This window comes from Camarhynchus parvulus, chromosome 1 (assembly GCF_901933205.1).
Source record: "Camarhynchus parvulus chromosome 1, STF_HiC, whole genome shotgun sequence".
NCBI lineage: Eukaryota > Metazoa > Chordata > Aves > Passeriformes > Thraupidae > Camarhynchus > Camarhynchus parvulus.
Window position 1 is genome coordinate 100813123 of NC_044571.1, and position 72089 is coordinate 100885211.

Consider the following 72089-nt stretch of genomic DNA (forward strand, 5'->3'; position numbering starts at 1 on the left):
CACTGCAAATCCAACTGCCAGGGCTCTGGGAGGTTTCTCTCATTCTCAGTCTGTGAGAAGATCTGGTTTTGAACATCTTCCTGCTCCTAAACAGACTAAGCAGAGGGCTGCTGTGGAAAGGAGGTAGAAGAGATAGGGAAGAAAAGGTGGGGAAGAGAATCATAGAATCATGGGATAGTTTGGGTTGGAAGAGACCTTAAAGCTCATCTCATTCTAAGCCCCTGCCATGGCACACCTTCCACTAGACCAGGTTGCTCCAAGCCCAGTCCAACCTGGCCGCACAGCACACCTACACTTTCTTTTGAGCAAAATGAAACAGAACCTCAGATGGGCAACTACAGGGGGGTCTTAAAGGCCTTTTACTCCTCATAAGGCACTGATTACCCCAAACCACACTGACTTGAACTTTTGTTGGGAGTTCAGGGTCTGTTTCTTTCTGGTCAAGTGGTAATTTATCTTCCATGCCTCCCACTGTGTGTCCAGTTTCCAAGAGGCAGCGTCATCCCTGGTGCAGCTGGAGCATAGGATGGAGAAGTGGTTAATAAACATGCTGTGGAGAGTATGGTCTGTTCTGAAAAGCCCCTGGGGTGGAGATGTGGTGGTGTCACAAGGTAAATGTCAGTCCTTGCACAAGTGGGAATGGCTATCAGGTATCCCGTCACCCAAGAGCCACCAACATCTGGTTGTGTTTTTCTAGTCCAGATTATGTTTAAATAGATCAATATTTGTCAGAGATGAGCAGAGCAGCAGCACCTCAGCACAGCCCACGCCCTGCTGCCTGTGAATGATGATAATGTACTCCTGCAGCACCTTGCACCCATGTTCTGCTGCCTCTCACTGTCGCTGGCTGGCTCTCTAGTTTTGTTAGTGAAAGCTTGGTGCTAAGTCGACATTTTTTATGTTGTAGCCAAGCATGGAGATGCTGGGATGATCAGCCTATGCAATTCCCCTGAGCCTTGGGTTGTCCCCAATAATTTCTGGGCATTAAATGAGAAAGAAGCATTGTGGGGAAGGCGGTGTGACTGAAGTGTTGGGCTGGGCACACCACTGGCAAAACTATAGTTGCATAAGCTCTTAAATATCAACTGTTTTTCTAGATTTCAGACACAGCATTTGCAACCTAAAGCAGTATCTCTGAAAATCACGTGTCATTTCCAAGTTCCTTTTCTTTTTTGAAAGAGAGAAAACCCCACTTCTCTTCAGCATGTTCACACATCCACCCACCTTACCCTGAGCATCACCTACTCTAACAAGTTTCACTAAAGAAGTGAAATCATTCTCCTTCAGGTTTATGTGCTCCCTGATTCCTAGAAACCCCCCATCTTGGGGTGGCCTTGTGGAGAGGACCTTCCCAGCCTGGCCTCACCCTCCTACCCCAACCTTCCTTACCTGGACCCTCCTGGGTGAGCACAGCTGGTAAGTCCTGACCAAGGAGCCACTGTCAGCCCACAGCCTGGGCTCTGTGCATTGGAGGGCAGTGACATGACTGACAGAGGATTGAAGTGGCAGTTGATACCTCTTCTACCTCACTGCTCAGAATTTATGGATTTTGCTTACTGGAGGTAGGACTGCACAATTTCCCGGAACCCATTTGGAAAGATTTTAGAAACATAAATTCATAGAATGACCAGGATTGAAGGGGACCTTAAAAATTATCTTGTTACAATTCTTTCCACTAGACCAGGTGGCTCCAAGCCCCATCCATTTTGGCCTGGAACACTTCCAAGCAACAGCTTCTCTGGAAAACCTCTGCCAAGGCCTCACCACCCTCACAGTCAAGAATTTCTTCCCAATATGTCATCCAACTCAGCCCTCTGCCAGTGTGAAGCCATACCCCCTTGTCCTGTCATTGTGAAACCACTCCCTCTTGTTCTGTCACTACACTGCCTTGTGAACAGTCTCTCTCCATCTTTCTCATAGTCTCTTTTAAGCTAAAGATGTCCAGGACTGCAACTCAGTCTGTGCAAAACCAGCCACCCTTGTTCAAGCAGCCCTGATTCCAGTTTCCAACATGTGGAAATGTATTTTACTATTTTTTTCTTCTGAAAACCCTCCTGTTTTCTGCATCCATAAATGTTGGTTGGAGGTTTTAGCCTGCTTCCTTACTAAACCAATCTAAACCACGCTGTTTTTCTGCTTTACCAGTCAGCCTGGAGGTCTGCTGCTCATGCTCATTTGCCACACGGACCATTACCTCTCTCCCCTGCTTCTGCAATTGTTTTTCCATAATAATTACCCATACGAAAAATCATATACAGAGAAGTGTGCAAAAGCAGTCAGTAAGACTGCTATCTATGAAGTGCAATTTCCCTGTGACTGGCTTGGGGCTGCAGCACAGGAACCAGATAAAGGAATTTCAGGTCCTAGGAATAATCCCTACCCTTGTCCTGGGGAATGTCACAGTCACTGCCCATGCCTCAAATTTCTCCATTAGTAAAATGATGGTCCTGACACTCATTAGCAATGCAGCTGGAAAGCAGGTAATGATTGCAGAGACACAGGTAGATTAAAAATAAATCTCATCTCTTCTGCTGAAAACAAAGCAAAGTCAGTCAATTTTGCCCCTTTCCAGTGATTTTTTAAATAAGTCTTTTAAATTGAAATGCAGCAACAGCAAGTTGTCCAGGAACAGGCAGCAGCAGGGACTAAAAACAGACTCTGGGAAGAGTAACTCATTCCGATTTTTTTAGCCTCTCTCTCCACCAGTGGATCTGACATCATCATGTGTCTCCCAGCATGAGCTGCCACTCGGGAACCATCAGCCTTAACCCTCCTGGGCTGAATTGCTTGGTCACTGCCTCTCCAAATGAATGCACTGTCCTAGGGGATGCCAGTGGGGTGGCGAGGGAAGATGCTGAGGTCAAATCCCAGCTCTAGCAGTGCCACAGTCTCATGGAGATTCCCAAAATAGTTTCTGCTGAAGGGTTTTCTGTAGGGAGTGGAGAGGAGCCATCCCAAGGCGCACAGTATGAGGAGGACTGGAGCCTCTCTGCTCTGAGGATAGACTGTGAGAGGTAGAATTGTTCAGCCTGGAGAAGAGAAGGCTCTGGGGACAACTTAGAGGCCCTTCCAGTGCCTAAAGGGGCTCCAAGAGACCTGGAGAAGCACTTCGGACAAGGGTATGGAGTGACAAGACAAGAGGAAATGGCTTCACACTGACAGAAGGCAGGGTTAGATGGGATACTGGGAAGAAATTACTGTCTGTCATGGTGGTGAGGCCCTAGCACAGATTTCCCAGAGGAGCTGTGGCTGCCCCATCTCTGGAAGTGTTCCAGACCAAACTGGATGGGGCTTGAAGTAATTCCAATAGTGAAAGGTGTCCCTGCCCATGGCAGGGGTGTGGAAGATGATGTTTTTTAAGGTCCCTTCCAATCCAAACCATTCTGTGATTCTGTGGCTTAGGGTGTTCAGCACAAGATGTCACAGATCTGCTGACTGCTGGGTGCTCAGTTTTGGCTTGATCTTGGTGGCTTCCATTCCAAAAAAAGCACTTTTTACTCCAGTGGTGCTACTGGGGGTGGTCAGCAAATACAGAAACTGCCAGCATGGTTCAACTGCAATTTTATAAGTCTGCAAAAGTTTGTAATTTTATAAGTCTGCATAGTTTGTAATTTAATTTTGGAAAAGCCATCTTACTGCCTGCCTCAGATTCCCCATGTATGAAAAGGGGTTTTGAAGAGGAGTCACTTTCAGAAACATTCCCCACTGCTTCAGCTCCCAGCTGGCAGAATTAGGAATAACCCTTTTCCTAGGATGCTCAAGAGGTGAATTGGACCAGCCCTGAGATGGAAAGGATGTTGTGTGGCCATGTACCTGACCTCTGTGCATTTCTCAACCCATTTACAAGAACAAGCTCAGAGGTAGTCATATATTACCCATTTATTAAAATGTACATTTTTGGGGAAAACCCATAAAAGTCAAAGATTTGGTCCTTAAAACTGTGTTCTGGGTGGACTGCTTCTTAGGGTATTAGGGTTGTGATTCCTTTCCTTTTTGTTGTTATGGTTCACTAATGCATATTCATGGTCTAATATCTGCTTGATTTTGTGTTTGAATTTTCTTCTTGCTTCCCTGCATCACTGTTTTCAACCTGACTCCATCTCATCAGACAAATTGAATCTGAAATGCTGGCAAATGTTTACAAGTGAATTAAAATTTTGATTTATTTGGTGTTTCTGGTGCCTCAAGAAAGGCCATATATTCTCCTGATATTATGGAGAAATTGCTTTGAATTTATGAGAAAGCCAAGCTCAAATTATGGTTATTGAATATTTCCATTAGCAAGACTCTCTGCAACTATGAGATTTTTCTTCTTCTTTGCTTAGGGAGAAGGTTGAATGAAAATCCTGGGCTGTTTAGAACTTGACATACTCAAAATTTGGCCCTTCCTGACTCCAAAGAGTTCTCATGAACCCAGCCAGATCCTGTGCAGCAAGAACTCTCAGTTACTACTCTCTTAAGGCATTATTTATTTATTACATTTAAATCCTTAGCTGAGATTTCCAGGACCTTTAATTGTCTTTATTTTTGCTGAGAGTTTCAACCCAAAGTTTAACCCATTCCTCATTTAACCCATTCCCCAGGAAGAGGCAAGGAAAACATCCTGTTTTACTGCCTTACACCTCAACCACCGTTTCCTGAGCTGCTTTCCTCTCTCTCCCTTGCACATCAATATTTCAATGTGCAGCTCTAATTTCAGTACTAAAATCCTGCAACTACAACCATCAGTCTCCACAGGGAAAAGCTATCATGACACTGGCAAATTCTTGGGGCAAACCCACAAGACTGCATCACTCAGTGAGGAAATCTGGCTGCTAAATTCTTCTAAGATGTCATCTTTGAAGGAACCATGGAATCACAGAATGGTTTGGGTGAGAAGGGACGTGACAGTTCATCTCATTCCAATCCCTGCCATGGACTGGAGCACATTCCATTAGACCAGGTTGCTCCAGGCCCTGACCAACCTGGTCTTGAATACTCCCAGAGATGGGACATGTGCCATGGACATGTCCTACTCCCACTGTGAATTCCAAATGCATGGCTCATTTCCTCTGGACATGACAACTAAATTGCTTGGGGACTTCATGCCACTGGCTTCTCTCACCTATTGATCCATCTTTTAGGTCCTGACTGTGACACTCAGGCTGGGTGGAAGAAGGTGCTTCGTTAAATATTTTCTGTAAGGACATTAGAGATTTCCCAGATGCTTTTCAACCTTAAGAGCATCCAAGGAATTTGGAGATACACTGTACTTTGTATCTGCTGTTTGGCAATCAATGAAATAGTCTGGATGAATTTGGGGAGAATAAACAGAATTTTCCCCCTTGGTGGAAATAAGCTTATTCTCTAGAAAAGCACAATCATACAGTGATGACTATTAAAAAAATAATTAAATAAGGATAATTGGTACAATTCTACATTCGCTTTCAGATACTGATGATAGTCAGGACCAGCTGTTGATGATGTCTCCAGACTTCAGCAATGTATTAATACACAACACACGTGGTTTCTGTTCTGTGAAACACCTCATGGTTTTATAGCTCACTAGTGGTCTATTGACCACAGGTTAACACTGGATCAGTGCAGCAGAGCCTATGCTTTACCACATGAGACACTTCTGCTCACATCTGCTTATTTCTAGGGTAATTTCATTGATGATGTGTCAGAACAGAGTCATAAAGCCATCCAATGTTATTAAGCACAGCTGACACCTTTATGATGCTTTTTGCAGTTGATCACTCACAGCTTTAATGACTGAAATGGTCATTGCTTTTATAGTCTGGATTTCCTCTCCCTTTGAAGGAGAATCTGAGTTGCTTCTACCTCCACAAGAGAAGGTAGAAGGGAAGAATTGACCCAGCAAAGGTTTAGGGAAAACCAACAATCTAATACCTACATTTTTCCAGAAAAAACATATTACATGACAAAGCAGGGCAGGATCTTCCCAAAAATTAACTTGGCCCTTGGGGCAACCCCAAGTTGGGAGCTGCTGGTGACTTGTTTGTGCATCCAACATCTTGTAAATGTCAGACAGTGAGCAAATGGAAAGGGAATGCCAACACACATCCAGTGGCTGGAAAGTCAGGGTGAAACTGGATTTTGCTGTCTAAATATTTCCCCAAAGAGCCTGTATTTACAAGATTTGTCTTTTTACAGCAACAGCCATGAATAACCCTGTTCATTCCAAGTGGAAATTCATTTAACTAGCCTTCTGGTTTGGTTGTGGGCCACATGGCCTTTCCATCCCCATCTCCTAATACAAATCTATTCAGATTGTGTCAGCTGCTTAAGTATTTGGTCATTTCTGCTGACATAACTGTCTAATTGTCCTCATTTATCATGGCTCTTCTGGATGGGATTGCATTGTGAATTTGTAATTCAGCGCATCTGTCAGAGGCTGGGGGAGATGAGTGTCAGATGGGGAATGGACAGACCCATAACTGGCTGCAAAAGGAACTCGTAATTCATTCCCATTACAGCTTCTTGGCTCCATCTAGGCTGGGAGTCTAGGCAGGCAAAAGATCTAGAAAGATCTCCCTTCTAGTAAAACCTGCCATTCCTCATCAGACAAATTACCTTGTTGGATTTAGCAATTTAAGCTTCATCTTAATATAGACAGGTTTTTCTAAAGATTAACACCAGAGCTGCAGAAAGTATCTTTTTTGGGTCCAAAGAAATCCCTTCAAAACAGGACACACAACTCTTATGATAGAGTTATTAAAGTTATTAGAAATGCCTTTGCCCAAATGAAGGTGCAAACAAGACCATATGCCAAAGTCCATAGTATGGGTTTTATTTGATAGTAAATATGAGAGGACACCTGTCTGCACCTGTTGGGATGCAGCTATAGAGGCTGGGGAGAAGCAGGCTGGCACAGCGTCAATCAGGATAGGCTGCGACAGCCCAGCATGTTCCCTTTGGCATTCCCTGGTAAAACACCTTCCTGCAAATTTGGATCCTCTATTTAGTCCAGAAATCACCTCTTGGCTGCAAGAAACCAACATCTGCTTGCTTTCCTTGTCAGCTCCACCACATCCTGCCAGGGCATCTTGGTTAGTGAAAGGAAGGACTTGGGCATCACCAGTGAAGTACCTGTGGGTTGCAAGGCTCCTGAGATTTTGAATGGATGGGAGGTCTGTCAGTGCCCACGATTTGCAGCTTTGGGTCCTTGTGAGGCAGATATCTGCCAGAGTTGGCCCACAGCTGCTCAAACATGGTCTGAGCCAGCTCACAAGAGAAACAAAACATGGTACAGTTTTCTTCCCCAGAGGGGAAGGGTCCTTGTTGCATTTTTCCATTCAAGGACAAGCACATGCTTTTGTCCAAACGCAGCTGAGTCGTTTGCTCTTTGCCCAGAGTTTGTTCTGCCATTAGCTTTAAGAGAGGACCAGGCAAAAAATGTCCTGTTGTGGAGGAAGCTTGTCACTCAGAGACAACAGGCACAAGGACAAAGTGTGCAGCCTTTCCACAGTGCAAATATCCTCATTAACCATCATTACAAAATCCAGTCAGTCATGGGGACCATTGAATGTGACAGAGTCCGAGAAGGAAGGGGAGGGAAAGCAGAAAGTCAAGGAGGATCCTTGCTCCAAGGCTTCCAAACATCCTCGAGCTGGCCTAGTGCTTTTCTAGTAATACTTGGGGAGTTTGAGGTAATACATGCACTGATCTTCCTGTTTCATCTTCCTGTTTCATTTTCCCTTTTTCTGATCACTGTTTCTAGGTAGATGTGCTCAGGGCATCCTCTCTGTTTGAGGGATGGCACTGGAAGATCCACATTCTGCTATGGAGCACTTCTGAGCTTTCCTTGAAAGCCAAAGGGTCAAAGAAACAAAGAAATGTTCCATTTTTCTCTCTTTTTTTTTTCCCCAGGAGAGGGAGAAAAAGAGGAATTGTATATGTATTTGAGTATTTCCAACCATCTGCTCCTTACCAGGGACAGTAGTCCAACACACATCCAGCTGCCCAGCATGCTTCACCTGCCTGCTCAGGGTCCTGGTTCAGCTGTTTCCATGACAGGAAACAGTGAGATGTAATTAGAGGCTCTTCCTTCCCAAGTCAGTGGGATGCTGACGAAAACAGATGCAGATGCCATGTCCTGAGATACCTCCCTGCCTCTCTCTCTGTCCTGTGACCCCTCCCACCTCAACTGTTAGGGGATTTATTATCATGAAACCTCTATCATAAACAAACTTGAGGCTTTTTTCAAGGAAAGAGGCTTTGTTGAGCTATAGATCCTCTTCTCTGCAAGATGCCTACATGCTGCTGTGACAGTCTCTTTTTTGCAGGTGAGGACCCATCTGTAATGAGGCTGAGAGTTTTGACCAGGGTGAGATTTGTAGTGGAGCCGGGTGATGAGCCTCAGTGCTTCTCCTAGGGGCCCAAAAGCCACCCTTCCTCCCCTCCATGTACCCCTCGTGTTCACCTCTATGTATCTTTAGACAGATGTAACCAGAGGTGAACTTGATTTGGTTTTGGGAAGGAATCAGGACCCGTGTTCAATATTTGGGCTGTAATCAAACACCAGCTTTGACCCCTCTTTTTTCCCACAGTACATCCATGCTCTCATTGCATCCATCTGCTACAAAGCAAGGACATAAGTCTGCTTCAGACTTTTCTGCTCAAGGCGCTAAAATGCTATACAGAGAATTCTGTACAGAGAATTCTGTACAGACAGCACAGGGCACCCATGAAGGGTTTTTACATTCACATGTAGACCCTTTTCCACCACCCAGTAATCTGGATTAAAACAGACTCCAGTGTCTTGGCCACATTACTGGTTCTACTTCAGGAAAGCCACCTCTGACCTCAGTTTGTTTAAAACAAACCTCATCTGGGATTTAAAAAAAACCAAACAAAAAACCAAAAAAACAACCCCAAACACACTCTTTTCCCCAGCAGCCATTTCTAGACTTTTGCTACCATTACTGTGAGTTTTCATCAAATCACAGAATGGTTTGGGTTGGAAGGGACTTTTAAAGATCCCCCAGTTCCAACTCCCCTGCAATGAGCAGAGACACCTTTAACTAGTTCAGATTGCTCAGAGCCCCAGCCAACTTGACCTGGAATGTTTCTAGGGATGGGACAGCCACAGTTTCTCTGGGCATACTGTGCCAGTGCCTCACCACTTTCAGAATGAAAAAATTTCTCTCTCATATCTAGTCTGAATGTGTCCTTTTGCAGTTTAAAACCATTCATACTTGTTCTATTACTGCAGGCCCAATAAAATCTCTGCCTCCATTTCTTACAAGCCTTCTTATTCCCGTGCTCCATGCTGTACAAACCCAGACTGCTGGACCTCTGCCTGCATTTGCAATTTTAAGGATACTCATGGCAGTAGGGAAAAGAGGACAGCACCTTTTCAAGAAATTCCTATTGGAAAGCACAGCAAGAACAGACTGAAATACAGCCTGGATAAAGCTAGAGAGTCCAGGACTGATGGTTTTAAGATGACACCCAATGGTGTGGAGCAAGACTGCAGCTAAGGTGTTCTGGCCACCAGGCCAGGAATAACCTTAAGTGCGCAAAGTGTCCTTAAAAGATACCAGATTTAACTGGAACATCAAAATAATTTTCTTTAAAAAGTGAATGCAGGTGTAATTTCATCTTGTGGCTGGTCTGGAACTGCCTATCCCTTCCATCTTCAGAGATGTTCATGGTGGTTTTGTACTGATTGTTATTGTATTGTATTGTATTGTATTGTATTGTGTTGTGTTGTATTGTATTATTTTATTTTATTTTATTTTACTGTATTTTATTTTATTTTGATCAGCGGAACATTTAAAAGACCTAGGCAAGGACAATGGTCCTCACACTGTCCAGTGGGGATAGATGGTCACCCTCTAGTACAAAATAGGGATTCGTGCTCCAGAAAGGCATAAGCAAGGAGAGAACAAGTAACCAATTGTGCATGATTTAGAAAAAAAAGTAGGGGAAAAGATATAGGCCTGGGGGCAGGGAATGCTCATAACAAGTGTTCCGGCACCTCTGTATGGGATCAGTCCCTGGAGGTTGACAGTTTAGGAGGAGGGTATGCCATTTCCTTTGAGAAGGGCTTTGAGAAGTTCCTCTCTTTGAGGGATGCAGTTGGATGGGTTTGATTGAAATTGTAGGTGGCAAGAGCTTTTTCAGCTTTTTCATATTTGTGAGCTGTGTTTTTTGCCTGATATGTTCAAGTTTGTAACTGACTCTGTGAGAGTGAAAAGATTTATTAGCCCAAAGGAGTTCATGTTGTCGTTTTGCTGTGGTGCAAATACGAATCTGCACTTGGAAGGGGAAGATCAGCGAACTCTTTTTGTCCTGACATAGTTGATTGGATCTGCACTTGGCATGGATTAGAGCTAGGCGAGGTGCATGTCTTTTTTTTAATTCTTTTTTTTTTCAAGTGGACAGCGTCATCATGTGGTTGTTTTTATGAGTGCTCATGATGCCCAGGAAAAAGCCAAGTGTTTTTCTGTCCTGTTAGTGTGGGAGCAGTTAGGGTAAGATCTCTGTTGTGGATCCTGGCTCTTTGAGAATGAAAGAACGTTACTGGGTATAGCACTGGGAAGGAAAATGAATAATTTTATTGTTGGCTGTGCAGCTGGTAGGCTGCAAAAAAAAAAAAAAAAAGGGAATTCTAGCTCAGCTCATTTTCTTCTAGGACTTTTTCTGTGGGACCAGCTGCTGAATATTTCTACTTTTGTAACTGCTCTTTGGCCTGAGATTTGGATTGTTTGTCCTTGGCCCCTAGAGAGAAGGAATTCCCTAGTGAGAAGGAAGTCCCTAGCAAGAGAAGGAATTGTTTTGTCTACCTACACTATGAAGAGAGCTTACTAACCCTTAATATGAAGCTCAGAACTACACACTAAAGCAGTACAGAATCTGAAAAATATAAAAGCTAAAACCCAAGGCATCAGGCCTACCAACCGAATTCACTGTGGCAGTCATAAGGATTAAAATTCAGCAAGAGCTACTTGTGCTGCTACCTATGCCTCTTCCAACCCCTCTGCGGAAACAACTGTGCCTACCTTCAGGTTCTGGGATCCAGAGAACACAATGGTAAATGCAGTGGAGAAGGGAAGGACAGGCAAGTTTGGTGTGGTTTACGTGGGGTACGCGGAAAGTGCAGCCCTGCACTGGCTTTTACTTCTAGGGCTTTTTCCTATTAGAGTAGCTGCTGGATGCTTGCAACAAAGACACGAGAGTGAAAAAACGTGACGGCAGGTCTATCTGGGAAGGAAGATTCATTGTATGTTTCTGTGTCAGCCTTCCCCTTAGAGCAGCCAACAGCAGGAAACCTTTTATGAGCGAAAAAACCTGTGGATGTCTTTCATTTTTTGTGTGCATATTTCAGCCTTCCAAAGCACATTCTTCGACCTGCAGCTCTTCACGCAAAGTCAGAGCTAACCCTTCTGATTCGTGAGAGCACAAAGCAAATATTTTGGCCTCTGGGCCCCATCTGTGGAAATTTTTACACGGGGGTGAGTTAGGGCAGCATTTAAATAGTTATCAAAAATCACTCCTGAAGAGCACTTAGGAGCATTGTTCTGGCCTGGGCATGGAACATATTCATTGCTGGGCAGTACGGGTGAGCCCGTCTGAGGTTTGGGAACACGCCGTGGCCCCACAGCACAAACAGGCCATGTCTCTGATCTCAGGTCACAACCAACCTCTGAAAAGTGCATGTTATATGGCTCTACGCAGATATTTATTGTATGTACTTTGTTGTATCGATCAGTAGTGCTGTATTAACATTTTAATAGTATGATAAATGTAGTTTTGTAGTTAAAAGGTAACTCTTGTAGTTGAAATAGGAACTATGTAAGTGGGATTTTTTTAAAGAAAGGAATGAGGTACTCACAGTAGATAGCGGCCACAGGACATCTAAATCTTTCAGAGAAAAAGAATTTATTGTTCTCTTATCAGAAGAAGCTGACTTCTTCCTGCCTTGCTCAGGATTTAAGACGCCATTAGGAATAAGAGGAAGAAGCTGACACTGACCAGACAGATTCCTTTGTTTGAATGGAACTTAGGCATCATGTATGGGGTGTATGAATATGCAACAGGCTATTGTTTTAAGGGTTAATCCTTTGTTAACGTGTGTCCTTTTTTGGGCTTATGTTGCTCAGAAAAAGGTACCTGGACTGTGCGTAACTCTTTGTTTCTATTGTCTCATATTGTCCTAATCCAAATTGTCCAAATTATTATTACTCTAATTGTATTACTATTTTATAACCATTTTATTACTATTAAACTTCTAAAATTTTAAAAACAAGTGACGGGCGTTTTTCACACAACCACACTTTCAATCCCACTTTAAAGACAATCTCGACTCTAACAGCAGCAGGAGCTCCCTCGAGGACCGCATGACCAAAGCGGCGCAAACAACACCGGCGCCGCCTTTCACAGCCCTCCGGTGGGACACCGGTGCCGGGTCACCCACGGCTGCCGAGCGGGACAAAGGCGGCGGGAAGGCAGAAGAGAGAAGACCGGAGGGACACACAAGCAGCCGCCACTCCGGGAGCTGCCAGCCCCGCTCGGGGGCGGTCGCAGGGGACGAGGGGCCCGCCCGGCTCCGCCTGCCCTCCTCCCCCGCCATGAGGCCGGCCCGCCCCCGCCATGAGGCGGACGGCGGCTCCGTGCTGCAGCCGGCATGCAGCGGCTGGGGCGGCGCGGCCGGACGGAGAGGTTCCCCGCCTGGGGGGTGTTGTTTCCCCCTTTCATCCTCATCCTCCTCCTTCTGGCAGGTCAGCGGGACCGGCGTGGGGCGGGGGACGGGCGCGGAGCTGCGGGCAGCGGGTGTGAGCGGGGCCGGAGGGTTAGGTCCGATGTGGAAGCTTTTCCGATTGAATTGGCACAGGGAGTTGGAAGGGGGTCCCCGGGGTGTCCCAGCAGAGCGGGAGCCCCTCTCTGGCTGCAGGGAGAGTAAACCTCGAGGAGACGGGACTGAGAGAGGACCTCATTAATCAATATCTGTGTATCAATATCTGAAGGGGGTGTGCCAGGAGGATGGAGCAGAGGCTCGGTGGTATCGAGCAGTGGAGCGGGGAGGGGGGAAGGAGGGCAACGTGCAGAAGTTGATGCACAGGAAGTTACACCTGATGGTAAGGAGGAACTTTACTGTGAGGGTGTCCACACACTCGGAAGAGATGGCCCAGAGTGGTTGTGGAGTCTCCCTGAATAGAGATAGTCAGGAACCCTCTGGATGCAATCCCGTGCCACATGTGCTCTAGCAGTTAGGAGCAGTCAGGTTGGACCACATGATCCACTGTGGTCCCTTCCCATCTGACCCGTTCTATAATTCTGTGATTCTGTGAACCCACCCACGTAGGATAGACCCATGATATGCAGGGTGAAGCCACCTTGGTGCTCTCCCGCCAGGCCAGAGCCTGGAGGTGGGCTGGCATGGCACAGCTGGAGCCATGAGTACGCATGGTGACATTGCAAAAGCCTGGAGCTGCTGGCACTGGGGTGTGCCAGAGGCTTGGTATGGGGTGTCCTGAGATGGCAGCCCTGCCAGAGCCTTGGTATGGGGTGTCCTGTGTGGCAGTCGTCTTACATTGCTGCTTCCTACAGAAATGCCTGTGCTACCCCTGGCCTGCTGTTCTCCTTCTGGAGATGGTGTCCTGCTGGCTGCCCTGATTCACTTGATGGCAGGGCTGGTTGGCAGGATGATGGGTCGATTGTTCTGGTTTTTTCATGTGTTTCTTTAATCCAGAGGTCATCTCACAGGTTTAGGGTTCCTCTGCCTGGGCTGCCCCATGTGCTGTGTTGCACAGCCCTCTCCAGCCTGTGCTTGGTGCTCATTTTCAAACAGAGACCAAGTGTGAGCAGGTTCCGAGAGCTGACCTGCTAAAATCCTGTGAGCGGTCAGGCTGTGAGATGGGTCAGCAGCATGAGTCAGTGAGCAAAGGAGTCTCAGGGCAAGGTGAGAACTTTTCACCTACTTGGGGCAGGAATGGGAGCGTGGCAGAAGCTGAGATGTGGAAGGGTTGCCCGGATCCCAGCAAACCAACCAAAAGGGTCAGCACAGATGAAAGGCAGTAATGGCAGTGGGAGAATAGAACCTCTCAGGTGAGTTGCAGCCTGGGAAAGGGGAGCTACAGTGCACTGGGAATGCAGAAGCATGGTTTGCCATCGTTGATTTCAAGTCTGCCACTTCAGTATGAGACCAAATAGGCCACCAAGGGTGATGGTGTATTGGACATGGAGTCTCTCTGAATTTATCCAGGCTGCAGCTGAAGCCTTGACTGTGGGGACGGTGATCCCCAAGAATGTTTTTACAGTGCAGTGGCAGTACAGAGTCATCTTCTTGGGGGAACCTGACTTAGGGCTTTGAATACACTAAATGTTATGACAGCACAAGAGGTAGATACCGTTAAAATAGCTTCTCATAGGAATAAAAAGATAGATGCTCTCCCGCGTTTCTTAATTGTAAAGAGCTCTCTTATTGTTGTTTCACAGATTGCTTTGTCTGGCAGAGCATTGTGGCTGGGAGCACTTGTGGCCTCAAGTGTCCTCAGTGGGGCAGAGAGGGCCCTGCTGGTCCCTGTGCCAGGCACTGCCCTGCCACACTGGCCATGGCCCCGGTGTCAGAGCACAGTGAGGGGAGCTGCTGCCAGATGGCAAGGGATGAGGGAGCCCCAGGCTGGGCCTGGGCAGGGACTGGGAGAAATAGCCTGTTCTCAGACAGCTTCCTTCTCTCCTGCCACCCTCCAGATCAACAAGACAGGCAGCCCAACTCAGATTTCTTCTGGACTCTTTGCTGGGATGGAAGAAATTGGTCTGTGGTGTCTTGGTATTTCAAAATGTTCTTTTTCACTTTAAAGGATTAAGTATAAGGGGGAACCGATATGGCCAGCTATAGAATACTCATATGGAAAGCACCTAAGTCTGAAATGCAGAATGAATGGGAATGGGCTGCCATTAGGATTAGAGAGTCAGATCACGCCTCAAGGGCAGCGCTGTGATTGTATGAAACTGTTAGACTGCATTTTCTTCAAAGCTGTGCTGTACAAGATTTTGATATTTGACATCATGAGTGTTATTTTTATTCAGCAGAAGATTGTTTGGCTCAGTGTGATAATGACTGCAAGGCTTACTGCTGTGATGGGAGTGCTCCCTACTGCTGTTCATATTATGCCTACATTGGGAATGTCTTTTCGTGAGTATATTTGCACTTAAAAAAAAAAGGTGTGCTGTGTTCATGAAGTCAGTGTAAGTTTGCTGTGGCAAAACTATGTTTTGGCAATAAACTGAGGCAGTGTTTGGGTTTGTTGTTTTTAGTTTGGTTTGTTTTTTTCCTTCCTGGTAACAATCTTTGGTATTCCTTTGAGGTCTCATGTTACATGTATTTTTGAAACATACCAGAAAGCTTGGTAAAATTGTGGGTTCTGTCCTTAGTTTGTGTACAATAATATAATTTCTGGAGCTAAGCTTTAGAGATAGTGAGAACTTTGTTTCAAGCTCGAGCTGAAAAGATCTGTGAATAGAAATCTTGTATGTTTTGTTGAAATGGTTTCTCACGCTGAGTCAGTAGTGATTCAAATTACTTGGATTTGAAATTCATATTGCTTTGAGTACTTTTTTTTTATTTTCACTTTTATTCACTTGTTTGTTTTTTGTTAAATAATATTTTGGCTGTTGGTGGATTTATTGAACAAATTCTAGGTGAGAATAATCTGACCCTTTAACAATGTTGTATGAATAGCATGTTTCACAGTGCTGTAAAAAACACAGCAGATGAAATCAAGTGGTTACAAATATTTTCTATCTAGAGAAAAATACAGGAATAAACTTTTGATTAAAAAACATAGACTCTAGTGCAGCTGTTTGTCTTTGCATAGGTGAGGAAGAAGAGAAGCTTGCCTGCTAATGGACCTGACTCTGGCCTTAACTATAGCCACATGTGAAAAATGCCAATCACTTGTTTTTAAAATTTTAAAAGTTTAATACTAATAAAATTGTTATAAAAATGGTAATACAGTTAGAGTAATAATAATTTGGACAATTTGGATTAGGACAATATGAGAGAACAGAAACAAAGAGTTACGGATGGTCCTGGTACCTTTTTCTGGGCAGCATAAGCCTGAAAAAGGACGCACGTTAACAGAGGATTAACCCTTAAAAACAATAGCCTGTTGTATATTCATACATCTCATACATGATGCATAAATTCCATTCAAACACAGGATTCTGTCTGGTCAGTGTCAGCTTCTTCCACATAAGCCTAACCCCGAGCGAGGCGGGAAGAAGTTCGTTTCTTCTGATAATGGAGCAATAAATTCTCTTTCTCTCAAACATTTAGGTGTCCTGTGGCTGCTATCTCAGTGCGAGTTCTTTCTTTAGAAAAAAAGTATCCTACATAGCATAGTTTCTATTTTAACATTTTGTTATAACCTAAAACTATATTTAACACACTACTTAAGAGAATTAATACAGCATAACTTTCTAACACAACACATATAATATTCATTTTAATATTTGCAAAAAGCCAATCATAAAATACACATTTTTCACATCACATCTCACAAGTTGTACATTCATGTGCAAGGGCAAATCTAAATAAAATATAAAATGTGGTTCTTCGTGATAGGGCATCTTATTTTCTGTTGCATCAATTACAACAACTAGTAATTTCCTTAGCCTTTAGCATACAGTCTGTGACTTATTTTTGGTTTGTGAGAAATGGCTACTCACTTTTAATAATTTTAGAAAAGTTTATTAAACCTTATCCAAAAATGCAAGAGAAGACTGAATAGAGAAAATGTTATGGCGCCTGGAGCAAGGGATTTTTCCCACCATGTGCTCACCCACACAATGGAGGTTTTGCCTTTTAACCCTTTAACCCCTCCCAAAGTTCTGTCCATCGACTCCTTCTTTGCTGTCCAGTGGTGGTGATCACTTCCTCAGACCCTGACAGGAGGTCAGATGTCACCATAGTGACAAACCAGCCCTCCCAAATGTCCCAACCCGGCTGTCCCTTGACAGCCACATGAAGGGGTACAACATAACTATAAATCTATAAAACTTTTCTTAACCTATATACATTATATTTGTCTGTTAATTGTGAGAGTCAATCATTGCATTACTCATCTATCACAGGTTTATATTCTTGACTAAAAACAGAGAGGATAAAAATGACATGGCATATGGACTGCCTGGTACTTAGGGAAGACTGAGTGGGAAGGTGGCAGTTGTTTTTTTTTAGAATGACTCCTCTGATGCAAGTTTTGTTTCGGCCATGGTACCTGGGGAATATTCCAGTGTTCCCATCAGTATATTTTATAGCACTTTGAAGGAGTAGGCAGAGTGATGGTATTTTAATACAGAGTTGATCCACAGTTTTTAAAACAGATCACATGCTTCCTGGGCTTAAGGAGATAAAATTATGGTAGAACACCAGAATCCTTCATTCATCTGGAAATGAAAAAGCATGTATTTAAGATGGATGTTGTAGAATGACAAGTGATTTTTTTCCTGATTACTGAGTGAATGTTTGCTTTGATTTGTTTCTCTGTTTTTTCATTTCAAAATTGTTTTTCCATTTACAAGCATCAAAGGAGTTTCTCATTCTGAATACCTTGTTCCAGACCTCGTGTGGTTGGGAATGATGGACACAAGAGCATAGGACATCACATTATAAGAAGGAGACTTCCTGTAGAACAAGTAGATTTAATCTCTCACTTCCCTGAGTGCATAGCTAGCATTTGTCTAGCCTGATGTCAGAGCTGTGCTTTTTGAAGGCCTTGACCAAGGGGGTCTTTAGAGTGACTGCTGAAATGCTGAAACCATGTCTTCAGCACCAAGTTGGCACCTTGTCTTTGGTATGTTTCTTTAACAAATATTAATAGGTATTGAATTAGAGCCGAGTGTGAGTGGCTCTGACACATTTGGAAGGGTTTGTCTATATCTGGGTGGATTTGAATACTAGAGGAGGCTCTTGCAAGTACTGTTTGCCGCAACACATCTTGAAGAACACATTTGATCCTTCTAATTTTTTATGGCTAAATACTCCAATGCATAGGCTTGAGGATCAGTTAGCAGTTGTTATACTCCTTTGACCCGAAATTTTGCATGATGAAGTCACAGATGTTTTTTTTTTTTCCTAAAAGCAGGTCAGGACTTGTCTTCTTTAAACATGTAATCTCATTTTGAAAACTTTCCCCTTCCCTCCCCTCCTCCCTCAGGCTTTATCCCAGGCTCAATTTCACTCCTCCATCCCCAGCTCCTCTTCTTCCCAACTCTGTGGCACAGGGAGTGGGGAATGTGGGTATGGTCAGTCCATCGCAGCTCATCTGCGCTGCTCCTCGTGCTTTTCCTTGGTTCAGTCTGTGCTGGGTTGCAGTGTGGTTATCTCCTTGGTACAGTGCTGTAGGAGTTGGAGAAATTGTCTTCTCTGACTTACAGTAGTTTTACATGGACAAAATATAGTAAAGGTCATTTGAATGCTATGGAGAGGAGAAATTATGTTTAAACTCTCTTAAGAGAGATCCTTAGCTGGCAAATATCTGGGTTAAATATGTCAACTTTCATAGACTTGCATTCTCTCAAGCCAGCTGGGGATCCAAAACAACTTTTTGTGCTCTGGGAAGAAAGAAGAAGCTGTTTTCTGTATTGTGAATGTTCTCACACATGTGTGGTGTTGACTAATTAAAAAGATGTGAAGCTCTTTAGCAATCTGGGAAAGAGATCATCTCTTTCTCTGCCTGTGTCCACTAAGGCTGAGCATGAGCACAGTGCAGAATGCCAGTCAAAGGCAATCCAAAATGCAGCCTTGGTGTTCCTCTGTGGAAATCCAGCGCAGCTATAAGGCTAGGAAAAGCAGATTATATGATCATGGCTTCTGTGTTGGATATGAATTTAAACTCAGACTTAACTGCTTGCCAGTAGTCTGAGCTGTCACAGCTTGAGCAGGATTTACATTTTTATTTGGTTGAGTTTGATTCTGTAAGGAACTAAATATGCTAAATCAAACAGCTCTCTGTGCAATTAATAAATGAGGAAAAGGCAAAAATAAAACATGGTTGTTTCCTTTGACAATTAAATAGGAACAAAGGACCTCTGTGCATTAAATCTATAAGCTTTCAGCTAAGATGCTCATTACTAACGAAAACCTTTTCCTCTGAAATCTCCTGAACCTTGTTTTTGAAGGGATAAAAATAGGAAAAAGAACTTCATTAAATTGCTCTTTTGAAATTGAAGGATTTCATTTATCTGTTTCTCTGCATCTCAGAAGTTGTTGTTTACAACAGGGTCTTTCTTCATACCACACATAATCTGGTAATGAGTCTAGCATAACCTTCAGTTTCTAAACAGATGTGTGTTGTTTGAAATTAAGGGCTTAGAAAACATGAAGGCATGTATGTTACTTTATCCAAATGAGTTCTCTGATCAGAAAAAGAGAAGCGGTAAATCCCTGTCTTTTTAATTATCTGTGTGATAAAGGATGGTAGATAGAATGTGAAAAAAAGGATTTTTCAGTAACTCCTAAGCAAAATCCAACTATAGAAACATTACAATGATTAAGTAGCTAGAAGATCACATACTTCATTACTCACAAGCTGGCAAGTCATAAGAGATGTGCAAGAGCCTTTTTATGACAGGAAATACTTCCATTAAATTACTTTGTTAATCCATCTACACCAGTCAATGTATTCTCCTTCTCTATGGGTTTTGTATCGACTTTACCTTCTATTCAGTGCTGTAGACAAGAAGATGCCATTGGAAACAGGTAGAAATGCCTTTCCTTGACTGATAAATCATGTTTTTTTTGTTCAGACAGAAAAATGTAGCTGAAGTATGTAATAGCAAAACTGCAAAAAAAGCCACTCAGAGTGTAGGCTGTCCATTGGATCCAATTGTCCAAAAAGTTTAAAAATCGAACGGTATGATGAAACACCTTCATAGTTTTCCCTGTTTTCTCTAGTTTCTTCATTATTCACAGTAGTGTTTTGCTTTCCTCCATTCTTTTGAAGTCTTAAATTTTTTTTGGTGTTCCTGGTGGTGCTTTGCTCTTGTGCAATGATTATAATACCTCATATATGCAAGTGATTTATTTGCTAATTAATACAGCTGACACCTTACTCAGCTGGTGTTCTTATTCTCCATCAGTCTTTTTTCAGTCTGTGCCTGGATATGTCTTTGTCATGTGGCCAAAATATAGTGGCTTTCCGTAATGAGATCTCATTCTGTGGTGGGAATATGTGTGTGCCAGCTGATGAAACCATGGCATTCTGCATGCTCTTGTGCAGGTGTCTGGAACTGACTCCTATCATTCCCACATTACTGTCCTACTTCTAAAGTATGCCTGTCGCAAATTTCCACTCTGTTTGGAATGTTCGCTTTTGTCCTAGGGTGACTTTAAGATGCTCGCATCCCCATTTGTCTGCCCAGAAATAAATTTTGCACTTTTGTCTGTTTAGCCCCGAAATAAGTTTTGCATGGTTCCGAGAGCCAAGGGAGGGAGAGAAGAAGTGCAGTTTGTTAACAGAAACTGCACTTGCACCCCTGCATCTTCTCCTGGACTGTGCTGTCTGCAGCATGGACAGTGAGAGAGAGCTCTCCTTTGCTTTTAGTTAGTTTTTAGCTAGCTGAGGCAGAGAAGCTCCCTGCACTGTGGTTTTTCTTTTCTTGGAACTGTTTAAACTTGCTCTGCACGAAACACCCATGTAAGAGACAGTCCGAAGTTTCCCTCATTTGCCTCACGACCGTCATCCAGGACAGAGATTGAAGCCCCCTCCCAAGGACTGAGTCTCACACCCCTATAATTCTAACACAGGCATGCTGGGCTGGCTGAAGCAGGATGTTTGCCAAGTGTTACCTGCAGGTGTGTTTGCTGGACCAAGACTGGTTTCCCATAGAAACCAGTGCTGAAACAATGGGTCCTGCTCACTGCTGGGACTGGTTTGTCCTGTTTCAGAACTGGGCTGTCTGTACTTGTTCTCAATAGACTTATTCTCCACTGTCCTGTACCTGATCCCCTCCCAGCAGAGGACTATAAAAGACCCCTGAGTTAACCAAAGACTTTGAGATTCTCCCCAGTGTGACAAGACAGATCTGTTGGCTGGACCATGAGGATTTCGTCTCTCCATATCCCCTCCCCTCTTTTTCTCTCTATCCTTTACCTCCTTTCTAATCCTTCTATCACATTTGCTGTGGGCACTCAATAAAAGGTGCATTAGTTTTGATTAATTCTGAAATCCCCTCTGTGTTGTTTTTGCACTCTGATAGCAGTTAACAAACCATCACGACCCCCGCTTGTACGAGCAGATGGTGACATTACAACCCAGAAGAGCACTGTCAGCTCACAGGCCTGGGCCGTGGCATTTCCAGCACCAGAGGGACTGATAAGAGACTGGGTAAGCTGAGCTATAGCCCACAAAGAGGACTTTCTGAGTTTGTAATCTCTTTTGGAGTGGCAAGAGGCTTTACTGTTTAATATTGTTCATTTTTTGTGCTGGTGAATGCTTTGCCTGTTAAATAAACAGTTTTTTCCACTTTTCTCCAAGGAAATCTTCTCCCGAACCATTTGGGAGAGGGGCTACTTGAATTTGTTTTCTAGAGGAAACCCCTTTAGAGGCTTTCCGCCACATTGGCCCTAAACCAGGACAACTATTCATATAAAGGATGAGAAACAGTGAGGCTATTGCTTGAGAAGTGAGGCATAATCAGGAGGTGGGACACCACTGCTCATAAAACTCTATAGAAATGTCTGTGAGCCTCATTAGCTTGACATCAGGATTAGACCTGATTGTGTCATCTAGACTGTTGGTTCCTAAAATCCTGTTAATTCTTGCATCTCTCCCTAGCTCCTTTTGTTTCAGCTTATGTCACATACCAGACTCAGGGTGTTCTGCTGCGTCTGTCAGGTCCAACATACTATCACTAATTTTTCTTTTCCTGCTTTCCTTGTTCCCCTTAGTTTAGCGACAAGTTTATGAGAAAATCACTCTAGAAGGAGTGTTTCCTCTTATATTGGTTTTGCACGTCCTGGTTTTTGGTAGCAGAATGGCCGCAGAGGTGACTTCTGTGAGAAGGTGTTGAACGCTTCTACCGTGTCCAGCAGAGGCAATCCCTGATGGCTCTGAAGATGGACATGCTGCTGGCCAAAACTGGGCCAATTAGAGAGGTTGGTAATGCCTCTGTGATAACATAGACAAAAAGAAAATCAAAACAAAGGTATAGTTGATAGTTTCCTCTGGCCTTGGACCAAACCACACCAAGCAGTTCAGGAAAAAAAAAAAAACCAAAACCAAAGGCAACGGAAGGATTGCTGCCATAGTCTCCAAGGCCAGGGAAAGGGAGAAAAACCAGAAAAACCCAACTGCTTGCCTAAGCTAACAAAAACCCAAGCTAGCTAAGCAGCAAAGTAACCACCATCCTCACTGCATCACAGAGGCCTGGGGAGTGAGGCTGTGGAAAAGCCTTCGCAAGAGCCCCAAGGCTCCCTTCTTCCCCTGGGCCAGCCTTAAAGCTGCAGCAACCATAGAGCAGATGGTAAGGAAATTGAAAAGCACCCCAAGACAGTGCTGGAGACCCCATGCCACATTTAAACATGTTCCACTCTTAGTGATGAAGTGTTTTGTTGATTCAGGACGTTTGCATTCAGCTTGGCTTTTGAGTGTGACTAGCATTTGAAGTTTGAGAAGCACAAGGAGAAATCTTCAGCATCACAGACAGGCCGAAGTAATTCTTTCTCATATTAGCCTCTTTGGTTCTTCAATGTACTTGCTCTTAGATTTCCCCTTTTTTACTTTGTACTTATTGTACCATTTGTGTACTTATTGTACCATTTGCCTTTTTGCTTCATATCACTCTATTCTTTCATTTACCACTTGCCTTCCCCAGAGTGGGAAAGTGTAATTCTACTTCATACCTCCGAAAATTTGCAGTACAGTCCAATTAATCTCGTTGAGTTGGCAGTTCAGACTGCCTGATTTGTGACACGCTTCTGGTACCACCAAAAATGCCACTCCTATGCCATGAGACCAGTCTGAGGGTAGTATCTCATATCCATTGGTCCTGATGCGACAAAAATATCTGTACTGGAGTAAATATTTGCTTAAGACAAGAGTTGCAGTGTTTTCTATGGGACTAGCTGATTAATGCAGTTGCTTTGAAAAAAAAATTAAATTTAGAGAAGTTTGGAATGGAGGCTGCTAATCCCTCTCTCAATCTCTGAGCCCAGATGCAACACATGAGGCACTGTCCCCAGATGTGGTGAGTCTGGAAACATTTATTAAAAGTGTACATAGCTTTTATAATATTTTTACTATCAGGCTAGAATAGCATGAGTCTGAATAGCCAACAGTATAAATGTTCCTGATGACTGGTAACCAATAACATACACGATCAATTCCCTAAGAGCAACATCAGCTTTTTGCCCCTAAGACAAGCACTTGTATAACAATTTCTTCTGCAAAACCACTATGCTTCTGCTACTTGTTACACCTCTTCTGCCTTGACTGCATAGTCCTATCTTTTCTTACTAGAAGCTCGTTTCCTTTCCCCACACCCAGAGCTTTCCCAGAGCTTTGTGACTTAGCACTGACTCAGAGAGACGTGAGTCCTTTTGATGTCTGTATTTTTCTTCATACCTACTGCAGCTTAGCTCTGAATTCAGAGCTTTTGCTTGCCTTGCACTGCTAGGTCAGTGCAACCAGGCTCCCGCTATCACAGGCAGCCCACAGATGTGCCAAGCTCGGTGTTCACAGTTCTCAGTAGCTCGCACCTGCTGCATCTACTGGAAAGCTCTTCCAGAGCCATATTTTTCTGGTCATCGAGAATCTTTTCTTTCACAAGCTTTTTCTACAAATCTGCTAATTCTTGTGATATTTTTTAAATTGTCCCTTCATTTTGATATGAAATTGTGAAATAACTTCTTTCATCCCTTCTCTAAGTGATGGATTGTGGACTGGGTTTGTTTTGGGGAGCTGCTATATGGCACAGTATACATCCATTGTGTGTATCACATGTGATTCTTGGGGTGTCCTGTGCAGGGCCAGGGGTTGGACTTGATGATCCTGATGGATCCCTTCCAACTCATCACATTCTGGGATTCGATGATTCTGTGATTCCCATTCACTGTATTAGTTAACTGTGTACATTTAAATATATATCTGGATTCAAAAGCACAGCTCTCGTTTAGTCAGTGGGGTATATGGTTTGCACATACATAGAAGGAAAAGAATTGCCTGCTTTTCTGGGTAAACATTTCTTTGTGTTACTTTACTGTGCTGTTGACCAACCTGTCTGCTCTTTCCAAAAGTTGCACATTTTTCTGAAGTGACTGTAATGGACTGTGATGCTTGGGGGAAAAATGGGACATCTTGAGCATATATCTTAATGAAAATGGTATTAATATGTTGTTTAGTGTTTATGGATGCTTTTGATGTTTTGAATATTTTGCAAGCCATGTAACGGCATTCAGTCACCTCCTTGATGCTGTTGCAAAATGGTGTCAATTTTAGATTAGTAACAGGTTGTGACATAACAGCAGGATTTACCTCTAGGGAAACTTCACAAAATGTTGTGTTTATAGATCATTCTGTCAAAATAGCTCAGATTGTCTTTCCTTCTGGTTTTGCTACTAGAGATATTTTCATGGATAGGTCTTCTGGCTTGTGAGCTGAGCCAGGATGCCATGCATTTGCAAGGGAAGTTTTTGCTGACTCATCAGGAACTGGCTCTTCTCCAGGCCCCAGTGATCAGCTGAGGTGGAGGAGGTCAAGCCTAGCTCAACATTACTTAATGTGTGTGCGCGTGTCTGTACCGTATGGTGACTTCTGCATCCTCAGCATAGCTGCATCCAGATAAAGCAACTTCCATCAGTTTATGGAACCGTAAGGAGCCACAGCATATTTCTCTAACTATAGTTTAATTTTCAGGTTTTTTTTAGTTTTCTGACTCATAGTCCTCTTCTCCAGAAGCATAAAATGATTCATATACCCAAGCACTTAACACCTTTTCCATTTGTAAATGGCATTTCATGCAAGCTTAATGAGGATATTCCAAACCACTAAAACCATAATTTGCTTATGCTTCGTAATAAGGTTTGAATCCTGCAAAGACTTATGTTAATACTTTCAAGTTCATTGTAGGTTTTTTGCAAATGGTGATTTAGAATCAGAATTTCCTCTGGCTTAGTCTCACTGAGTCTTTGTGCCCCTTGTAAGCTCTGACACAGCACCTGGGAAGAGAGAACGGGGAAGAAAAATGGAATTGGTGCTGTAAATCTGACAGAAAGAAAAAAATGCAGAAGAGGCTCTTTTATTGCTTTCACTGGGGTAAGATTTGAGTATTAAAGTACATTAGAAAAAGAAAAGATGAAAAGCATTTTTTTCATTTAATCTGCTTTAGAATTTCTAAAATTAAACTCTCAGTGTCTTATTATTTTCATATGAAGATATGAGGGAAAAATCCTTTTCCTGGGTAATTCAAAGCTCAGATTTATTTAGTCTCAAAATATACGTTTCTAGCTACCACTGCAGTTTTAAAAAGCTATTGCATGGTTGCTCAAGCAATGCACATATTTTACGATTTTAAAATGGAATAAAATAATTTATGATGTTAGGTTTTTAGTGTTCTTATTCACAGTTTTCCTGCCAGATCATCCAAGAACCACTCCAGATTATTCAATGCCAAAAAAACCCTAAATATTTTTCATTTGTCTAACACATAGAATTCTAAAAGCAGTAAAATCTTCTAATCTGTGTTGAAATTTAATAAATGCATTTAATTAATGCATTTCTGAGGAAAAGTTTATGTTCTCAGAATCAGATTTATGAAAAGGTCAAAGGCATTTTTTTCTGGTCCTTAAGGTAGTGTTATTTTTTTGTATTCAGATATTTTTTTACTTTTTTTTATTCAATGTTATTTTCACTTTGTTGTTGTGAAAAGGATTTTTGGTTACAATTTTCCTCTCCTTTGTTGCATTAAATGGCAAAATTTTCTCCTCTGTCTTCCCTCATTCTCCAATAACCTTAAAAAAAAAAAAGGAAAAAAAGTCAATAAGCTTCTGCTTCAGGAATGATTTATCACTCATTAATGTCAGTGAAGGAGTCCAACTGAAGCAATGCTAAGAGTTAGGAAAGGACCATGAATTCCAGTTTCTGCAAAGCTCAATGTGTGTTTTGCTTTGTAGAATTTGAAATGGCTTGGCTCCTTGCAATCAAAGCTGTTTTCCACGTGCAGGTGTTGCCACCAGGGAACTGGAAACAGCCCCGACACTATTTCAGCAAGTGGGTCCCTGTGCTGCCTCCCTCACCGTGCTGGTCTCCACACAACATTCCATTAAAATGAACAGGAGCATTGCTGGGCTTTCCAGAAGGTGCAAGATGAGCTAAAGCCTCCAGTTTGGTTATACTCCTTGAATGCTTTTCCAGTGATGTGGGCAGTGCAGGAGCCTCTCAGAGGCTATAATATAGGTGTATATATAATAATGTGGTGGTGTTCACAGGGGTCCCAGGATGAGGGAAGAGATGAGAATCTTGACTCCATGTTTCAGAAGTCTGATTTATTATTTTATGATATCTATTATATTAAAAGAAAATGATATACTAAAACTACACTAAAAGAATAGAAGAAAAGATTTCATCAGAAAGCTGGCAAAGAAAAGGAATGGAAAGGAATGAATAATAAAATCTTGTGTTTGTTCATAGCCTTGACAAAGATGGCTGTCATTGGTCATCGAGTCAAAACAGTTTCACATGCTGGGTAAACAATTCTCCAAATCACATTCCAAAGCAGCAAAACATGGAGAAGCTGGAGCTTCTCTGGAGAAAAGATCCTAACAAAAGGATTTTTCTTTAAATATGTCTGTGACAATATATAGAAAATCATGAACGGGACAGGACTGCTGGGGAATGCGTCTCCAGCTGTTTATTTCCAGCATCAGTCTCATTACATGGTTGGGACAGTGGGAAGATGCCAGCAGCTCATGTCCTCAGCAGCAGCAGAACTCATTGTTACAACTCACTTTAGAAGTTTTTTAACCAATCATACAAAGCAAAAGCATACTGACAGTAGAGTTATCCAACCACTATAAGTGCACGCACCTTTGGTTAAAACAGTGCTTGCTTATTTTGAATACAATACCTGCTTGTAAGCTTTAAAATACAATTTTACCTCTGATTTTAAGGATTCCCACAGCCTACACCCAAGATGGACAACATTTCAAGATTTTCAGGCAGATGTAAGTTTGGTCTGTTTTCATATCAGGGGTTAATTGTCCAATTACAGCTTCAGGTCATTACGTCACACTCCTCCAGTTTGCTCTCCCCAATTTACTTTTGTTTATACTTTTGAAGCCTGAGGCTGGGATGATAACCTTGGTTCTCAGGCCTGGAAGGATTGTTTTCTCTGACCAAACTATGATGAGAGCTTGCTAACCGTGACAGCCACAGCCGGTCTGTAGCTGCACAGATAAATTGGCCATAACAGACACCAACTCAACCAGCCTAGCTCATTAAAGAATAGAAGTAAACAAGCCCCTGGGTATGATAATTAATGTTAATAAACTCAAACGGGGGACCTCAGCCAATCACATTGAATCCTGAATGCAGCCGTATCATTGGTCAGTGAGCTGGGCGGTGCTAAGACTCCAACCAATCAGATGTTTAAGCACAGGAAATTTGAATCCCCTATAAAAGAACTCCCAACAATAAACTTCAGCTGTTGGTGCATGAACTCGCTGTGTTCTTATTATATGCCTGTCTCTGAAACTGTGACAAATAACACTCTGTGTGAAGTTCAGAGTTAGACACTAATGCAGTACAGCATGTGAAAAATATAAAAGCTTAAAACTTAAGGCGTCGCTGCGCTTTTGAGCCCCCTGGCCTCTGCCGTGCTAACACAGGCACTTCTGTGAAATGCCTGGAGGATGCCCTTTCTGGGGATTAGGTCCCAGCTCTAAACAGCCGAGTAAAGTCTAGATTTTTTCACTCTGCCCCCTAAATGAAACTGAGAGGAGAGTGTTGCCTTTTTTTTTCTTTTTTTTTAATGTTGTTTATCAGAATCTGCAATAAATAGGTATGATTATCATGTTAGGATCTATAGGGTTTTCTGTAAACTACCATTTAATTCTCTTTCATTGGCTAAGAAACCAATGAAACAAAGATGTTCCAGGTGAAGGAAATATGGCAGCAGAGGATGGTTAACTCTCAGCTCTGCCAGTGATGACTTAACAAACGTAGAAGTAAACACACTTTCAAGATAATATCAGTAGAGGAGGTGATAGAAAAGTTGGTGTTTATTAGAGGCCTTCAGGGGCAGATAGGGAAAGTTTCCACAAAGTACCCACCCCCACATGGGGTGAATACAGTTTTGTAAGTTTAGCAAATTAGCATAATTGACAAAAATCACCAATTAGAGACATAAGTGCTGATGCAATTTTCCCTGGTTCAGCCTTCTCTGAATCCTCCGCCCTCAGATGGAAACTAAACTTTGTTCATGAAAATGTGTCTTGAAGATCTAGTTTTCAGCCTTAGTTCCCAGAAAGAACCAAGATAGGATATGGGACCTTGTACCCCCTGGGGCTTGGAGCTCTGAAATATATTTTGTCTTTCTGCCTAGGGAAAAGGTGGGGAAAAGTACTGGGAAAACTAGCCACGGACACAACAAGAGACTACAGAGCTACAAATACATGTGCAAAGAATACAGAGGATATATAAAAGGAAAAGGCAAAAATTATGAGGCATCACCTGCACCAACAGCTCATGCCACAATGCTTGCAGTAGTGGCTGGATGGCAAAAGGCTGTGAAGGAAGTGGTTTTCTGTGGAGAAGATGAAATGCAAGAAGGAGCAGCCTTTGTTATGCAAAACTTTGCAGCTGAAGTTGATTGGAATGGGTAGAGAGCTGTGAAACAGTGAAGACAAGATAGCTTGCTCGTTGAAACAGCAAGATAAAGAAGGACATCTCTGAAGATGCCTTGAAGCATGGCAGAGTTCTCTGTTGGTTTCCAAATCTAGCGTTTACTTCTCTTTTGTAGCCCATTGACTTGAAATCTTGAGGAATTGCTACTTTTTATTAGAGCAATTGCAGTTCTTCGTTTTTAAAAAATCAGTTAATCTGTGTGTCACTTGCATCCTGCCTTGTGAAAGCCCCATCTCTTGACCCTTTCCCTCAGTGTCTGCACAGTTGTCTCACTGACCACTGTCTCACTGTGTCTTTGTGCAGAATGTTCCCTGGCACATGAAAATCATGTCATGTGTGGCTGTTTTGGGGATTTTTTACAGGCATAAGGCAGGCAGCAGATATGCCAAAAGGTGCTGAACTATCATTCTTTCTGGCAACTGTGACTCTACAGGTTTGACTTCAGGCTGGGCAAAAATACTGTGAAAAACGCCAGTCACTTTTTTTTTTAATTTTAAATGTTTAATCGTAATAAAATGGTTGTAAAAATAGCAAAAAATTAGAGTAATACTAATTTGGACAATTTGGATTAGGACAATATGAGACAGTAGAAACAAAGAGTTACGGACAGTCCGGGTACCTTTTTCTGGGCAACATAAGCCTGAAAAAGGACACACGTTAACAGAGGATTAACCCTTAAAAGCAATAGCCTGTTGCATATTCATACACCACATACATGATGCATAAATTCCATTCAAACACAGGATTCTGTCTGGTCAGTGTCAGCTTCTTCCTCTGAATCCTGATGGCGTCTTCGGGGCTGAGTGAGGTGGGAAGAAGTTCGTTTCTTCTGATAATGGGGCAATAAATTCTTTTTCTCTGAAAGATTTAGGTGTCCTGTGGCTGCTATCTTGCTGCGAATCCTTTCTCTAAAAAAAAAGTCTTACATAGCATAGTTTCTATTTTAACATTATGTTATAACCTAAAACTATATTTAACACACTACTTAAGAAAATTAATAAAGCATAACTTTCTAACATAACACATATAATATAAATTTTAATATTTGCAAAAAGCCAATCATAAAATATGCATTTTTCACAAATACCATCTGAGATACACTCCTGGGTAAAACAATGCAGGTTTGACTGTCAATAGGTCAGAGATTTCAGGATCTAACTGGCAAGATGTCCAGAAGTCAGAATAGTGACTTAGGCTGCTCCAGCAAGAACTCCCCAGAGGGGGAGCTGCAGGATTCACCTGCATTGAGCTCATGGAGTTTGTAGAAGCTACTATAATTAAAATCAGTGTTAGAAAGAATATGTTAAGAATTACTAGAAATACCATTACCCTGTGGTTCTCCTAGGTGTCTATACTCAGTAACCCAGCTGCCAAAAGTGATCTGTAACTGGGGTTTAATAACTTTTTGGAAGCCCACTTTGTCATCTTGACTTCTCTTGTGCTTTGATTCTTAGAGGGGTGAAAGTTGAGCAGTGCTGCTGCTGCAGTTGTTATTAGTCCAAGTAACCAAGGGGTTTGCCAACCAAATTGGATAAATAGTCCAACACTGCCTCCCTCTGAATCGCATTGAGTCTGATTAAGAGTCCAAAGAGTATTTTTTCCAAACAAGAATATCTGCATCAGAGTACCAAAGATCATTGATTTTTTTTTTTGTTTTATTTTATCTCTGAGAGTTTTAAAAAAATCACTTACCAGCTTTGTCACAGTTAGACACTGGCACAATGCTTCTTTTCAAATGCCTTGAAGGGTGAGAAATTAAAGAGCATTTATTAATATTTGCAGTAGTTTTTTGAAGTGTATTGCATGCATTGTTACTAATATTATTCTAGAGATGCAGTGCCAACAAATCATAAATACAGAGAGTTGGCAATATATTAATTGGAGAACTAATAAAGTACTGGAATTAGGTAGGATGAGATGGAAGAGATCAACTGAGCGAAGTCTGAGAGTGGCATATCTTTCTTGCAGTAACATAGTAATGAATATTGTGAAGACAGAGGGGGAATACTGATTCTCACATGTTTCTAACAACATGTCATACTTGATCAAATTGTTGTAAAATTGCTAGCGTTAGCAATTACGGGATGAAAAGACCTCTATGCCAGTATAAATGCATCTCTGGTGCAGAGCACTGCCCTTCTACAATGAGAGTTTCTAAAATTGATGCAGTATTATAAAGTGAGCTGGGCTTTGGCAAAACTGGTGGCTCAAGCTCACCTGTGCTTGAGCCTGTGTCCTGCAGCAGAGGACAGGAGTCCAGGCACTGAGGCAGAAAATCCATAAACACTCCATGGTGCTTCCAGGGGGAAACAGCCCAAGCTACCAGAGGACTTGGTGGCCTCTGGACTAACATTACTCTCAGAAATGAGACTTGGTACTATGGTAAATAGTGCCAAAAAACCTTATTTCCTGACTGTTTGGCAGTCAAGAAAAACAAATGTAATACCATGTTCTCAGAGAACAACAAAAGAGGTTGAGAAAAAATTCAGTGAGGAGTGGCCAGGGCTTCAAGGCATGAAGCAGTCCCTGTAGGCAGAGCAGCCAAGAGGGACCAGGTTTCTGCAGGGGAAGAGTTGGCTGGCAGGCGTGATTCTAAATGTCTGTAAAATTACATGCAGTGCAGAAGAAAGGGGTAGCTGGTAGGTGATGAGCTGAGGGCTAGGATCTCCAGAGAAAACTATTGGGTATTTAATTAAGAATAGCCACAGAGGGGACAATTTGTCAGACCCATCATGGTTTTAAAATGAAAGAAGGCAGGTTTAGATTAGATATGTAGGGATATGTATTAGATTAGATCTTAGGGAAAAATTCTTTACTGAGAGGATGGCAAAGTAATAGAATAAGTTGTCCAGAGAAGTCCCATCCCTGGAGGTGTTCAAGGCCAGCTTGAATGGGCTCGGAGCTACCTGGTCTAGTAAAAGACATCCCTACCAATGGCAGGGAGGTTGGAACTAGATGGTCTTTGAGGTCCCTTCCAACATAAACCATTTTGTGACTATATGACTCTTTTATAGTTAAGCCAGGAAATTCTTTGCCATCTGAGGCTGTGGGTCCTAAAATTTACCTGAGCTTAGGTCAAGGCTGGAGAGGTTTGCAGAAAAGAAATCCATCAAGTGATACAGTAAAAAATTAACCAACCTGTCTGGACCAGAAATGTTAAGCTGGGAATGAGATTTATATTCTTTCCAGTGGGATGTTGCTAAAAACAGGAGAAAGCTTCTTCTTTAAATAGCTAATTTTTAATCTTGACAGTGTCTCTTGACATTTCTACAGCTTTAAAATTACTTTTCCCCTCTCAGTCTTTACTTTCCCATGCATTATTTTTCTGTGACAGCCCTCTCCTCTTCTTTGGCTTTGTTTCTGTGAAGGACTTTGTAGGCACAGTTTGTGGAAATTGGGAGTGGAGATGCAGCTGAACCTCATCCCTAATGGGCTACAGCTGTGCAGGACAGGTGAGCAGTATTGCAAGTAATGGGACATGGAGTGCCAAGGTGCACTGACCAACCACCAAAGGGTACAGGGGGCACACAGGTGTAATGCTCTGTAAGATGAAGGGTATAAAAGATTGTACTGAAGAACAGTAAAGAGCTGCTGCTTGAAGCCTTCTTCAGTGTAAGTTGTACCTCCCCTGTCAGGACTTTGCATAATGTTTTCCTTCAAACTGTTCTGTTTCAAGATATTCCCTTGTTTTTAAAGCTTCCTAGTTGCTCTGTGACTCTGTTGTGTAGTTTCCAAGTCTTCTGTTGCTTTTGTCTTCTTTTGCAAAAAGTGTTGCTTTTCTCTTGGGCACTTTCCCTTGAACAGCTCTAAACCCCACCATATCCCTCTGTGCCTCTATACAGAAGTCTGAAATATCAATGAGAGAGAGAGAGAGGGACAAAGCAAGTAGGCTTTAATAATAAGGCATATTTGCTTGTGGGTTATTTATTTTCAAAAATTCTGTAACAGGGCAAAGAGAACCTTAATATTTCAGAAAAAAATACATGCTTATTTTTCTTCATATATGTGAGAAATTGAGTAGTAAAGGATTCTCAAAACGTGACTGAAAGCTCACAATCTTTTGTATGTATTTTTTGTACATTTGTATGCAAACTCTGAGATAAGGTGTGCTGACTTAGAAGGGCCATGGAATAGATATGACATTGTTGAGAGAGAGCTTGAACTAGAAACAAGTTTCAAATGATAGCCTTGCAAAAAGCCCAGATATTTTAGAGAATTAGAACTGTGAAAGATGCCTTGTAACAAGACCACATGGGGTAAAATAATAGGTGATTGGTGTTAAAAGTATTAGCAGCATTGTGTGGCAAAAGCTAATAGGCTGAAAATTATTTATAAGGTAACCAGGAGATAGGTTGGCTTCTGATAGAACAGCATTGAGTTTTACCTCTCTTATGTCTCACCCTTCAGCGAGACTAATATTGGAATAAAATCTTTTAAAGTTGCCCTGTCTCTGTAAAGCTGGGATTTTCCAACACATATATTCTAGTCATAGGCTTTCCACAAAAAGAACAAACGTTTCTTTTTGTGCTGTGTGCCCAGATAAGCTGCTACATGACCACTCTCTTGCCAGGATTTGATGCTGAGAAGATGCAGCCTGATAAGTGGAGGCAATGAGCTCCTGGTTTCACTGGGGCCATTGTGAGGGGCTTTAAGGGCAGGTCTCAGAGTCAGAGTGAGTTTGCATTGTGACTCACCATTAGCTAGTGGTATGGAGTTACATGTGTTCTGTTAAATGCATTTTAAAGAGTACATCTCCTTAAGTCCTCTCAATCAGTATAGTTGTGCTTAGGCTCAGAGGCCTTTTCCAGCCGTGGACTTCAGCCCTTTTTGAGTTTCAGGGGGAGGCAGATGCAGAGGGACTTTTTACAGCTGTGTCATGCCGATGAAGAGTGCAGCCCATTTCTCAGCACAAATGGAGTATGGAATCTGGCTGAACGCTTCTGGAGTAAACGGGATGCCTTTGCCTTCGAAAACAGTGAAGGCAAACTATTTAAACTGTGTTATACATTTTGCTTTATTAATACAGGAATTTTAATTTAGCATGGGGAAGGTAATGTGTGCTGTGTGTTACATGCTTCTAGGATGGAGGTTGAGTTTTCCTCAGGCTGGTTGGAAGCACAAGACACTGTTGTGGTTTCTGGGGTTTGAGCAGATCAGCCAGGCAGAGTGCCCAGCCAGGGATGCGGGAGCTGGGCAGCAGTGGACCATGAACAAAGCAGTGCAGGACTGGAGGGCAGTGGTCAGCAGTGACTGCTTCTGCTGCTGGGAATCCAGCTGGGAGAGGGATTATTTCTGCATAAGGGAGTTCCCTGCAACTCTGATGCAGTGCTTCATCACCAAGTGAATGTAGCAAAAGCAGTAGGGAATCACTTGTTTGTAAAAGGGATACCATAGTTTTTTAATCGTCATATTATTAGAGAATCTTCTGGAATGAAGAGAGTATTGTTTTAAAGCATCTTCTGAATCAAAATATTGTCTCCTGTGACAGCTTCTCTCAAGGTAGTGATAATGTTGGCCACATCTTCCAAGAACATCTTTGAAAGGAAAAGACTTCTTTGTTCTTAGATGCCAGTTATGGTGGTTGTGTTTCTCAGTTACTCATGGTGGTTAATGCAAAGCACTTGATCTCATGGGCGTTTTCAGCTACTGGTTTTACAGCCAGGTGTTTGCTGTCTTGAGTTAGGCTTTTGTTAATTAGGGCTTCACATATTCTGCAAAACATTAACAGATTTGTTCTCCCTGCACACTCTTCATTCATTGCTACAGAACAGCAGAAAACAATTTAGCTCTCTGGCAGTGTATTTATTACAACACCATATGCTCTATGTTTACTTATGCTGTACAATTAAGTAGTTGTACTGCAAATTGTGGCCAAGTTCCTGAATAGCTGGGACCTAAAAACAAGCTCTTAAATTCATATTTAGGTTCCCAAATAGGTGTCATTTTCGAGTATTGAGTCCATCCTGACTCTTGCTGAGTTTTTTGAAGCAAGCAGACTATCAGCATTTTGAAAAATGGGCCTGCTATGTCTTCCCATGCTCCTGTGGGGAATCTAAACTATGGTTTAGACTCCTCTTAATATTTGTGGTATTGCAGTGCCTGTTGTATTCTCTACATTGCAGTGATTCCTAGTGAGGCTTATTCATGCTGACAAACTATCAATTTGGATTGATTAAAATATTCAGTAAAAAGGTTGCCAGCAAGGTTGCAATTTGGAGGAGTCTTTGCTGAAAGATGAAGAGAGGCACAGAGTAAGAATATTTCTGTCAAGTCACTGGGCTTTTTTCATGAAGGGTAGGCTATAAATACCATCTTTCTTATAACATGCTTAACTGCCTGTAGCTGGCAACTAACCTGAGTGAAGCAGGGTTCATCAAAAAGGCCGATTTTGCTCTCAGTATTATTGGAAGCTCTTCAGTGTCTCTTAGTGAGGTTCTTTTTTTTGAGGTTTTCCAAGGTTTTTCTCCAATGTGTGAGTACAATAAAGCTTTCTTTCCTTTCCTGTATATTAAAATTTCAAGGAAATTCTGATTCGTTATTTCAGGAGCTGAGTTAAATTCTTTCCTCTGGATCATTTTAAAAGAAATTGTTTAAGCCTCAAATATGTGTACTGGCTGAAGCAGCAAATGTGTGAAATGGTGGTGTTGCTTTGCTTTATGCTGCTCATCCTTGAGAAGAGGATGCTATCCTTAATCTGTGGGCTCTGAAGCACAGCAGGAGGACTTTTTGACCTAGAATAAAACAATGACAATATTCTGTGAAAGTATATAATGCACATGGATGCCTCTGAAATATATTGCTGGGGATAACTTAGGCTTTCTTTTCAAAAGAAAATCATACCCATGTGTCACCATGATATTTTCTGAAAAATCCCTTCACCAGGATTTTTCTCCTGAGAAGCTGAGAAGCCTCAGAAAAGAAATGTAAACAATAATTATCTGATTGCTTTGGAATATGGTCTGGAGGTTGTTTACCAACAGGTGCATCTTTGATTGGTTCCATGTGGATTGTTTTCAATTAATGACCAATCACCATCAGCTGTGTTGGACTCTGAGGAGTCTGTCACGAGCTTTCATTTCATTCTTTTCTAGTCTTCTGATGTATCCTTTCTCTTTCTTTAACATAGTTGTAGTATATAATTTCTTTTAATATATCATCATAAAATAATAAGTCAGCCTTCTGAGAACATGGAGTCAAATTCTCATCTCTCACCTCGTCCTGAGGACCTCACAACACCACACCAATGTCTTTCAGAAAAAAAGAGATCTTATGTGATGAGGGGAAAAGGAAGGAATTATTCCTCATAATGTTGAAAAGTAGATAAATTTAGATGGCCCTAAAATTGGAGGATTTAATATATAGTAAGTCAGCAGAGTGATCTGGCACAATTGCAAAGGTGACTTTGAAATAATTTCTCATTTTCTTTTCAGATATCTTTCATTTTTTTTCTATTCACATGCCTTGATGGATCAAAATGTCAGGCATTTTCAGTAATTAATATGCATTTTTTCTCACATAGAGGCTGATCTTGAGAAAATAATTTTGTTTTGTAAATGTTATTTGTCTGAGTCTGACTGCGTGTCTCCATTCCCCTTGCAGAGGCACAGCGATAGCTGGAATTGTTTTTGGCATAGTATTTATGATGGGAGTGCTTGCTGGGATTGCCATCTGTATCTGCATGTGTGTGAAAAGCACCCGTGAGACTCGAGTCGGGGTCATCCGAGCAACACACATCAACACCATCAACACATACCCAGGTAAGGAACCAAAGGAACAGCCCTGCAAGAGTGCCTGTGGTCATGGCAGGAGTGTTATCCTTGGATAGTTACACTCCACACTCATGATCTGGTTATTAAAATTCTTAGAAATGCCTCTGCCCAAATTAAGATGCAAACAAGACCATATGCCAGTGGCAATAGTATGGGTTTGGTCAGACATGAAAGAGAGAGAGAGAAAGAAATAGAAAATAGCTGGAGGGACAGAAAGGTAGATGACAGAGACAGAGTAAGGAAAATATCACCACTCGGTGGATCCCAACGATGTTCTATTGATCCTCTCCACCTGGTCTTCTTGGTGGTGATGGTCCCCCCAAAAAGTATAGGATACAATGGGATAATATGGCTCAGGCTAGGTAGGAAAACTCAGGCACCTCCCTGGGGCAGGGGGGAGTTTGCCATTGTCCCTTACAACAGACTCTGGGTTCATTGCATCATGTGCAACAAAGTCCTGTGGTGAAAGGCTTCAGGAATGACTATGGGGGGCATTTTGGTGGGGAGGGAGGTCTTTGATGGATTATGGCACTCCCTCAGCTGCCTCTCACATGAATGTCCTGTGGATGTCACCTGTGGGGTTGGGGGTTTCACAGCTGGGCAGGTTTGTGTAAGGGAGGATGGGTGTTCACTGCCTCTGACCAGAGGTTACACCCAAAACCTCCTGCCCCTCCTTGTTTTGGGGGAGAGGAAACCTGGCTTCTGTGGGCTGTGGTCTCCCCCATGCCAAACTCAGCCAGGGAAGAATCTCTGCTGGGTTTGGCTTTCTTGTGGATACATTCCCTCAGCCTTGTTTGTTTTTCCCTAGGCCTGAAATGATTGAACAATTGCATCTTATCTAGGTGGTTTAACTTACAGTCTAAAGTTTCAGTCAGGTATCTTCAGGGAGGCTTCTTTGGTTACAGCTTCTTTATACAGTTTTTGTTATAATGGGCAAAACTCTCTTGTATCAGTGTTTGAGGCATGAACTATTTCAGTCTCTGACACAAGATAAATGGGGAATGTGACTACAGCAGGAGGCTCTTCTCAGTCTGGAGGGGAACAGCCCAGCTCCTGCTGAGAAAGGCAGGACAGCTCAGCATGCAGAGTGTCTGGCAGCACAGCTCTGTCTGTGAGGGTTTATTCAGCTGCTGAGTGGGCTAAGGAGATCTGGCTAGGGGACACACTTCACAGATGGGTGGCTCATGGTGCCTGCAGGAGTGTGTCAAGCCCTTGCTCAGGGCAGTGCTGCATTTTAGAGGACAAACAGTCTTCCTGTGCCAGAGGCTCTCTGGCAATAGAACAGTTGTTCTTCTTTAGTGTTCTGGTTTTTGTATTTGTTCTTGTTCATGTGCAGCTGGCTCCTTGGCATTGGCCTATATAATGGAGGCCAGGCATGTCACAGAAGGGGGAAAACCTGCACAATAAGGTCTGTGGACCACAGTGCAAAGGCTTTGAGTGGTGATGTGCAGTCTAATGCAGCCTGAGCTGACTGTTTTTTGCCCAGAGCTCACAAGCACTCTTGGGTGCTGCAGAATCCCTGGTGGCTTCTACAAAATCACAGGGGCATCTCTGCAGGGTGTTCTGTACTGTGTGTCCCAGCAGGAGGGACTGCTGGCTAGGATGCAGTGCTTGATCTCTGCATCCATCTGGCATCATGCCTGAACTGGAATTTGGAGTACAAATTTGGACAATGGTTATAAAATCATAGAATTAGAGTGGACCTTAGAGATCACCTAGTTCTAACCCCCCCACCAGTCCCAGGTGGGGACATGGTGCTGAGGTACCTGTTTGTGCCTTAGTCAAAGTTAGCTGAGTGTTGGACCTGCTCAGTGCAGGCTTCTCTGTGAGTTAGAATTGTTTTGATGTAATTTGTTTTAGGCGCAGGCAGCAGCAGAATGGCACAGGGTCTGCAGTATCCCAGGGGACAGTAGGGACCCCTCGTGCCTCTGGGGCAATGCAGTTGTGTCCAGAGTGAGTGTGAGCTGGTACATACAGCTGTGTATGACCTAGCTTGGTGTGCAGTCACCCACTGCACCACACTTGTCAACTTGCACCACTCTAGGAGCACCAAAGGAGGTGGCACCAAGCCAGCTGGGGTCTGCAAGGCCTCAATTCCACATCTACCATATGAAAATGGCCGCACTGTTGAAGAGAAAAGCAGACCCTGGATGCAGCATAATGGTGTTTATGCAATTCGGTGACATTCTTAATTACAAATTCAGGAGCAATTGCCTTGGGATAACTTTGGGAGTTCATTGTAATAAAATGCAGAGGTGTTCCATGCATGAAGTCTTGTCATCCCACTCCTAGAGATCCATACTTTTATATTCCCTCCTGTTGCAAAGGTTGCAGAGAACTCGGGTGCATTATATATACTTATCAACAAGCTATGCAATACTTTTTATGTATTCCTTTATTATACCAGCTCTAATGTCTGTTTTGCCCCTCACAGTATTAGTTTCCAGTTAGATTGAAAGCATCTGTGATCATCCTTATAATTTCAACATTATTTTGTGTATGGAGATGGGTATGAAAGAAAATAGGAGTATTCTCAACCATGAATTGCTGAAGAGCTACTTCAAAAAGAAATAGTTGCTGCAAGCTGTAAAAACAAGAGCAAAATGAAAAAACTCCAGGCCTGTAACCTTTTCTTCCGCAAGTCTGCTCCTGCAATGACACCCCCTTATCTCTCAATCTCTGGGCTGTTTAAGTCTACACCTCAAGGCCTCTAGTTCAAGCATCAGTTTGAGCAGCTCTTCCTCTCAGCAGCAGCAGGTTTTGGAGGATGGGGAAGCTCGGAAATGTTTTCTGTGTTCCCTGCTGTCATGAACACTTCTGGAATAATGACTGACCTGGTTTGGCTGCATGGCTTGTGGCCAACACCACCCCTGCCATTACCTGCTTTGGACAGGAACAGCAAGTGTGAGGATGCTCTTGCTTCTGCCTCAGCCACAGCAGCAGCGTAGTGTTCAAGAGAGCAGAGCATGCTTTTTGTGGCACTGTGGGGTTTGAGTCTCTTCCCCCCATCACAAACATCCTTGGTTTCTGTTTCCACTCTTTGCTAGTACTGTTTTGTTGCCAGCCTGCCTGAGACATCTATGGAGGGGACAGGAGAGGATCTGTGGTGACATAAACGGGCACATGAGCAGACTCTGGACCTTAAAATTTGTAGAGAATACTCTATTTGGATGCTGATACAGAGCCCTTAGTTCTTACCTGCAATAATTCTGCAGCATTCACTGTCTTTTTTGTCAGTGAATTAATCCTTTTTCTTTAAAGTTACTAGAAGTAATTGAGAAAAAGTTTTCAGCTACTTCTGAGTATTTTTGTTGCCTCCTGAATGCCTAATCCAGTTTATGAGTGCTTGGCTCTCCTCAGATGTCCCCATTGGTGTGAACAAGGTGAAAGCTTTGTTCTTCCTCAGCCCAAGCTATGCTAAGATGTCTTGCCCTGGGAAGTGTGATGCTGCTGTGTTTGCCATGGTGTGGCATCTGGAGTTCCAGAGGGTGCTTGAGGTGTCTGTGGAGATCAAGAACCCTGACTGCCATCGTTTTGACATGACATAAATCCCTGTTGCTGCTGAAGGAGGTGGAAGGGAATGGATCTGATAAACTCAGCCTTTCTCCCAAAAATGTTTAGCTCTACCACATTCGCCTGGTGTCATCTGCCATACAGGCACTCAAACACTGTTACAGGCACAGCCTGTTGGTAGGCACACAGCTAAGGAGGGAAGTAAAGGGCAATAAACAATGACTCACATTGATATAAATTGACTGTATAATGGCAGCCTGAAAAAAAATGAATGAATTGCCAGGAGGTTTTATTTTATATCAGTTGCATGCGAGTCTGGATATCAGCAAGAAAATACTTGAAGGCTGCATCTGAAAACCAGGTTTTTAACTCTGTGTTCTTTTTTCTCCCATTTCAGTGGCTCCACCACCATACAGTTATGAACATGAAATGGAGCACCCAGCTGACCTACCTCCATGTTACACTCCAGCCCCGCAGACTGTGATACAGTATCCCCCACCCCCTCCATACCCTGGATATTCAGGGAAATAATTAACATGACTTCACATGGATATTGACTGCCTCTTGAAACAGCCAGCGCTGCTGGGACAATGCTGTTGGCTCAGGGACAAATAGGATTGGGTTTTGCATCAAAGCATGTGGCCAGGTGTTGAAATAGACTGGAATGGTTGCCAAGGCTCAGGATAAATAAAAATACTGTCCATTCTGGACCATCATGTTTCATGATTAAACAAATGTGACCGAAGAAACAGTTCCTAAAAGTTAGTGTCTGATGAGTAGTGCTTAACACCAGTTCTTAGCTTCACCTGCAGCACATGGGAGTGGGGTTTTTCCCATGTAGGAATGTGCAAGTGGTGCAAACAGTTCAACAAATTGTTTCAAAAGCACAAGAGGGTGCTGGGGCTTATTCTGGAGGAAAGCATCAACTGTTGTCTTGAGGTAACCACTGTGCCTTTCCTTGAAATGAGGGCAATAAGCAACAAGAAAGATTGAAACTGTTTTCTACTTCCAGCTGATAATACCCAATGATCACTGTGCATATTGGTCTGATAACCATGTTACAAGGAGAAGAGCTGGTAGAGTTTTCTAGTAATTAAAAAATTATGGGTATTATTTTTGACCAAGTTTGGATTTTTTTAAGTGCCTCTTTTTAAGCAGTTTGTGACTAGCTTATGAACTGAAATGTTAACATAAGGAAAATTTTTGTATGTGAAATACACTAATTTATAGCTGATCTATTTTTACCTAGACTTAAAACCTCTATACATTGAAAATATGCTAAAATGTCTTTTATATCAGCAAATGACATTTTGATTTTTGTATAAAAATACTGAATCAGCAGAACTCACAAATGGGAGAAAAAATGTAAAACAAATATTAAAATGCCCTAGATTTGACATCAGTTCAATTGCATAAAGCCGGGGTTTTAAATTTTTATTTACCAGTAGTGAGGATATCCAGAGTTAGCAAAGAGATGAGAGTGGAGACTGTGAGCATCTGATTCCTTTTGAATATGTCTTGGGCAATTTAAAACTGTAGGTCATCAAGTAATATTTTTACATTTGCCATGCATGTTGTTCAAACTTATTCTCCACTATATGCAGTCCAGATCATCATGATTTAAAATGTTCCATGTACTTATGCAGGTAATTGTAATTCTGCAGCAGCTATTTGACTTCAGAATAGCGTGTTCCATTACCTAAAGCATCATCTTTCAGCATTAAGACTATTATTTTTCTCAGGTTTATATGCAAACCACAGAGAGTGGGTCTCTTCAAGAATTTAAAAGTGCTGAATGATCTTGGTTTGAGTTGGATGTCTGAGCAGTTTGAGAATGCCACAGCTGTGGCATCAACTGCAGGTTACTGCTGGTTCACAGAGATCAGAATGCATTTAAATGTCTTCCAGTGTAGCCTTTCTCTTCTTTTCAAGTGTATTGATGTAGTGACAAATAAAAAAGCAACTTGCAAAAAAGGAGATACTGTATCCCAGTGAAATCAACATCTAATAATCCCCGAAGTCAGGTGGTTTTGGTATTCAGTCCTGATTCAGGGAAGAACTGAAGCAACATTTAACTGAGCATAAAATTTATCCAGAGACATTCTTGAAACAAGACCTTACTGGCTGTTCTTGCTCAGATTTTGCAGTTGTATTTGTCCTTTCCAGGATGACTAAACTTACCCCCTTGAAACTCCACTTAAAAGTGCAAATGGCCTCAGTCCCTGCCAGCATAAGTTCAGAAGATCTGTGTTGTGGCCATTGGCCGCACGGAGTCCCCAAGGTACTTGTGACCTAGTTAGAGGTAAACTGAGCTGTGTCTCAGGTGTTTGGTCGCTGTTTGGTTACTCCTTGGAGTCTTCTCCGAGAAAGGGGAGTTGCATTCTCATTGCTGTTTTGCAGTTCAGAGGTGACAAGTCCTGAACTGGCTTATCCTTACAATTACTTCTGTTCTGGGTGTGTCCTGTGGCATTTCAGCTGTTACCCTGACGTTTCAAGAGCTCCCAATTGAAGTTCTCCTATGAAGAGCAACCCTCTGTGTGTGCTGTTTTGGCAGTCCCTACTCCCAACCATATGCTGGGGTGTTGATGTGCCTGTCAGCATGGTGACCAGCATGAGGAACAGAATAAACATAGCTTTTCCTGCAGAGAACCCTGTTCCTACTGCATCATTCTATGCTGAGTACATCAGCACTTTCTAGTTATGAATAATATTTTGGTGCCAAAATGTTACCCATAGATAATGAGTATTGTCACTCTCCCATTCCTGTGTTTTATTTCTTTGTGCTGAACATGGAGTCACAAGAATCACAGAACAGTTGTATTTGAGTAATTGAGTCTTCTGAAAAATACAGAGAAAGAAAACTATCCTGTAGATCATAAATCTTCCCTTAGAGAAAGAATTTTTGCGCCTGTGACATTTGTCAGAACAAGTCAGTAAACAGATTTCTTGCATAAGAAGGAATTTCCAAGACTAAGTCTTTGATCACAGAGTTTTCTGTTTTTCATCTTTGTGATTGTATGTTTCCCCTGATGATGTTGCATAAAGGACATAGTGACCAAAGCACCTACAAGGTTTACATGACTTACTCCAGGGAATATTATGGAAACAGAAGTTGAGAGTTTAGTAGTGATTAAGAGCTATTTGTTCGTGATTAAAACAGCAGTGGGAATGTTCGTTTTTGTATGTTAGTTAATGCTGTGCAGATCCACATACCAGACAGTGATTTTAATCTCAAAGGACAACACATCTCTTTTCCTTTGTAAGGGCATAAAACATAAAGGTATTGCCCTTTCAGCAAACCAGACAAAATTAGTATAGAGCAATCTAAAAGACATGATGATTGCATTGAAAATAAGTAAAACTGAGAGAAATGGAGAGCAGGATGGAGCCTAAGAGATTTATAATACTGAAAGAATAGAACAAAAAAAGTTGCTGTGTAACAAATGGAAGCATTTGAAAATAGTGAAGTTCTATTTTTTGAGTTTAGTTGAAAAAACTGAAGTGTTCCAGTGCCTGAAAGGTGCTGCAAGAAAGCTGGAGTGGCACTTGTATTTACAAGAACATGTAGGGAAAAAGGGGGAAGTTTTGCTGTAATACACAAAAGTCCTTCCTGAAGATATTTAAGCCATAAATTAAAACATTTCGGTCTCTGACACATGGGAATTCTCCAAATGCTTTAGTAACTCTAAAAATAATTTTTTTAGACACCATGGAATAAAACACAACAGGTGCTTAACAGCACACAGTAATAGCATCTAACACCCTGAGGCAAAAATTGCACCAAAGAATTAATGGAAGTTTAATTTATTTCTTGTGTTTCCCTAAGACATCAATGTTTGGACAAAAAACCTTGACAAAACAATGACCAGGACTTCATATCAAGTGGCTTCTGTGATTACACCTAAAAAAGTGGTTGTAGCTTTTATATTGCAGCAATGTATGAGATCCAAAAAGCAGAGCCCCTGGCCAAGCCTGACTTGTGGTACACCCATTGTAAATCCTGTTCCCACCCTGTTGAGACATTGGTTTACAACAAGCAGAGGACTGAAAAAGAGAGATGTGATGGTCCATCACTTCAAATAGAGAAAAAGAGATGCAGAAAAATAAAATGGTCAAGACTTTTTTGTTCTGTATGGACTTCATAGGACAGCTCACCGTTAGGAAAATAACCGAGAGAAGGATCTGGGGAGCTCCAGCTTCGGGACCATGTCACTTGAGGTTCTGGGGGCGATAACTAGAGCAGAAACATTTATCTGGTCTGCTGTGAAGATTTGACAGTCAAGATTTACACAGCTCTGGAAATGGAAAATATTAATTATTTTTCTTGCCATACTATGCACCATTAGTATTTACATCGTTAGTGAAGAGTAGAAGGGAGCAGGCTTTGGATACCATTGCTACCACAATGATGACTAAGAGGGGACTAAAGCCAACAGAAACAAAAGGAAAGCCAAAGTCAAGCAGTTCTGAAGAAAGTGTCTTTTTTTTGTCAAACTTGCATATGGAGCTGGTTCCTTCAGAGAGGTGAGTTGGCCTGCAGCCAGCAGAGGCAGCTGGTTTTGGACAGCTATGGCTGTGGATGATGAACACTGGTGAATTCCGGGGACTGTTCATAGGTATGATGTGACCTTGCTGTAATTGCTCCTTTACCGATCTTACAAGGATATTTAATTTTTTCTCTGTTAAAGGCCATTGATCAATCCATACAGGATGATCAGTTTTCCAGTTCAGCTTTAAAGTGTTAGGGGTTTGATGTGGTTTCCATCACAGGCCCACTTCCAGTTTTGCTCCCCATTGGGACAGGATGTCTCTTCCCCGAGATGGTGAGAGGCTTCTGAACAACAAAAGGACATATCATTGCTGTCCTTCCTTTAGGACCTGTAATGTTAATCATGGATGCGCTTTGCAAACACACAGTAGCACCTCCAATCCCTCTGAGGGAACCTGCAGGAGCTACCAAATCCCAATCACTGGGCCAAAACATGTGCGAAATTACTGTGACATCTGCACCAGTGTCCAGCATGCCTGTAATGTAAATCATTTCACCACAGTGAGTCAGGCTGCAAGTCAGTTTTGGTTGGTTACGGTCTAAAAATTGCACCCAAAAGACCTCACGACCTGAGGTTCCGAATGGCACAGACATAATTGAATTAGCTGGAAAGTTGTTTTGCTCGGGTATGTCATGGTGAGAAAGAGTTTCATATCGTGGATTTACATCATTACGACCATATCATGCAGGTAAGGCAAGGAATTGTTCATATGAATCCAATTTTTTTTCTAAATTTTGATCAATATTAGACTAATCAGTTAGTGGAAATGGAGGATTTACCTCTGCTTTAGATTGTGTTTTGCTTTTCTCTCTCACCACTGCTGTGTGTGACACGGAGGAAAAAGGAGGGCTGTCACAGCATCCAGCTGTCCCGGGAGCCCTGCCAAGAAGGGCGGGAGAGCAGAACTCCACATTCCTCATAGCCCCCCTTGCTGGAGGGAGCACCTGAGGAATGCGTTGCCTTGGAAACGGGAAAAAAGCCAGAGCCTGCAAATTCGTGTCTCAATTTGCTACACTGGACCTTTTGGGGATCAACTTTTTCCCCTTGCAATCTGCACAGTTTGGGCTGCCCGCGCACCGCAAATCCCGAATCTGTAGCACTTCCAAGGAACTGTTACCAGTTCCACACCGTGCCCCTGCCCATGGGGACTCAGCTGGAAAATTCTCAGCTCCAAGCTTCTATCTCAGCATGCTTTCCCCCCCACCCAGCAGTGAATGAGACAGGCTTCAAGGCTTCTAAATGAACTGTGTCTCCACAGAAACTCTCCTGAGCTCTCCTGCCTGCACCCTATCCAACGCTCTGGGCAGAGCCATCTCGGCCCTTCTTGAACATCACTCAAACATAACAGAAAGTACCCCTAAGAGAACTTAAAGTTGATATTACTGAAACTGAACAGGAATTAATCTTAACTTTGCTTAAACTTAACAACACTGAAACTTGACAGAAATTAATTAAATTTAACAGAACTTGACAGAACCTAAACTTTACAGAATTTAAATGTAACAGAAACTCAAATTAACAGAGCTTACACCTAACATCACTTGAAATTAACAATGCTTAAACTTAACATTACTTAAAGTTTACAGAACTTATGGAACAGCACTGAAAATTGATATAATTTAAATTTAACAAAACTAAAGTCAGAGTTGGGAGTGTTCCTTTAAAAGTTTCAGATACAACAGAATTTATTTTTACTCTATTGTTACAAAAAGCTACTGAAAATTTGTCATGCAACAGTTAAACATCAGTGAACAATATGCAAGCAAATAACTGAATTGTAACTGACATAGCAGCAAAATGGATTTACTGGAGAGATTATAAAGGTGTGGAAAATATGTTGTGATTTTATGTAATTTAGTTTTGAGAATAGTTCATGCTAAGTGCAAATATTACTTTGTGTACAGCTAACAGCTGATCTGAAAAGCTTCACAGACACAAGTGACTTTGACTTGGACTTGATCAGCTTGTATCCGTGAGAATCAGCATGCCCATCAGCCTGTCCCCTGGGAACCAACTCACATCTGCAAAAAGAGGGACTGGTACCTGTGAGAAATGTCTTCTACCCAGGAGACAAGAATGTAAACATCTTTAGAGATGAAAGTCTTTGGCAAGCATGTACACTAACAACTACTAACCAATGAATTAAGTAGCAACAAGTTACTAACCAATTAAAATTAAACACTATACTTTTAGAAAACCATATAAATATGAGCTGTGAGCAATAAAGTTTCAGCTGTTACCACACAAAGAAAAAGGTGTCTTGTCCATCTCAAACTGCAACAGTACTTTTCTGGTGTTAGCATAACTTTGCCAGGGTATTTTAAAGTGCAGCTTTACTCTGAAAAATGTCAACTGTATATCTTGGTAAATTGCACTTCAAATCTGCTCAGTTTGCAGATGGTAAGACAGCTTTTTGAGATTGCTTGTACGATAGATTTGAGCTTGGATTATGAAATGTAATGGGATACAAATATTTAGGGATAAAACATCAAGGACTTGATTATATGATACTACTATGAATTTTGCTCATGTAACTCCATTAGGTCAGTGGGTGTGTAAGACTGACACATTTATATAAACAGCTACAAAGTCATGGTTTCAGCGGCTTTTAAAGGAATGTGTTACTATTTACTCCATTTGGAGTCCATCACTGTACTTAAATTGTTTTGATATCAAGTCCAATTTTAATTTATAAGTGGTAACGAAGAACAATTACACTTGAGTCACTGAACAGCTATACCCGTTTGAAATGCTGTCACCTGTCTTTATGGTAAAATATTCACATTTGAATTATCTTACTAAAACTGTTCAGTAAAAAGCAAGTAAACTGGTAAAGTTGGCACAATTTTGTCTGTTTTTGTGGTGGAGATTCATTAGTTAATTATATTTAATTTTCAAATTGCTGCAGATAAAGCTCAGGGTTTTCCTTCAAGTGGGCAAAGGAATGCCTGATTTATGAGTGGCATAGGTCTCCCTTAGGTAATTGGTCTCTGCAGGTAAATCATGCAATGTTTTGACATTGGGCTTAAAGTTAGTTGCTGTGGTGTAACAGTTTGTTTCATTACTATCTACCTGAAATATTTTCAAGGAGGGATCTAATGAATTTTTTAAGGGGACGCATTACGATAAGTAATGCTCTGAGGGGCAAATTTTTTCCAGCTATACAAGTTTTTAATTTGTGTGGTAAGAATTAACATCATTATAACTGAGTAAAGAACTGGTATTAATTCAGTCCAATCAGACTCTTAAATCAAAATTCTTGAAAAGGCAGTATACATTTTATATGACAAGTTTTGCTAATCATGCAATCAGCACTTCTTTTGAAAAGTTTAAATCTTGCTACATAGTGTAAAAGGAAGCAATTATGTAATACTGAGTCAGAAATATACTACATCCACATAGCTAAACTTATATTTCTCTAATAAGCAGTCATGTCAAAATCTACAGTTTACTGAAAATACAAAGCTAGTTATAACAAAACCAAAAAATTTACATGTGATTCAGTAAAATCTATTATCTAACAGGAATAGTTTGCATTCATAAAGACACTAAGGTTGTGACAAATTAAGTATTCCCTAGAGGCTCAAAATGAGGCAAAGTTTTCTAACTATGAAATGGCATGCAAACATACTGACTCATTGTTGGTTATTTCTGTCACTTACAAAATGTCACGTACTGAAAACTTTTTCAGCTGTCTTTTACACAAAAGCTGCTTCTGTAAATTTGGATATTATGCCATTCAGACCTTCATGACCAGCACCACAAGTAAACAGTTTTCAGAGAGCTTAACAGTACCTAAATTTGCCACATTTCTTTTACAGAACTTATATACAGGTTTATAAATCAAAAGCAGGGGCATTACTATTATATTAACATCGACTCATTGACTGAATTCAATCTGTGACATCTCTATGGCTGCTGCTGTCTCCAGGCTCCCTGCCAGGACCCTGGACAGAGCTGTTGCAGCTTCAGGGGAAGTGGGCAGGCTCACAGAGGGCTGAGGAGCAGGGAAGTGACTGTGCTGCTGGAGCTGCCCTGACCCATCAGGCAGCCTCCGGGACAAGGGTTCTGATGAGGGTACATGAGGTGCAAACGTTTCATTGCTAGATACCTGAGGTCGAGCATCAGAAATTGTACATACTGAGGGGGTGTCTTAGGCTGATAATTGACAGGCATGGCCAATAACATGGGAATATTTCCCCTTTTTAGGGTTTCTTGTCTACATTTCTCTAATAGTGTTGGAGGTTAATGAGATTGCAGTGGTTAATCAGGTAAAGGGATCATAGGGTGAGGAGGATAAGAATTAGCTAACACTTGAGCAGTGGTGGGAAATGCAGCAGCTGAATCTTTTACAGGAGTTAAAGGAAGATAAAAATCAAGCTTTTTTCCTCAGGATTGGTAGGATTACAAGGATTGCCAAATCCCTGAGAGTAATCGTCTCCCAGTTTAGTGGACACTTCTGCATAACTATTGCTAACACTCAAAGCAGTCTCCAAATTTAAAATATCTGTGACAGTGTCGTGGTTTAATTAAAGTTTTCAGCTGGGGGGGAGGGTGGTTCCCTGTGGGGACCTGTTGGAGCCAGTGAACTGGCTAGCTCTGAAAGGCCAATCATATAGCATTTGCAGGGACCCCCGTGGCAGGGAGGAATGATGCATCCGACTCCATCTTATCAGAAGGCTAATTAATTACTTTATTATACTATATTATTCTATATTATATTACATTATATTACATTATATCTGAACTGAATCTGCCAAGCACTCCACCCTGCACCGCTGCACAGAATGTCGTGACTGTCAGCTGACAGTCCAGACACACACACATGCTTGGCCCTGATAGGCCAAGGAAACAAAACACCATCACTTTGGGTAACCAATCTCCATGTTGCATTCTACTTTGGCACACAATTAAGTTTAATTAAAAACCATTCCAATAAAGCCTGAAAACAAATGAACCTAAGAACACGAATTCTCTCCCAAATGAGGAAAAAGAAAGAGTGAAGACACATAGAGACAAAAACATAGGACTCTGAGGTCAGTGAAGAAAGAGTCAAATTCTAAATGGAAGGCAATTAAGGAGATGCCTTATTCTTACACTGAAATCCTCTTATAAGGCTATAGAGAAGATATACTTGATACATCAGAGTCTTCTTTTTTTTGCCCTGTAACTCATAGAAATGCATTAGTGTTCTTACAAAAATGTAAGCCAAAGCACCAGCACTGAAGCAAGTAGATGTTACTGTAATCCAATAAGAAATTTGAACAGAGACAGATGAGGGAGACGAGAAACTTTGCCCCAGAAATAGTAATAGAAAACCTCTGTTCCCAGAGATGGATTAAAAGAACTTTCATTTTTATGCTAGAACAACTCATCCTTAAAATAGCACCCTAATAAGTTGACATGGCCCAGGAAAGCAGCTGTGAGATAGCTGCAAAGTATTTAGGAGGGACTTTTCACACTGCAAGCAGATTTCTTCCTTTCCTGGGTGGCTGATTTGCTGTGCAATTAAAGCCACGAGAGAACTGTTTATTGGGAAAAAGTCTTCATAGCATAACATAGAGACTCCTCTCCCTAAGCAGACTGAAAAAAAACCTATTCTAGAGGTGATAACCTGACTGAAAGTCCCAAGTTTTGTCTTCTTACATTGTCAACGGGAAAGGAAAAAAAGGATGGGGAGGGAGGAAAAGTGTTCTAAAGATTTTATTCTGATTCTTATTATTCTTTTAGTTTCTGTTAATAAACTTTTCTTTATACCCTTTAAAGTTGGTGCCTGTTTTGCCTTCCTTCTCCCAGTGCTTATCTCACAGCAAGAAAAGGAGTAAATATGTTCTAGTAAGTACACTGGTGCTTAGCCAGCACTAGACCCACTACATGATTAGTGCGTTGTCCGGGTAATCAAACAATTTGGAAACCAAAAACTCTACAGACAGGGCACTCACAAACTTGCTCAGCAGGCTGCAAAGTTTTTAAAGCAGTATACAGTTTTCCATGTAATTAACGTAACATCAGTGATTAGTTGTCCTTGTTTTTTCTGTGCCTCCTACTTCTTCCCATACTTTAATGTTGTTGGAACCGTGGTGGGGGGGAATGCATTGCAACTGTAATTCAACCATACTAATAAAACAGCTAACTTAGCTGTCAGGGTGTTAAATCCTTGTTCTTTGAGAATTCTCTGTAAAATCTCTAAATAAAGCTTCTGCTTGTGGGACATAGCTTGTCCCATAGTTCTGCATTTGTGTCTTACCTGCCCAGCAAGTGAAAATAAAAGGCTGAGGATCCCCTTTGTGCACAGCTCTGTTTGAATGTGGCAGCTGCTGCCAAAAATTCAGTGATCAAGTCCCTGTTTGGGCGCCACATTACAGCAGCTTGTTAAAAAAGGGACCGTTGCTTCTTCCAGCGGGATCCATCTTTATTACACACACTCCTGTAATAATATGTTTCTATTATGGGAAAGTTTAAAGTCTTGGGAACACAAGGAGGAAAGACAAAACAGCCATACCACCATGCACTTGTTAGAGCAGATGTTTCTGTCCTTATTGGCCATTCACTTAAACATGCCGCCTCCCAGCATTCTGGGAAGTAAAGAAAAAACATTTCACACATGGTGTTTATGGCTGTAGTCATTCCTCTGGTATGCACCTTTCCCAAGAGAACAGAAAGCCTTAACAAAGTCAGTATAAAGAGTGAGAGGCCTGAGCCATGATTTTACATGGGTAGCAAGGCCCTTATTTTGTAGGCTTTACCTACATGCAACAAGAAATTCTCCATTACAGGAAGTAATCTGGGTACCACCTTTCCCCAATTTATTCAAATTGTCCCACCTTTGTTATATTACAACACATTTACCGGTGGCTCATCTCATTGCCCTCATTATTTTCATCATTATTTCTGTGTATAAAAGCATGACATAGTTCTTACATGCCATCTTGGTTTGGAAGACAGGTGTCTGCTAAGGAAGGTAGGAGCTTGGAATGGAAAATATGACCCCCCCTCTCCGAATTATTATAATTTTGGAAGTAAGGGGCCTTCAGGTAAACATAAGAGAAAAGCAATAACAGTTCTTTACTAGTGTGTGTACATATAAGGAGGGTAAGAACAACAAACACGGAACAGAAAACCCAGCGAACGGTCTCTTCCTACTATTTAAGCACCTTCCCCTTCGGTGTAGTTACAGTCACAGCCAGCAGGGGCGCTGGTGGATCCCCAGCAGGCCTGGCCGCTGTGATGAATCCCCCGCGGCTGCAGGGGGCGCTGTGGTGCGGGTCCGGCCATCTTTCTCCATGTGGAGGGTGGCGGACACAGCTGGCAGAACAAGGTGGAGGAGGGGTTTCCTTAACAAAGCACCAGGGGCAGCCAATCCCAGCGCCCCCTTTGGATAGCGAAAGCAGCTGTAGCAGGAACCTCAGGAGAAGCAGGCTGGAACAGCTCTTTACAGTTGGTTTTTTTTTATATCCCTGCAAGCATATAGGTGCCCCCTTTGGATAGCAAATGGAGCTGTAGCAGGAACCTCAGGAGAAGCGAGCTGGAAGAGCAGGAGCTCCCAGCAGGCCGAGGGTGAAAAGCTTTAGTGTAGCGCAAACTCAGAGCAATGGTGGAGGTACAGTGGGGGTCAGGCAGTAGCAGTTCGGCTCCTAAATGCAGTAAAAGACTCTTCAGGATTTTCTCACTGGCCCTGGCTGGTCCGGAGGGTCCGGAGGGTGTGTGGAGGCTGAGGGCAGCCCCCTGTGGCCTGGTGTGGACGGCTGCCAGCTGAAATTCCACATTGCGCAGGATGCCTCCCAGAGCCAAGCTGGCGCCCATGCCAGCTCGGGCTGGTTTGACAGTGCCAAGCGCCTCCTGCAATCTGCCTTCAGGAACCTGGACTAGTGAGTTTTGTTTGCCAGGGAAAATGGCCAGTGGTGGTGTTCAGGGACTTGTGGTGCTACATGGCTGGCTGGCTGCTAGGGTTCTGAAAGCCAGGCCGCCCCTGCCCCGTCCATCACTCCCCCCACCACCCACCAGTGACTCCCTGCAGCCGCATATGGGAGGCCAAACACAGGCTTTGGTTGACCTACAGACACTGTGGGCCGAGGGGCTTGACAGGTGGAAAGCTGACACTGATGGTTAGGGGTGCAAAGGACACAGGGTACCAGGTAGGCTTAGAGTACAGGTGCAACCCTAATGGTGGGACAGCCCCAGAACCCTCCCAGCAGCTGCAGGTAATGTCCCTCATGGTGGGTGAACCCCAGAACCCTCCCAGCAGTTGCAGGCAGTTACTCCAATTAAAAGGTAGGGATGATGTTTGTCAGCTAGAGAGTTACAGGTAGGGTCTGGGGGCTGAGCAGGTTTTTAGGAGTTTTTTAGGGTTTTTTTCAGGGCTTTAAAAGGGTGTTTTAGGGGTTTTTTTGCAGGAGTTTTTTAGTAATTCTCTAGGAACGTTTAAGATACCTATAGGGTTTTTTTCAGGGCTTTAAAAGAATTTTTGTAGGGTGTTTTAAGGGCTGTCTCACTACTAATTAGAATTGTTAGGGGTGCTTTTGTGTATTCTTGGGGCTTTTTTAACACTACTTAAATGTTTTTAGGGATTTTTTAGGAGAATTGAGAGTATATGGAAGACTTTTTTAGGACTAGGGTATTTCCAAGGTATTTGAGGGAATTTTTTAGGGTTTCTATTAGGGTCTCAGCAGGGCATTTTAAAGATTTTTTGGGGTATTCTTAGAGCTCTTTTAGGACTATTTAATGATTTTTAAAGGTTCTTTGGGGATTTTTAGGGGTGTTTTAGGGGCTTTTAAAAAGTAGGGTATTTTTAGTGTATTCTGAGGCTATTTTTAGGTGTTTGTGGGATGTTTAGAACACTTTGAAAACTAGGGCTTTTTTGGGGAATTTATAGGGTTTTTTTTAAGGTCCTTTCAGGGCATGACAGAGGCTGAGGGGCAGCTTGAGGGGTATTGTGGGGGCTTGAGGGTGGCAGAGGCTGGGAACTGAGGGAGGAGTAGGGAGAGGAGACAGTGGGTGACACACAGAGATGCTGAGGGTGGAAGGGGCAGCTGGAGGGTGACACAGAGAAGCTGGGGGTGAGGGGCAAAGGAGAGAGATTAAGGGTGACACACAGGAGCTGAGGGGCAGCTGAGAGGGGGCTTGAGGGTGACAGGAAGAGCCTGAGGGCTGGGGGGCAGAGGGAAGGCTTGAGGGGTAAAGGGAGAGGGCTTGAGGGCTGGACAGCCCAGTGGAGATCAGGGCTACAGGGTACAGCGTAGGAGGCTGATAAGGGTACAGGTGCACCACCCCTCAGCCCAGCCCAAGCCTCAGCCTAAACAGCCCCCCTAACAACAGCCTTTTCCCCCACCAGCAGCACAACACAGCAACCCTAAGAGTGAGACCAGGAACTCTCCTGGTGGGACAAGACAGCAACCTTCACACCAGGACAACGACAGAACTCTCAGAGGACAACAAGACCCACTGCGAGAGGGTAGGGAAGACATCTGAGGGTTAGAGAGCAACAGGTGGGGCTTGGAGGCTGAGCAGATTTTTTTCTGGATTTTCCCACAACTTCTAAGTATATATAGGGGATTCTTGAAGGTTTCTTAGTGTAGGAGTGTTGGGGGGTCAGCACGGTTGGGATGGATGGAGACGAGAGATCTCTGAAGCCAGGTTGTGGAACTTGCAGTTTATTGCAAAGGGCCTGGGTGCAGGGCCCTGCTGGGAGCTGCCAGCCACAGCTCGGAGCAGGCCCCAGAGAAGAGAGGGGTAGAGAGGATGAGAGGGTAAGAGCGTAAAAGCATAAGAGAGTAAAAGGGGTAAGGGCTAAGAGGCAAGAGTAAGAGTATGGAAAGAAAGAAAGAAAGTGAGTAAGAGCTAAGACCGCGAAGCTCCCGTTACAATGCAATAAATCCTCTTCTGTGTTGAATATTCTGATTCTCACTAACCAATCTAGTACAAGATACAAATCCTATAGCATTTACATACAGCCTATAAGAATCACTACATTACCATACTGTGCTACGTTTTAAACCCTAAAAATTACTCTTTGGACCCCTTCTGCCAAGCTGGCAGGGTCTGCTCGGACCCTTGGACCTGCCTGCTTGCAGAGGGAATTGTTTCATCAAAAAGGGATTACCTTCAGCTGGCCACACCATTGTTTTCCCGTTGTTCAGTAACTAAGGGATCTCAAAGCTGGCTTTCATTTCCATCTCGCTTATAGTTTCCATATTCTCAAAATCTTTTGCCAGGCAATCATATTTATAAGGCTTTCCTGTTTCATCCTCCCCAACATCTTAGGACATTTTTGGCTTTTCAGTGTATTGTAAGGGGTTTTTCAAGGCTATTTCAGGATATTTTGGAGCATTGTTATGGTCAGGGTCAGGATCAGAGGGGATGCTTGATGAAAATGCGGAGTTTTAGGACTGCAGTGGAACGCATTTGAAAAGGGCCAGTGGTAACAGAGTGGATTGAGTAAGACATTGCTGGTCTGAAGGCTGTGAGTTCTAGAAGCAGAGGAGTCATTGTAGCTAGGGTCAGATGCTGGCAGCTTTATAACGGAGAAATCCAGGACAGTAAAACTCACCACCGCACCAGTTTGCGACATATAAAGTGACACCAGGAACCTGGGCTGCTGGGTTTTGTTTCCCATGGAAAAGTGTGTTGTTTTTCAGGGGTCTGTGGCCCTGAGTGGCCAATCGTCTGCTAGGGCACTGAAAACCACAAAGCCCAAAGCTCCAGGCACACTGCAGCTGCAAAAGGCATCCCAAGGGGAACACAAAATTGCCACAACATGGCTTCCTCCACAGCTTTTTCCGGGGAACCAGCCTTAGCCTAAGCCTGTGTTTACTGCCTAGTGTTAGAGTGACACCAGGAACCTGGGCTGGTGAGATTTGTTTCCTGGGGAAAAGGCCTGAACAGTTATTCAGGGGCCTGAGGCCAAACAGGGCCGGCTGTCTGCGTGAATTCCGGATTGCGCAGGATGCCTCCCAGAACCAAGCTGGCACCAGTGCCAACTTCATCTGGTTTGACAGTGCCGAAAGCCTCCTGCAATCTGCCATTGGGAACCTGAGCTGGCGAGTTTTGTTTGCCAGGGAAAAGGGCTGGCATTCGTGTGCAGGCACCAGAGCTGAGATCCCCCTGGAGCCCCTGGAGGATCCCATGCCTGTGCAGGGGGATTCCTGAAGGTGGCTGTGACTCCGTGGGATGTTGATACTTAAGCAGGGACCCACACTGGAGCAGCTGATTAAGAACTGTGTCCCGTGGTAAAACTCAGGTTGGAGAAGTTCCTCCTGTGAGAGGAACCCCACACTGGAGCAGGGTCCTGGCGGAGCACGCACTGGGTCTGGGCTTCCTGACAGCAGATTTGCAAAAGAAGCCCAGCCGGCAAGCTCAGTCACAGAGTCACAGTGCCGAAGAAAACAAAAACCAAAAAAACCAAGACCAAACAAAAAGAAGCAAGCGAATCCCACATAAACAGCAGGAGCCCTGGTCAGAGATACCAGCTACATGTGTCTGGTTGAAGCGGCAGAGTGGGAGAGAGAGCTGGCCTCTCGCCCCAACTCCCCCTGGAAGCCGCGGCTCAGCTCCCCTCCATTGCCACAGCCCTGGAGCCAGGGAGGATGGAGTGTGGGGCAGGGACAGCCACCGCCCCTGGGCACAAAACAGATCAAAGACCCCAGAAATGGGATAGGATAATAAACCATCCCCAAGACACAGGCATTCATCAAAGAAGTGCTGTGGTAGAGCAGTCTCAACTATTAAGCCTTAGCTGAGACCCTCTGATCTAAATTCTTGAGGTTTAGGAATGAACCTACATACATATGTGCTGCATTGTTCCTTGTTTGGTGGTGCGCTTTCCCTGAGGTGGAGGTTGGGGTATCAGGCCTCTGATTCAGGATTGGGAAATCAGCTGATAGGTGTGTGCACATAATGAACCTTGAGATAAACCATAATAGGCTTCTTAACAACAGACTCTGGACCTTTGTGTAAGATACACAGCTATGCTATTGCAGTATATTCACCTTCATCTTCAAGAGGCTGTAGTGAGTTATAAATGGTTCCTGACCTATCTGGGAGACTGTGAGAATAAGAGAAAGTTTTCAGCACGTCTTGCTATGTGATACAATCAAACTAGGGCAGTTGAGGAAGCCTTCCCTACTGGAGTGGTCTCCCTCTCCCCAGCCATGAGTCTTCCCCACTGTACCAGTGGCTGCTCCCTGGTTCTGCTAGGTTGGTGTGTGGCACCCATAGGATGGCAAAATGAATGGGGGACATGGCAGTGAGACAGGTTGGCAAGAGTCAATACTGACTGCCACTGAAAAATCTGAAGTTAAAATTCACATTCCCTTTTGGTTGCTAGTGTTCATAGTTGAGCCTAATTTCTGGTTAGCTTCTGTGAGTGGGCTTGTAGGCAAACTGACTGGTGATGTGGTGCAGAGAGAGAATGCTGAGAGTCCCAAGGATTGGAATCTTTCAGAAAGGTAATATTGACCCATTGATCAGGAATCCTGGGAAAAGTCACACCATACACATGGAAGTTTATTGATGCTTATCTTTGAAGCCAGAAGAGTGCATCCTGATGTTCCCATACCTTCCAAGCTTGTCATGGATATTTAAAAAAAGATCAGGAGCCCAACCTATGTTTGTTTTGTCTCTAGCTGCTGCAGACAGTTCCTTTTGAAGCCTGATCTTCAAAAGTGGTAAGCTGGGATGGGGTTCCTTCTGACACAAATAAGGAAAATAAAAGAGGCTGATTGAGAGCTTAGATCTTGACTTTATGGGAAATGAGAGAAAACAAAGCATCCCACTAGTTGGAGCTCAAGATTCACTGATGTTTTAGAGCACTTCTCTATCCATGGGTAATAAAGAGTCTTTTTGATCTTGATAGTTCAAACAAGAGTTATGGCGAGAGATATGTTATGATACTTGGTGAGAATTTTCATAAATGAAATAGGACAACTGGGATTGGTTGTGTCTGCAACCGAACAATAATTCTGGCCTAGAATCAAGCATGATGAAGTTGGGTTAAACAAAGTGGGATCTACTGAATAGAAAAATCTTCAGAATATGCCTACTCATATCAATTTGATGAGCTGGTATTTTCAACCTTTGCAATTTAAAAAGGCAGTTAAGTCTCTGCCATTTGCTTCTTCAATGCCCCACAAGTAAGAAAGGGGAATGCAGGCTGACCTTTAACAGCAGCTCTGCCTATCCTTGCTCTCCTGCAGTCAGCTGTCAGCATAGGTAGAGCCTGAAAGGAATGGACAGAGCTCTGAGCATCTGCATCCAGCTTTGGGAACTGTTAGGACATCAAAATGGTCAGTTCTATAATCTCTAGATGGTAAACTTTTGAGACATTATAATTAATTTGCCTAAGTTGTCCATTACACACATCTGGCAGGTACTGCATGCCTTCCAGTGTCTGTTGAAACATATGCATATCCATGCCTCAAAACATGGGTCCTGCTGCAAAACTCTTGAATTTTGCAGTCCCTGGTCTTCTGTGTAAGACCTCCAGGCTGATTCAAACATCATATATTGCACTGGAGTATGGCGTATCATATATTGCACTGGAGCATATGGAGCATATTGCTTCATATCACAGGGGGTTAATTCACTAGCAGTTATAAATCAAAGGAGAGCTCTGAGGTCCTAGCATAGGAAGGACATGGATCTGTTGGAGCCAGTCCAGAGGAGGCCACCAGGTAGATCAGAGGGATGGAACACCTCTTGTATGAGGAATCGCTGGGAGAATTTGGATTGTTCAGCCTGGAGAAGAGAAGGCTTTGGGGTGACCTGATTGTGGCCTTCCAGTACCTGAAGGGAGCTGAAAAGAAAGATGGAGAAAACCTATTATTTACAAGGGCTAGGGGTGACAAGGTAAGGGGGAACGGCTTCAAACTAACAAACAGTAGGTTTAGATCAGATATTAGGAGCAACCTAGTCTGGTGGAAAGTGTCCCTGCCTGTGGCAGGGGGATTGAAACACAATGAGCTTTAACGTCACTTCCAACCCAGCTTATTCTATGATTCATTGCCTTAAACATTGTTTAGCTTTTCTAGTGAAAACAGTGAAAAAATAACTAGGAACTCTCACAGTATTTCAGAAACTAAGGACTGTATTTGTTGTCACTAACAGCAATTTGTTGCTGCTTTTTTTTTTTTTTTGTGTAAGCTCCCCATTCCCAGTGCTGTGAGGAGGTTGGTGTGGATCAGTGGTGCCAGGGCAAAAGGCAAGTACTGGAGTAGGTAGAATCTCTCTGTTCCTCTGGAGAGGTATGTGTCTTGTTTGCAGTTCAAATTCACATGGTTATTTGAACTAGATGATCTTTAAGGTCCATTCCAACCCAGGCTATTCTCTGATTCTATGATCTCTTCTTCCAGAGCCAACTCAGCCTCCGGTGGCTTTGATTTGATATGGCAGATGAGATCTTGTCCCCAAACACAAGTTAAGGCACCACAGCAAGCATAATATAAGGATTTAAATATAATTATAATATAGTTTATATCTATTTTTTCTTGATAACAAGAATGTTCTCTTAACATTTTTCAAGGAGTACCTACATTCTTATTAGCTGGTATTTTCTAAAGAGCAAAATGATGTGTCGTTACCTCTAGGCAGCAGCTGTTTCTCTGTTGTATGTCATTTGGAGAAACACCAGGGCTAAATAGAAGTTCCTAGCAGAAGCTCTGTGTTTTAAGTGGGCACGAGCAAGCCTTGCTCACCACAAGGGAATGGAAGGAGTGCCTTTTGCAGGGCAAGGAACAGATGCTGTACAGCACAGTCTACCTCCCAGGTCTGAATAAAAACCCAGTATGTTTATTTTACTAATCTTTCCAGGAGGAACAGTTAGCTCCATGACTTGAAAAAAAGCACTTCTTAAATTCAGAGGCTGAAGAGTTTCTCTCATGCTTCACCCTATTCTTGTCACCTAATAATAATGGCGCATTTCAGGATCTCTGCAGAGCCTGGCAAAACAAAGAGTTTTTCAGCTAATGAAAAGGAGAGATATTTCTGTAAATGCCACGTAAACATGAAGTTTTATCCTCTCTCTGCATCTTGGAGTGAAAGTTAATATTTCAGAACCTTCTTTTTAATTTTTTTTTTAAATATTGATTCCTTGTAATGTTTCTAGGATAGCAGGGATTCTTAGAAACAAACTGCTAATGAAGCTTTCCTTGACTACACCCACAAGGACAAAAGTTTTTGGTGTGAGAGTTGGCTGGTACTGTGGTGCTCATCTTCTTAGCCCTGATCCATAATAGCTCTGGGGTCAACATTTCTCTCTGGCATTAGAGCTGGGGCTGCCTGCCTGCTTCTACTCCTGATGGTGTCTCCACTCTATGTGGCATCCCATCCTCAGAGAGATCTTCATTTCTCCCACCTGCTCTTACCCTGGTGCTGGGCCATTGCTCCAAGACCAGTAATCCTCCTGGTTACCCATCCTACATAGGTCGTGTTTCAGCAACATGACCCCTCTGAGGATTTGTGATCCATTCCTTGCTCTCCTCAGCAGACTAGAGTATTAAGTCAAGGTTGAGGCATTCAAAGGCACGAAGGTGGAGTCACTACTGGGCTGTTGGTGGCTTCAGGAGGGGCTTGGGAAGGCACATGTCAGCACTATGGACATGAATTTTTTTGCAGCCCCAGAGAAAACAACTTTCTTGAGGCAGCCTGCAGCAAATTCCTCCAGAGCCTAGGGCCACAAACTGTTTCCATTATGGGCAAAATGTTTCTATGTTAAAGAACTGGCTCCTAACAGGCTGTATTAGCCAAAGAGCAGAATGGCCCAGCTCTGGTAACACTGGCTTGTGCTACTCTGTTGAGGGCTCTCTCCTGATCTGCACAGGAAAATGGCCGAATCCACCAAAATTGGTGGAAATACTCTCACCTTGGTCTTTCATCTATGAGAACCCATGGTTATTGCATTGCTTTCTTGATGGCAATTTTATTTTACATCAATTATTTGAAATGTATAATTCCCCCAGCAGTAATACACTAAGTCCTTTCTCTTCAGCATGCCATTTCTCAGCATTTCAGATCAAATACGCTTTTGCAATAAAAAATTATTAATTACATATGTATTACATGGTGATGTGAAGCCTAATTACTCTGCAGCACTGAGAAGAGATGGAATAGTTAATATCCCCTTGCTCCAGGAAAGGCTGCAGAATAATAAAATGGGAAGTTGAAATAATCACTCTGCCATCAGTAGTTCTCCCCTGGGCCTGCACACAAGGAGTCATATGGAGAACTGTTAGAGGCAGGCATCACTGAAGATTTCCTGCTCATTTTACTGCCTGTAAAATAATTTGTTTATTCAGGAGATGTGTTCTATCTTCTCTGTGATTCAGAAGAATCTTAATCTCACATGATTGCTTTAATCCTCTCACCTCAGTAATTAATACTGCGGCACAAAATTGGAAACTTACTCTATTGTGAGCAGTATATTATGAAGTTATTCTTTTTGCTCAAGAAAGCATAGGTTATACATTATTATTAGCTCTCTAAATCTGCTTTTTCTGTATTATAATAATAGTGTTGTCTTGGAAGATGGTAGTTAAATATCTAGATTCTTGGAGTTTATTGCAAAAGAAAACTTGGTTAAAATGGGAGCAGGAACAGTCTAATTAATTATTATTATTATTATATATATAAATATATAAAAAGTATAATTAATATAGCTATTTAAACACAGCTTTTTTTTTTTTTTTTTTTTGAGTTTCAAAGGTGTCTGTTGATAACCCTATTTATGAGATACCCAAGGGACTGTGGCTCTAGTTCACTTTTCAGGATGGCCAGTTCTCCTTTTCCTCTTTTCTGTTTCGGTTTTTTTTTTTTGTGTGTGCTCTATTTGAGTTGTTCTGAGTTTTTGAAACCTACGTGCCTGAAACTGTGAGCTGTTTCCCCAGGACAAAAATCTGAGTCCCAGAGCCTCAGTTTGAGTTAAGCAGTGCCTGGAGCTACCTATACTCACACTGTTCAGAAGCAGCTGCCCAGGGATCAGTGTTTAACCTATTTACAGGACATGCTCTCAAACCAGTAACCAGAGGTTTTTATCTCACTGTCCTCTGTGTCAAGTGTTTCTCCCTCATCAAGTAGCACTTCCCATTCCCAAATAACTCCCATCTACTGCAGCAGTAATAAATTATGAAAACATGCCCCAAATGCCAATTTAGCTATGCATCAGGGGACACTTTCAAGCAGGTAAAATGGAAAGCAATTGCCTAGTTACACAGTAAAATCAGCAAAATTTTACATAGTAAAATTGATGATAAATCTTTCTTTTCCATGTTCCCTTTCTTTCTATTACTATCTCCTTCCCTCAATATTTTAGCCTCATTTTCCTCACCAAATATATGATTGTTAATAGAATAGTTGAATGAATAGGACAATCACCTGGGATGTGATTTGCCTTTGCTCATAACTCTGCTACAGCTGTGATTTTCAACAACTAGTCTTTGCCATGCTTCAGTTCCCTGGCAGGGATGGCATTTCTCCATAAGATTGTGTGTTGGTTTTGCACGGCCTGGTTTTTGGTTGGTGGAGAGGTTGGAGGGAGGTAATGCTGCTGAGATGTGTCTCACCCACAGTCAGGTCACTTGGCCACGTAGGTTGGCATAAATTCCATGGGAGATCATTTCCAAGGAGGATGTTCTTACCAAGTAGTCTGAAATTGTGGAAGGTAGGCAGAACTGGTGTAATCATCTGAACTATTTTGAGTTTTCAAGGACCACTATTTTTCTGTTTCTTTGCTACCGAATTAGGCTCATAGAGGTGGGAGGCCAGTTTGCAGACTTCTCTTGAACAGTGCATTCCTTTTTATGCAGGTTTTTTCAGGTTCTCCTAGCTTTTGGTGAAAGGCTATCTTTTCTTCTCCTTCCTACTGAGATTTTCAAAAGAATTTCCAATAAAACTGTACGAACAGAACTGCAATAATTATATCTGGCTTGGTAAAAATGAAGGGTTGTTTTCTGCCTTCCCCAGAAAAAGCGATAAAGTTGATGCCTTCCTGGAAGTTTGTGATCATTATGCATCCATGTATCCTTGACCTCCCATTTGCCCTCAGCTGAAGATTGCTGAGACTGGAATAAAGAATAATTTTATTTTTTTTTTGAAGTGTGCAAGTACCTGAAATGCTCCTGCCACAAGCAGCCCCCAGAGAAAATACTGTGACAGGAAAATTTTGCATTACAGTGGATTTTATTTAATTGGCATAATTCTTCGTACAGTTTAAGCCGGGAGTAAATAATTGCAGAAGCTTAATTCTAAGTAAAGCATGGCTTATATTTGCATAAATCTTCCTTTTCTGGGATTCCACAAGTTTGTGTTCCTGCTAGTTTTATCTGTTGTCCTCAAAAGAAGACAAAATGTCCTTCCTTGTCCCTGACCTGTGTGGCTCAGCTGATGTCTCCACAGCTAAATTACTTCCCAGTGCAGGTCTGCCCCATCCTTTCCATGCCAAAGGCTATCTTCCCCATAAAACTAGGAAAGAAGCCAACTTCTTCCTTCTCTTTTAGATCCTTATTAACCTGAGCATCACTTAATGGTTCGGTTGTATGTTTATGCTGCATGAAGGTTAAACCACTAAAAACTCAGCTGAACGGGGCTTCGCCTGCCTGCACTGAAGCTGTGTTTGCAACTTTTTAATGACTGCAGTTTCATGTTTTGGCAACATTAATTAATAGCAGTGCTGCCAATGGAAGTGGCTATAGTTAATGATGTTCCTCTTGTTTTGTTTTGGTTTTTTTTTTTCCTGATTATCAATCCTGAAAGACTTTTAGTTTTCTTTACTTTAAAAAATTTCTTGTCTGGACTCTCTGAAATTTCATCAAGATGAACCTTACACTATATTTTTTCAGTCTTTTTGTGAAGAGAAGATTGCTTTCTTGGGGACACAGGGACAGCCAGGCTCTTGACCCCTCTGTGGAAAGGCAGGCAGACAACAAGATCCTGGTTCACACTAAACCAGTTCTAAAAGCCAGGTCTCAGATTTATCTCTGTGGATCCAGAGGACATGGACCTGTTTAGAGCAGCTCAGGAACCTTGACTCTGACAGCCTTCAGTCTCTGTACAATGCCTGTGGTAGAGCTGATGTACTGTGTGAAATATTTTCCAATAAACCAGATCTAAACCTGAGCTGCTCAAACTCTGTCACTTGAACTGTCATCTGAAGAGAAAAACTGTTTATGTGACTTCTGTTTTGTGCCATAAATTAAAACAAGACAAAACTCAGATTCTCATAGCCAAAATGACACACAGGATTTGTAGTATTCAGTAGTAAAGAAAACTTTGTTTCCTCATTTTTCCCTGTCTTGTCTGATTCAGGAAATTCCATTTTGGAAGCTAATTATATTAAGTAGCTTAACTTCTCATAGGCCTGAGGGTGACCAAGCATATATGAGTCTAATATCCAAATTATACTCAGAGAGACAATCCATTGTGTCAGCTAGTGATCAAAGTGTGTATTTATATTTACCATGCTATATTCAAAATTATTTCATTTCAACACCTTTTATTTTTCAGCCAGAAATGATTATGTGATAAACAAACTATTTGGAACCCAAAAGAGTAGAATCATGGTAAGTATCTCTCCTTATCTCAACTTACTTACTAAGGAATGTTGAAAATCTGGGAAGTGATGACACAAAATGGTTCCTTTGGCTGCTTAAGAAAGAGAAATTATATAGGATATCTTTACTACAGATTTTATATAGGATATCTTTTACTACATTTTTGAAGAGACATATAAAGAAGAAACAATATTACAAGGAATCCTGCTGTTCCCTGTCCTCCCTGAAGTTGTCCTCCAAACACAGGCATTTTTGTATTTTTGCTTTATACTGTAAACCTTGTTTTAAACAAACAGCCCAAGGAACCGAGAGCTCTTATGGCCAGCCTTTGCTTTGTACAGTCTCTTTAAAATAACTGGGCCTCTTTTCTGAAAAAGGTTTCACATTTATAGCAGAAGGCATCAGTCTTAAACATTGCATTTCTGTGAATTCTGGGATAAAGTACTGTAAAATACCACTGGCTCTTTCTTGGCTGTTTCACGGTTAAATGAAACACCATATTTCCTAAACACACTTCAGCATTTTTTTAGTCTAATAGCTAGCATTTGCCCCCAAATCCCAATTTCAGTAAGAAAAAATCAGTCAGTACAGCTCCCACCCATGAAAATCTTTTGTTGGCTAGGTTGGTATTCTTGTGCTCACATGTAGCCAGAGATGGGATTATTAATGTTGGACAGGAGAAGCTATAGAAAGATTAATGAAAAGTCTTCAAACAACCCAAAGGCCTCTTGAGATATGAGCACTTCTATAAAATATTGAAGACAAATGTGAATCTTTCTTCAAACCAGCCACAGGTTTAATTCAAAATTTAATTTTTTTAATCTTATTTTGAATTGCTAAAACCAAGGATCATAGACAAAGACTCTCTAACTAGTTAAAGTTTGAAAATAGTTATGGTTATTACTCCAGCAGGCAGCACAGGGGGGAATATCATCCCCAAAATGTGTGACCGCACCACACAAGGTTCTTTGCCTTCTATTTATTTCCCAAAATAATACATATGCATAACCCCAGCACCTCCACCCCCACTTTGTATTAAAATGAGGTTATTAGTCCTTCACGCTTGTGCAATTTTTCTCTTGAGTTGGGTTGGTGCTCTCGAATTGGGTCAGTAGTCCTAGGGATGAAGTCAGGAAGGTCTTCATCACATCTCTGTGACCCTCTGGCACCATCCAAGGCCCCCTGCTTCATGATGGATTAACACAGAGTCTAGGTGTTGGGTATTCTATTGGTTTCAACATGTTCCTATAATGGTTCACTTGCTCCACTTCTTTCTACAAATAAGCTCATAATACAATAATCAGCTTTAGCATCTAATAATCATTAACCTATCATTGGTATACCTAACCAATATGAATTGGTTCTAACCCTCAGCTAAAATCTTAACCTTTTAAAATCATGATTCAATTTGTCATCTCTGACTACAGACAGCATCTGTGGTGGTTTTTTGCTGGCTTCCCATCAGTTGTGGATGTCGGAACACTGATGCAGATTGTGGGTAGTGCCAGTCTGAGTCTCAGGTTGTGCAGAACCTCCTGTTTCCCCAACATACAGCTCTCTACCATTTCCACAACTGCATCCTTATTTTCCTCAGGAGAAATCTCACTGCTCAGTTTCCAGATGCTCCTGCAAGAGCTTCCTTGCTCCTGTTGCAGATGTGGAACTGCTTTGAGACAGTCTTTGTAGGAATGGGGAACAAAACAACACACACCTCTTTCCTTGCTCTGAAGAAGATCATTTGTTGCAACAAACTGGGCCCTTTTGTGTTCTAAACTTGACCCAAAGAAGCACTTATTGGCTGCCTGCCACTGCAGTGTCGCTGTTCGTGTGTCCCTTTACCCAGTCAGCTCTCTGAGCGCGTGATGTCCATTGTCTCCTCAACCAATCACTGTCTCACCCACAAGGCAAGCAGGTGCCAGCCATACAACCTGTTCTCTGGTTACATTACCTGGTTTTTACCTCTCTGTTAGCTGAACCTTTCCCAGAGGGCTTTCTGGTGAGCAAGAGTGAACAGGATTTCTTGTCTCCCACATTCTTCTCTTGAGATGCAGAATTATCTTGTCTTCTCTTCTGTGTTGGTGTTACATGGTGTCCTACAAGGGCTGTGTGGGTGATGTTAGAAGGCACAGAATATAGATAATGCACTTGGTTGTGTGTGAAAATCAAACTCTGAATAGCCAAACATGGCCTGGAAAGTGACTGAAGGATAATTTGAACCTAGAATAACTTGTTCATAATAATCTCTTTGACTTTCTGAAGTGACTTGGTCAATCCTTGCTTCTTACCGTAGGCCTTTTTTGGCCTCTCTACCAAGCTCAGCAGAATCATTACATCCAGTTATACTCTTCCATTTTAAGTTTACTTCATACTGTGTAAACAAGAAATACAGCTTAAAATAAAAGCCAGCTTGTATCATAGAGTGTATTCCTTTGGCAAGAAGCAAAATGGATCATGTGGTAAATTTTACAAACATGAATTCTTATCATAAAAGAAACTGAATACAGTGTTACCCCAGCCTTGGCAATGGCAGTGTCTTTTTGCAGAACAGAAAGGATGTGATAGGTAAAGCTCAGTTGTAACTGCTTATATTTTTTTTTTTTTTTACTTTGTGGTTTTATTTTACAGGCAGGGGGAGAGGCAGAGATGTTGGTTTCAATTCATCCCTAAAAGATAAAGTGTAGTAGATGGGAGTGGCTGAACAACAGTATGGAGAATAACGTGGAAGTGTTGAAATACAGTAAGTAAAACAACTAAATAAGTCTTAGGGATAAATCAAGGGCACCAATTTGTTTTTATGTTCTTCCAGGGAATCTTAAGCCAGTCCAGCTCTCAGTGATTTTTGCCCCGCATACAAATGAATTCATCTGTGTGTGTCCACATCCTGCCAAGTGGAAATGCAGGATGGCTGGTAAGAACCTGTCAAGCTCCCCTTCACTTCCCTTTCATGGGCCACTGAGAATGCTGTGCCTCACATTTGTTGCTGTCCCTTTTGCTAATACTGTGAGGAGCAACTCTAGTGAAATAGGCATTAACAACGGCAAGTTGACTTTCAAATGACTGTCAGACATCTGGAAACCCACAGCTTGTCTTTAATGGCAGAACAAAGACAATGCTGTGAAATCCTAAAGCTAGAGTTACAAATATGTCCCTGTCATATTGAGATACAAAACCACCACATTTGGAGCCAGGTTTGCCATCAAACTCACAGCATAGCTCAGTGTTTGAGTCACAGAGGATTTAATCCTTCAAAAGCATTATTAGTAGGAGCACAGAAAAGGGAACCTCTTACCTTCATTATAAGATGTTATAAAATAACTTCCCAGAAAAACTTGCCTTTGCTACATCCCTGGAATCTAACAAAACAAATATTTTAGTCTTTGACACAGCATGGCTTCAGCCACTGATGAGATCTGTCTGTATCTGCGTGCATAAAATGCAGTGATAGCAATGGATATGCTTTCCCAGTAGAAATTTTATCGTTTTTTTAATGCTAATTTCTTTATATTTAGCATGTGGTGCCATAAGCCTTTGTTTGGTTTACCTTAACTGTTAAACAGATACAAAATGTGTGGCAATATCTTACCTTATTCCTTTAAAAAAAAAAAAATCTCTTGGAACATTAATCTCTCCACTGACTATGTCTCCCTCCCGAGCTCAGCAGGAGGGAGTGATACCTGTGGAAAGCATTGCAGGAGTCAAACCTGCATGTTCTCAGTGTAAGCTTTACTGAGGGGTTTCTCTCATGGATATTGATTGCAAATGATGTGACTCTGGGGAAAAGGGAAAACACTGAGGAACTGGAAAATAACAAAATCTTAATTCAAGTTTTCCAGCAGTGCTCATAAGGCTGAAGAGAAGAAGAATTCCGTAAAACAACACCTAAAAGAATTATTTTATCATTTTGTTAACCCTTCTTACAGTGGACTTTTTTCCCAAACACCATAATATTTTAAAAATGCTCAAATCCCAAACAGCACGACACAACACTCCAAGGTTCATGTGGCAACAGCAAAACTTTATTTTTCACAACTCCCATTTATGTGGTTATCAAAAATCACATGCTTGATCCCTGTTGGCTAGTAACTTGTTACCAGCAGTTCACTGACCAATAGCTGTTCCCTGCAGCTCAGTTCCTCTGCCCTTCAATGCCCTTCTCCCCAAAGATGTCACTTCTTTTTGTTCATGGGTATGTATAGGCTGATCAAGTTAAGGTTGGTGGTGTCTGTGAGGCCTTCACATTTTTGAGCTGTTAAGCTATTGCATCTTTGGGGGCCCCTCTTGGGCACTCTCTTCAGGAGATGCTGAATATTTTCCAGAGAAGAATATATTTGGCGAAATACTGGTCTTTTGTTACCCCAAATGAGCTGTGCATTATGGTTAAATCCAAATAGTTTGCTCAGGGTGGGTAGGAGGAGGGAAGGGAAGAAATAGAAAAAGGATCTAAATCAACAGACCTCAAGGGAATAGTAGTGTTGCCTTTCCTTCCAGTGCAACAAATTTCCCTCTGCATGATCTAACCCTGTGCTTCTGGGTAATACAGAGTCAGTGGTAACAAGCCTGGATGTCTAGGGATTCCAACAGAGCCAAGTAGCATATTTTGAATGAAATTAAATGTACCATGGAAGACTTCCATTCCCAAAAAGAAAATACTTCAAGTGCTTAAATTTGATCTTCTTTATGTGTGCATGCAACTTTTTGCTGCTCCCACTGTCCAACTGAAAATAAACCTAGTTTTGCACAGCCAAACAGAAAAGAGAGATGTTGCTAGAAAGAGCTCACATTCTTGGATATTTTCTTAGAATAAGTTTTAAAATACCTTGCTGCTGATCTGTCTGTTCATGCTATGAAATGCCAAATATGTATGTAAAAAGGATAGCAGAGAGAGGTAAGGTTCTTTGAATATGACCTTGTTAGGGCTTCCATAAATGCCAGACTTCTAGGAAATCTTGATAAAAATGGTAGCCTTCAGTCAGCATCCTAGTTGCTCTTCTAAGAGAAAGCAGGAAGAAAATAGGAAAATGCAAATAGGGAAAAGCAAAAACAATTCTATGGCAAGTACAGAGCTGTTGAGATCATGATAAATTTTTTTTATATGCAGCACTTTGTGAATTTTATGCTATAGCTTTCAGAAAATACAGTCCCTCTCTTGCTGATTCTGTTCCATCCAAAAGGAAATAGGATTTAGTCTGTTCTTCACAAAACTAACAAAAAATGTCAGTCAGGTGTTGCACAAATAAGGATGGACACAGGCCATGTACACCAGGAACCCAAAACAAGTTTGGCCCTTTTCTGGAAGCAAGATTTGGAGAAGACTTAAGTGTTAGTCCTTCTCTAAACACCTGAAGCATAAATGTGTCTTTCATTTTCAAACTGCAGTTATAAAAACCAAAATTCTAAGTTGTGTTATAATTAAATAACTGTAGAATATTATTGATATTCAAACAAAAGCCTAAGCCAAATTTAGGAGTAAAAATTCTTTCAGCCCATTTAAATGCAGTATAAAACATTCATTTTCATTAAAGTGGTTGTGATCATTGCAGGTTCTACCTGTCCCTAGGTATTGTGTCTTACTTCCTCTTGAACCTAAAACTGAAGCTCTTGAGGGTCAGTGGCCTCTAGGAACTGAGTTTATTTGTAAATATACACACGCTAGGACTGAACTGGCTGAAAATGTTGTTTCCCCATGTGGAACTTGGAGGGAGAAAAAATTGCTTCTCTTATGGATTTCTTTTCTCCTTTGGGATCATTCTAACAATTTGTTTTCTGTTTGGGTGGAAAAATCTATACCTGCCCTTCATCCCAGCCTTTTTTAATTCCCACATCCCCTAAGAAAGTGGTGGATCAGGAGGGCCTGGTGTGAAATGGCAGCAGAGGACAAGAAAAACACTGATTTTATCCAATACTATGATTGTGTCCCTGTGCTTGGATGTGGATGATTGGTTTGTAAGGCACACCAGAGGGAAGGTAAATCAGTAAAAGCTGTTTTCACAAGTTTGAAATTAAACACTGATAAAATACCAAAAGAAATCAGGCTTTGTCTAAAAATTTTTTCACTAACCAAAATTCAGTGGAAACCCTCTTTTTTGTTGTTTTGGGCTTTTTTTTGCTTGTGAAAAAAATTTGGGGGTTTAAATTTTTTTTTAATTGTTCTGGACATGACTTTCAAAATTGGCCATTTATTTTGATTGGGAAAAAATTCTGATGTGCCTTCAAGATAATGGTTGAGAAATGATGAGTTCCTGTGTTGTAAACATATAGATTTTTCTTGCTGTCATATTGATGTCAGATAATTTAATGACTACTCCTTCTACAGGATAGAAACACAGCCTTGGAATGAATTTCCTTTAATATCTGTCAAATGCCAATTAAAATATTTTCATTAATGCAGTAATCTCTCTTATCATATAAACTGTATTGTCTGATTCTGATAAACTTAATTAAACATCTTCATTAACTGGAAGTCTGAGGGCCTGCTGATGAGAAAAATATTTGATGAGGTATCCTTTGAGTCAATCAGCATTATTCCATTGGCAAAAAAGCCATAAACCACTAATTTGGACTAACTTGTTTACTTGAAAAAAACCCCCAGCTTCCAATATTATTTATTGTATTTTAAATATTGGTTTCTTTGAGGAGAAAAAGCTGAAGAATGAGGATCTGGAAAGAGGATAGTCTAAGATTGCCTTATCCAAAAAAAGCAGTGTCTTGTAGAAAGGAAGTCTATGCTTCTTGCTTTCAGGAAAAGTACTTTCAATGTATGGTAGATGGGTAATAGTACAGGTACTTGGAATAGTATCTTGGACAAGTCACTTACTTAAATTAAGTCAAAACAACTGTAGCATTTTCATTTTCTTTTTTTTTTATCCCAGGTGAAGATCAAGTCTCTTGACTTTGTTAAATGGATGCAAATATATGTTTGCAAAACAGCAATGCTTTAGATTTTGATGACAGAAGCTGTAAGTCATATCAGCATCAGGATGAAAAGCACCCTACTCCAACTTCGTTGATCAATAAAGAAAAAATCACTGGGTTCCAAGGTAAAAGAGGAATCCTTGAGGCATCTAGTTACACATAGGAAAATAATGTCCTGTGGCTCAATTCCTTTGATTTTCCAATATGCACCTATGCAAAAACCAGAATAATATTTACTTTCATTGGCTTCGTTGCTCTTAATGTTCTGACTGTAACACTTGATGTGTGTTCTTTAAATATTGTATCTCCCTTGTTTAAAATCCAGCCTCGGGTTTGGAGGCATACAGGTTGAAATTCACTTCCATTTATTATGCAGAAGAGATCTCTGGTAATAGATCTATTCGAGGGTCTAAACATACATTGCATAGACAAGTGACAAAAAGCATAGAAGATGGAGGGTTAAGTGATGATATGAGCAGAAACTGAGCTCAAAATTGAAGCTGTTATAAATTGAGAAAACTACATAGCTCCAAGGTGTTTTAAGACTTGAAAGCTATTAATTCTGTAATAGTTACCTGGGTAGGTTGTATTAAAATAAAGCTGAGGGTTAACTGAAGCTAACATTTTATAGGTGCATGTTTAATTAAATTGTATGTTTTATCTGTAGTAATAAAATATGAGACTCATCTGAGTTAACACAGTTTTACAGTTTGAAGGTCTGAACCATCTCCAGCATCTCTGTGCAGGGCTGTTTGGTATATGAGCCAGAACAGCCATTCAGGAAAAGTCCTATTCTCTGAACCTTTCCATTTTTAGCTAGAAAGCTGTTCTGCTCATCATGCTGGTGTTGCATTAAACAAGTAAATAGAACAGCTTCCTGTTCTGGAATGAAATGAACTTATGAACTCAAAAGGAAATTCTCTTAATCATCAGAGAGCACTCAGCTTTGCATGT

General features: G+C 42.0%; 1 protein-coding gene across 2 annotated transcripts; it reads left to right on the forward strand.

Moving 5' to 3' along the window:
- Positions 1-12585: 12585 nt before the first annotated feature.
- Positions 12586-42327, forward strand: CYYR1 (cysteine and tyrosine rich 1). Of its 2 annotated transcripts, none has more exons than XM_030949417.1 (4): positions 12586-12728; positions 15040-15145; positions 36456-36613; positions 40536-42327. In XM_030949417.1, exons 1-4 carry the CDS (start codon positions 12635-12637, stop codon positions 40667-40669), a joined length of 492 nt encoding a protein of 163 aa, XP_030805277.1. In that variant the 5' UTR covers positions 12586-12634; the 3' UTR covers positions 40670-42327. The 2 variants fall into 2 exon arrangements, with proteins under 2 accessions (XP_030805277.1, XP_030805285.1); XM_030949425.1 differs by having other exon boundaries at positions 15043-15145.
- Positions 42328-72089: the final 29762 nt, after the last annotated feature.

Coding starts and splice junctions, on each gene's coding strand:
- CYYR1 (XM_030949417.1), top strand. CDS start 12,635: ATGCAGCGGCTGGGGCGGCGCGGCCGGACGGAGAGGTTCCCCGCCTGG. Junction 15,146..36,455: donor TACATTGGGAATGTCTTTTC/GTGAGTATATTT, acceptor TTCCCCTTGCAG/AGGCACAGCGATAGCTGGAA. Junction 36,614..40,535: donor CACCATCAACACATACCCAG/GTAAGGAACCAA, acceptor CTCCCATTTCAG/TGGCTCCACCACCATACAGT.